The sequence below is a fragment of the Temnothorax americanus genome, unplaced genomic scaffold (genome assembly GCF_048541705.1).
Source record: "Temnothorax americanus isolate GAGA-0224 unplaced genomic scaffold, ASM4854170v1 Scaffold110, whole genome shotgun sequence".
In the NCBI taxonomy this organism is placed as follows: Eukaryota; Metazoa; Arthropoda; class Insecta; order Hymenoptera; family Formicidae; genus Temnothorax; species Temnothorax americanus.
The window spans coordinates 65,727-122,155 of record NW_027509243.1 but is presented as its reverse complement, the minus strand read 5'-3'; the positions used below and the strand labels follow the sequence as shown (position 1 = coordinate 122,155).

General features: G+C 36.4%; 3 protein-coding genes across 11 annotated transcripts; 2 read left to right on the top strand and 1 right to left on the bottom strand.

The window, feature by feature from the left end:
• Window positions 1-6,178: 6,178 nt before the first annotated feature.
• On the bottom strand, window positions 6,179-9,976 carry LOC143908674 (uncharacterized). 7 transcript variants are annotated; one of them, XM_077426429.1, is made up of 8 exons: window positions 9,708-9,841; window positions 9,421-9,608; window positions 9,215-9,335; window positions 9,096-9,136; window positions 8,610-8,867; window positions 8,177-8,355; window positions 7,868-8,091; window positions 6,179-6,569 (listed from the first exon to the last, which is right to left on the bottom strand). In XM_077426429.1, exons 2-8 carry the CDS (start codon window positions 9,583-9,585, stop codon window positions 6,352-6,354), a joined length of 1,206 nt encoding a protein of 401 aa, XP_077282555.1. In that variant the 5' UTR covers window positions 9,586-9,608; window positions 9,708-9,841; the 3' UTR covers window positions 6,179-6,351. The 7 variants fall into 7 exon arrangements, with proteins under 7 accessions (XP_077282555.1, XP_077282557.1, XP_077282551.1 ...); XM_077426431.1 differs by having other exon boundaries at window positions 8,610-8,864; XM_077426425.1 differs by having other exon boundaries at window positions 9,096-9,335; window positions 9,834-9,976.
• A 946-nt stretch (window positions 9,977-10,922) lies between these two features.
• Window positions 10,923-14,649, top strand: LOC143908676 (serine/threonine-protein kinase 16). 2 transcript variants are annotated; one of them, XM_077426433.1, is made up of 6 exons: window positions 10,923-11,124; window positions 11,687-11,921; window positions 12,103-12,220; window positions 12,350-12,504; window positions 12,582-12,716; window positions 14,359-14,649. In XM_077426433.1, exons 1-6 carry the CDS (start codon window positions 11,015-11,017, stop codon window positions 14,473-14,475), a joined length of 870 nt encoding a protein of 289 aa, XP_077282559.1. In that variant the 5' UTR covers window positions 10,923-11,014; the 3' UTR covers window positions 14,476-14,649. The 2 variants fall into 2 exon arrangements, with proteins under 2 accessions (XP_077282559.1, XP_077282558.1); XM_077426432.1 differs by having other exon boundaries at window positions 12,016-12,220.
• A 1,865-nt stretch (window positions 14,650-16,514) lies between these two features.
• On the top strand, window positions 16,515-38,958 carry Atpcl (ATP-citrate synthase). Of its 2 annotated transcripts, none has more exons than XM_077426422.1 (11): window positions 16,515-16,662; window positions 32,281-32,635; window positions 33,630-33,823; window positions 33,901-34,211; window positions 34,331-34,649; window positions 34,723-35,161; window positions 35,313-35,638; window positions 35,718-36,237; window positions 36,677-36,982; window positions 37,049-37,466; window positions 37,582-38,958. In XM_077426422.1, exons 2-11 carry the CDS (start codon window positions 32,294-32,296, stop codon window positions 37,671-37,673), a joined length of 3,267 nt encoding a protein of 1,088 aa, XP_077282548.1. In that variant the 5' UTR covers window positions 16,515-16,662; window positions 32,281-32,293; the 3' UTR covers window positions 37,674-38,958. The 2 variants fall into 2 exon arrangements, with proteins under 2 accessions (XP_077282548.1, XP_077282549.1); XM_077426423.1 differs by lacking the exon at window positions 16,515-16,662 and adding an exon at window positions 31,563-31,715.
• The last annotated feature ends 17,471 nt before the right edge of the window (window positions 38,959-56,429 follow it).

Here is a 56,429-nt window from a genome sequence, read left to right as displayed (position 1 = left end):
GGCGTCCGGATTGCTTCAATCCGTACAACGCCTTATTTATCTTGAGCACCTTGTTTTTAGGAATTCTTCGTAGCTCTTCTTCACTCAGTATACTCGACAGGTGCTCCGGTATTTCCATATACAGCTCCTCTTCTATTTCGCCGTTCAGGTACGCGCTGACAAAATCCAGCTGGTGGACTTCGAGCCCTTTTTCTACTGCAAGAGCCATGACAAGCCTTATTGATTCGTGCCGTGCCACGGGTGCAAATGTCTCGTTGAAATCAATGTAACGACATTGCGTGAATCCTCTTGCCACCAATCGGGCTTTTCGACGCTCAATTGAACCATCCGCATTCAACTTGGTACGTAGGACCCATCGGCAACCGATAACCTTTTGATCTTTCGGCCGGTTGACGACAGTCCATGTCTCATTTTTCATGAGTGCGTCGAACTCCTTTCTCATTGCGGCCTTCCATTCATCCGCTTCAGGCGTGGTCAAAGCGGCCTTGGCGCTCTTCGGATCGAAGTTGGTCAATCCTTCGAATTCTTCGTCGTTGAATTCTTCTCCGATGCTCGAGGTAATGACCTCGTTTGATTCGTCTTCTGCGGTGATATCCTCGAATTCTTCTTCGTCTTCAGTTCCGACGTCTGATTCAATTTCCGCACGAGGTGCGTCATTTAGTCGCTCTCTTAGCTTTGACTGCAACTCTGCGCAGTATTTTCTTCGGCCTCCCTGGACGGCCATCCCTTATGAAAATTGGACGACCTTGTGCTGGAGCGAATCCCAAGATGTCCGAGTCGCTGGACGAGGGTTGCTCTTGTTCAGACGTGGGGTGCTCTTCTTTAGGTTCTTCAGACGAGTCGATGCTGTAGAAATCGTCAGTTGAATTTTCGCCATCAGAAATGATATCTTCTCGTTGTACCGGGTCGACATTTGTGCCATTTCGTTCTTTTGCACACATCAGTAGCATAATGTCGTCATCTATAATCTCTCCGGTATTTTCATTCGCTGGGAACTCATCCAGGAATGATACGTCACGGCTTTTTAAAACTTTACGTGACTTTGGATCCCACATTCTGTATGCCTTAGAAGTAGGTGAGTAGCCAATAAAAATGCATCTATTTGTTTTCGGGTCGAATTTCCCGCGTTTACCACTTTTATCAAGCACATGTGCCACTCTCCCAAACGGCTGTAGGTGATATGCTGTTGGCTTCTTTTCGGTCCAAGCTGTATAGGGTAAATTTCCGTCCAACGCCCTGCATGGACATCGATTCCGTGTGTAGGCTGACGTCAATATAGCCTCGGCCCAAAATTCCGGTGGTAGGCCCGCCTGGATCAGCATACATCTAGCCATTTCGACTAGTGTTCGATTGAAGCGCTCAGCTACGCCATTTGTTCCGGCGTGTATTCGGTGGTAAGCTGGTGCACTATCCCTTCCCTTTCGAAGAAGTCTTTGAATTTGTTGCTAAGATACTCGCGACCGTTATCAGACCTCACTGTTTTGATTGTCAGTCCCGTTTGTTTCTCGACTTTTGCCTTAAAGGCCTTAAATTTTTCAAAGATCTCGCTCTTTTGAGCCATGAAAACAACCTCACAGTATCGCGTTTTATCGTCAACAAATGTCGCGAAGTATCTTGATCCTGCTAGAGATGGCACTCTCATCGGTCCGCATATGTCCGTGTGTATCAACTCTAATGCGGTTGAGCTCGTTGAAGTTGAGCGCGAGAATGGCGCCCGCGTTAACTTTTCACTCACACACACATCTCACATTTTTGTAACTCTTCGTCACACTTGATATCGACCGAATGTATCTTCTTGTTCTCCAACATACTTTTCAAGTCTCTCATATTCAGATGTCCGAGTTTTTCGTGTAGATCCTGCCATGGATTCTTCTTAGCACTTACGGTTCTCGCGACGCTCGCTGTTTCCCTCGCTTCCGATATGAGATATAAATCGTTTTTACGTTCCGCCGTCATAACGGTGTTTCCATGCGCGTCTATCACAACGGCTTTCGTTTTTCGAAAGATTACCTCGAACCCGTTGTTCGTAATTTTTGCCACAAACATTAAGTTCGTTCGGAGATCTGGCACGAGTAACGTGTCCTTTAACGTGATGTTCATTTTATCACCAATGTTCACTCGCACCGTTCTTTTACCGTAACTTTTCGTCGACTCGTTATTCGCGAGATTTATCGCGGGTTCGTCGCCATTTCGGCATATATTGTGGAACTTCGTTTCATCGTTCGACATGTGCGATGTCGCGCCCGAATCCACGCACCATTTGTGCTCGCTTGCTATATCACTCGCGTAACCGTATGCTGTCTTGCGATGTGTGTTCGCGCGCGCGCACATGGTAGCTTCCGCACAATTCGTTGAGTCATCGGTCGATTTCTCGGTTGGTTTCTTCGCCTGCTTATTCGTTCGGCACTGTCTCGCGAAATGTCCCGTCTTTTCACATTTATAGCACTTGATGTCCGCGTTTTTATTTTTCTTCGTCGCGTCCGCGCCGCTCGGATTGTGTCTCTTCGACTTTCCGGTTTTATTTCGCGACGTGAACATGGCGCTCGTAGCACCACCGTCATCCCTGCGCATCCGCGATTCGTACTCTTTGATCATTTTTACCTTGAGAGCTTTCGGTTCGAGAATTTTGTCCTTTGCCTCGATCGCCACTCTAAACGGCTCGTAGCAATCCGGTATGCTATACAGCAGGAGGATGGAGATTAACTCCTTGTCTATGTTGAGTTCCATGTCTTCGAGTTTTCCGACGACGTCGAAGAAGTCCGCTAGATGCGTGCGCATGTCTTCACCGTCCTCCATTTTTCGTTGTATGAGCCTCTTGAGCAACATGGCCTTCCTTGCCGGGCCCTGTGACTCGTACGTCGTCTTTAGTTTGTCCCAAACTTCCTTGGAGGTCGTGCAGCCCTTGATGTTTTTCAGCTCCTCGGGTACGATTGAGAGAATAAAGTCAGACATTGCCTTGGAATCGGCACTAATCCACGCGGCCATTGCGTCGGCACCCACAGTCGGTTTGACCGTTGTACCGTCAACGTATCCCCATCCATCATTTTTAATCAATAGTGCTCGTACTTGTATCTTCCACGTGTCGTAATTGTCTTTCTTCAACGGCTCAATGCGAAAGCCCGTCACACTCATTTTTGTCCACGATTGTGTACACACAAGAGAGAGCGGAATGTTCGACACACGTGTTTAACCGCCTTGTCTCGCGTTTTCGGCTTGAGCGTTTTCCGCACCGACCACGCACTCGCTTTACACTTCGCGTTTTGGCTTGAGCGTTTTCCGGCTCACTTTTACTCACGCGCGCCTGGGCCCATAACCTGTGGGTAAATAGCGAGGCAATTGCGAATACGTTTAACGAGTTTATTACACGGCGGCAGTTTGATACAGAGTGAACTCGTTTGCGGTCGGGGATACATATATATATATTAGTGGAGGGGGACAGACGGCGTAGTGTTATGCAAGTAGTTCCCTTGCGTGTCTGCGCGCTGCGTCCTTAAGGCCCGCTAATGATGCATGCACGCCATTCGAACTGTGCGGGAGCTTTTTGATTCTCCAACAATACATCTTTAAGATATCTTTTGGCCTTTCTGTACTATATCTGGGTATAACCATACAGAATGTAATATCACTTATTAGTGCATTTATTATACTTCAAAAATTTCAGATATTTTTATAAACTGACAAAAAAGAGGCTTAATGTATGCACAACTTTTCTTACCTTTGCATTCGTTAGATTTATCGATCAACGCCGTTTGCAGTCGTTCGTTTAGTTGTCTTACATTTGTCAATTTGGACATTGTTACCTCCAGCTTTTGTTTCATTTCTTTACGTTCATTTCGTAATTTGTCATTGCGTTCTTGTAAGTCTTCAATCCGTGATTGTAATTTCAAGATTTTTTCAGGAAGCAACGATTTTTTTTCTTTTAACTGCAAAAAACGAGTACAAAAATTCAAGTATTATAAATGTATATTGTACTAGCTACTAGCTACTATAGTAGTACTATATGTATGCATTTTTCTCTCGGTATAAGCAATCATATTTTTTTTAATAAATATTTTACACGATACCCCCCTTCGTATCATTACACACTTTACTACTCATAGTTACAGTGGTTTTGATTAACTGACGCCCAGATTTCGGTTCATTTTCACGTTCATGTACCAGTAGACTCTTTAAAGTAAAGTAAAAATTGGTTAATATAGGTTAATTTTTAAAGTTATTTTTTATTGTAATTAATTTTTATAATAAGCTTATAAATGTTTATAATTTGTATAATTGTTCTGTATATTTAGTTTTTCCGATTAAACAATTAACGTCGAATCAATCAACTCGTAAAGTCGTGGCGCGACATTGGCGTTATTGGCTGCGTTCCGATATTTACTGTCAGTACTGAAAATCTATAGTGTACGTTACGTAAACTATAGATTTTCAGTACTTGCAGTGAATATCGGAACGCAGCCATTGACGAGCCTATTTTTTATAAGTTAAAATGTACAAACGGCAACTTTCCGCGATGCTATGGGCTTCCGAAGGTTCATAAATCTGGTTATCCCTTACGTATCATAGTTTCTGCGGTGAGTAGTCCAACATACAACATAGCCAGTTTTTTACATGCTATCTTACATGATTTTTATTCATGAATTTTATTATAGACTCTTAATCTTTATAACTTTAATATAATAAAATAATATTTAATATAATAAAATAATACATAAACATGATATTTCTTATTGCACAACGAAAAAATGAGAAAAAGAGAATTATCCAATTCGCCCCGAAATTGGAGGCGAAGCGGATCACCAGTTTAGGTCCAAAAGAAATAAAAATAAATCATCATATTCTTTGAAATAAATTACTTGCATTAAAAATAAAAAAAGTACTCTTTGAAATAAACTACTTACATTAGACAAAAATAATTTATTTAACACAGAATTTAGAAGTAAATGGTCCTCTTTTACCCTTTATATTAGTACAGTTCTCGCGACACTATTTCACATTTGTTGCACTGAATCCAATCTTCGGCCGGTATTCATAGTCAGATCTTATATTTAAGACCGTCTTAAGCACAATCTTAAGATGTTATAAAATTATAAACCAATCCCTGTGCCATCTTAAGACATTACTTAAAATATTACTTAAGGGGATGCTGGAGCCGTAGGCGAACTCGATTAGCGTCGATAAAGAAGTGCTCACCGATTCTTACATATCCATACAGAGCACCTATATATAACCTTGCATCTTCCACTGGTCTACTAAGTAATATTTTTTTTTAGGCTTCAAATCTTACTTCTAATTGCACGATATTATTCCTGACAGTTTTTTGTAGAGGGCTGTATCACTATTTTCTATAAAAAACCTGCAGAATTTTTGTATAAAGCAAATATTTTCGTCAGGTTAGGACAATATTTATGAAAATAAAATTTTTTTTAGTTTATCAGAAAAAATGATGTACAGCCCTTTACATTTTTGTGCGTACTTTAATCGTGTAAAAGGATTTTCCATGTTCAACCAATTCAAAGATATTGCTTAGACCGATTATGCCAGTGTCGCTGTCACTCCAGGATCCCCTTAAGTTCTTGAAAGAAAAACGGACTACAAATACGGACCTTTGACAAATGGATGGCTGAATTTTTCATTGCAATAGATGCAATACCAGTCTCTGAAACCTTACAGCAATCAACAACTCAACGTAAAGTTATTTTTCCACACTTTACTTTCTGCATAGCTTCGTTCATTGTTTTTTATTGAGACTACAACTCATTAATTGATTTACGATTGTACGTGCAAACTATCTAGGAATCGAAAAAAATACACTTTTGTTGTAATAGCTATAGAATGTCGAAAAATTTCATGATTCAAATCACCCCGAAAAAGATGATCCGATTAACCCCGTATGTCGACTTCATAAAAGTACATTCGTAAGAGATTGTTTTGATTATTAACTTAATACTTGTAAATAATATCATGAATAATTATAAAATTTATAAAAATAATGAAAAAGCCAAACATTCGTTTAGAGTAAAAGAGAATGGGATTTTACTATTTTTATACAAAAAATAAAATATTAATTTCAAAAACAGAAACAATAAAAAAATGGCATCTCAATATTTCTAATGTTGAAAGAAAAAATACAAAGAAGCAATAAAAGTAGAAAAAATTCAATATATAGGACTTACACATATTTTAAATATTATAAATTTAATACATTTATTTAATCTTTACAGATTTTTTTTAAATTATTGTTTTTTAATCAAACATAAGTGATATAACTTTGTTTATACACATGTGCGCGCATATTAATTATACTATTGTCTCATTTAAATATCTTATAATAAAATAATCTCAACACTGATATTATTTTAGAGGTGTTAAACTAGTTAAACGCTGCCTACGTAATTTATTATCCAATTGTGCTAGTTGCCAAAGAAAACCTTTATTCGGGCGAACGTCTCGGTTCGTGCGGATTAAATGCATAGCGTCAACTGCTAACATATCTATTTTTATCATTAAGTATGCGAGAACACATGTAGCACTGCGAGATACACCTTGCATGCAATGTACGAATGCTTTACCTACGAAAAATAAATTTTATTTTATATATGATATCACATAGGGTAGGTATAGGTAGTCCATCAATGAACCAGTTGTCATATGCAATGAACACTATGAACCATTGCAATATTTCATAAATGTAGTGTTGCTAGATTGTGCTTGTTGTCATGCAACGACTCGCATTTGAACCCCTCTTCGGCTCCCCAATCGCCCGGCAAATCGTGCGAAGGACGGTCGTTTGGAGACCACATTTTGCAATTTTTGGGTGACAAAGTTTTTTCCGTAAGTTTTAAATATTTTTTATGTTTTTGTTGTTATATTTATTTTGTTTTATTATTCTATAAAATGGAGTAAATGGAAGTTTTAATCGATACCCTTAGGGTTACAATTCTCATCCATTACTACCCTTCTTCTTTCACTTAACCCTTTGGACCAACGGCTTAACGTCTCTTTCCGAAAGAGGGAGCACAGTTTGCTCCGCACAAGAGCCTATCTTGCACGGAGGGCACAGCTTTCGTAAAATAAATTCCATGTTTACATGCTCTAGTGGACTCGAACCTGGTTCTTCAGATTACGAGTCTGGCGCTCTACCACTAGACCACACACTGCCGCCTTTATTATTCTATAATTTTGTGTATATATTTGGCTTTATAATTCTGTAAGCAACTTTCTTCTATTGCATTATTTTACCGAATTTTTTTAAGATTATCATAAAAAATTTTATATGGTTTACAATGAATCATTTTGTTCTTTACTACAGTTATCTGTGTTATAAGTCTTATTAAACAGACTAATTGCTACAATAAATAATAATCTAACAATAAGTAAGAAAAAGTATGATTAAAAATAATAATTTTGATTGTAAGCTTCAAATAATGAAAACACAACATATATATTATAATTAAGTTAGCTTTAATTTAAAGTCATATACTATACTTATCTTACTTATCATGTCTTATAATTATCTCTTCCTTAAATAAACATTTTAAAACATAGTAAAACTAAAATAACACTAATAATTCACTGTATAAAACATGTGGTTTATTGTTAAAAATGGCTAGGTTCATTTGTGTACACACCACTGTACACAATAAACCATTTGACATTGTTTTAAAAAAATCAAAATTGTGGCTAAACTTTAAAAATAACTTATAAGTCATCTTATACAGTATATAGCCAACTAAATTCATGAACTGTATGCAAAAACACAGATCTCCAACTCAATAATTGAGAGAGATATAAGCCTCTGAAATTTACATGGTTCATTGTTGGACTACCTACCTTACACATTAAAATTAATTTAAAATAATTAAATTACCTCTTGTAGATATTGCATCATTAATAAAATTTGCTGCTGTATAAAAGTATTTACTAATATCTTCGGTAGGTAAATCTTTAATTGGCAGGCCAAGATATTTTATTGTTGTATCCGCATAATAAATCTTATCTGTATTTACAAATCCAAATCTTTTTCCCTCAGCAGTATTTAATAAATGTGTTATACCTAACATTTCAAGATACTTCTTGTTTTTTGCTGTAATACTTTACAAGAAAACCGTAAAAAAGTTTTTATCGTTAATTTGTATGTTATTTTGTATGTTATTTTCTCTTGTATGTACATACTCACCCGTCACCGATATATATTCCAGGATATACTTCGTCACAATCAATTTCTTGTTGAGCACGATAATATTGCGAACTATCAACATTAGGATCAAATCCAGGCAACGGTTTAAATTCGAGTGCTTTTGTTGCTAAAATAATTAATGTTAATTGATGTTCTGTAGTTTCTCCATCAAATAATGTCTGAAAACCCAGAATATTCATAGAATAAATCCTAGCACATGAATAATCAACAATAAAGAATTAATATGTTATTTTAATTTTTTATAACCTCTATACTCCTACATTTTCAAGAAATACTATATAGTGTCTCGCGCCAAGTGTATGTACATATCAGCAGTGGTTGCATCCAATTAAAAAAGAATGCATAAACAAATATATACAAAAAATCGACCACAATTTCAAACAAACCTGGAAAAGAAAAGAAAATCCTTTACCTGAATATTGCAATCATTGTCAGAATCTTTTTGTGCCACTGATACTGTCATGTCCTCTTGCAATAAAGTCGATGATGCAGTTAGTCTACTCGTCAACAATGGATGTTTAGTTGGTGGCGTTGAACAAGATGTATATTCATTATCGATGGTTTTCATTGCATGTGTGACATCACTATGTTCATCTTTCAAACATCTTACACTCAGCTGTAATTTTTCCCCTTTATGAGTATTTCCTACTTCTAAACAGTCCTGTATCTGCTGGAAGGATGTATTGATCAGAAAAAAATTATTTTACAAACACTATGGCTGCGTCCAATATTCTCACTGCCAATACTGAAAAACTATAGTTTCCGTTACGTATACTATAGATTTTCAGTACTGACAGTGAGAATATCGGAACGCAGCATATATAATATTTTGGCACAACAAATATTGATAAAATATTGATAAAATCGAGAAAATACTTATTTCAACGCAAGTTAATACTTTTAAGCAGTATGCATGCTCATTCTCTTTTTTTTTACCACCTATAATAGGGATATTTGTTACATCTTTCAAGTATTGTGCGGTTTGTCGAAATCTTATTCGTATAGTTTTCGTATTACAATGATTTTCACTATTTTTAATTCCCTCTACTTGCAATGAGGGAATAGCAGATGTTTTCAGCCTTCGAAGAATTCCATTTCTTCTTGTGTCCTCTACATAATCCTCAGCAACAAAGTGCAACTGCAACGAAATAGACAATACATGATAAACATATGTACACACATCTGAGGGCATGTTTCAACATTTTATGAATCCTATAAAATACCTCACAAACTCTGCTATTACATTTTAGACTCCACCCGGGACGGTTACGAGTGATCCAAGCTACCCACGCATTTCGATGTTCCACATTCTTCTTAGGAAATTTATGCATACATAGTCCATCTTTTTCCGTTGTTGTACAACCAAATACCTCACACACTTTTACCATCTTTATTCACAAACTCTTGATTTCTGTAAAAAGACAAATGTAATAATTTAAGTTTATAAAAATATTTAAAAATATGATCACATTCTCTCTCAATTAGTTACAAGTAAACAGAAATATATTACTGATTATTGTATGATATAACCCTCATCCACACAAAATGCATATATTTACGATGTCCCAAAAACTTCACGAATGTCTACAATTCTTTTCTTAATAATATTAAAAATATATTAATCTTTTTCACTTACCTAACCTAATGGTAAAATTTCATGAGCAGTGAAAAGTAGCAGCAGATCGTACTGATTGGCTACAAAATAGAGAAGTTCTAGAAATTTGAGAACTTCTCTATTTTGCAGCCAATCAGTACGATCTGCTGCTGCTTTTCACTGCTCATGAAATTTCACCTTAAAGCCCCTTGCACAATGCCAGGCAACAGGCAATAGGAACAGGAAATAACCAAAAAATCGTTAATTACAACCTAAAAAATTCGAATGCTATGATTGGTTGGCAACAGGCAATAGGCACAGAATTTCCAACGTGACGGAAACTCTGTGTCTATTGCCTGTGTCACTGTTTATTCTGCATTTATACATGATTTCTGATTTCTATTCCCTGTTCCTATTGCCTGTTGCCTGGCATTGTGCAAGGGGCTTAACACGTTACTTTGCACACGTGCACACGGAATCAGCTGCGGGCCCGATAGCCTCGGTTTTGATTGGTGTCTCGGTCAGCCAATCAGCAAGCGTGCCCTCAATGTCGCTTCTCTGATTATCTAGGCCTCTACTGTGGCACTGTGGCTGAACTGGCTGCCTAGTTCAGAGTTTATCCACAGATTAATCTGTGATTTATCTTTTTTACTCCACATTATTTGAGAGAAAAAATGGTTTATTCGCGTCGCATACTCCAATAAACACCAAGAGCACTTGGATCACGTATAAAAGGTGGCGATTGGAGCAGATGAGTTTTTGGAGTGCGTTGAAGTAGATCGAGAGCCTCTAGTGATTAGGAGCTGGTAGGACATGCGACGCAAACAAACCTAAAGATAAACTCTGAACTAGTGCAGCCAGTTTAGCAACAGAAAACAGACCCTTTAGGGCCGGTCTACAATGGCATGAGTGTTGTAAGTCGTGAGTCGTAAGAATTGACCAATCACAGTTGATTATTCTCCTCAAATTCGATTGTGATTGGTCAATTCTTACGACTCACGACTTTACGACTCGCATTGTAGACCTAGCATAATAGATTGTGATTGGTCAATTTATTACGACTCCGACTTCCGACATCCATTGTAGACCGGGCCTTATATCGAGATTATCGAGAATGAATTTTGGAACGCAGCCTACTTTAGTAGTGAAAGCAGCGAGATGCGAGATACTTAATTCTCGTAAAATTCTTTTCGTTTTTATTATAATGATAATTAACAACGAGAATGAATAGCTTAGGTTTAAATATAATTTTTAGAATGGGTTGTATATGCACTAAAGAGATCATTACGGTAAACTCGAGGAAATATAAGGTCTGCGAACACCTCGGAGATGGGCAAGTTTTATCAAACAATTTTTCATAATTAATATAATTTTTCATTTATAATTATATTTATTGATAATATAATCGTACAATTTATTGCATACATAATGTACCTCATGTAATAGTATTCCGATAAGAAAGTATAGTATTCCTATAAGAATTATTTCTATAAACAATTACAGTTTTCTCTGCTATCCGAAAGTAGAGCGTTCCTATGAAACCTTTCATAAACCGAAATTGCGTAAAGCGAAGAAACAATCGTCATTAATTTATATGGGAAAGATTTGTTTCGTAAATCTTCGGATTTTCTTTAATTAGTATAAACAGGTACCAATGTAGGTCTCTATGCCACTTAAAAGTAAATAAGTGATGTAAAGTAAGCTTTCGAGAAACGGGATACCTGTATATAATCTAAATTCATTCAACAACAAATTATACACAAGAAAAAAGATTTTCTTAAAACATATGCAAAAAGATAGTATTTATAGTATGTCATTACTTTTATAAGAATAATTAATAACCTTAAAAAGTGGGATGACTGGCAGTATGAATAAATTTTACACTAAATTTTTAGTGGATTTAGCACAGTACTTTTGGTTGAGGAAATCATTACACATAAAAAGTACGCTATTAAGAAAATTACTTGTCATGGACCAGAAGATCAGCAATTAGCAGCAAAAGAGGTTGAATACTATAAATTGATAAAGCATCCAAATGTTATAGAATGTATAGATTCGACTTGCAAAGGTACAGCAGACCTAATCGTGAATACAACGAGCGAAATGTTAATTGTTTTACCATATTATCATGTAAGTTGACATGGTTTTTTAACAAAAGTATGATGTTTTAAATGTTATATATATGTTTTCTAATAAACCAATTAATTAACTGTTGTAATTTTAGAAAGGAACTTTAGCAAATGATTTAGAACAACGAGCAAAGAATTGTAATTACATAAGTCCTACAGATATCCTGAGCATTTTTTTACAGATCTGTGAAGGTGTAAAAGCATTTCATGAGGCTAAACCAGAACCTCTTGCTCATAGAGATTTAAAAACTGCAAATATAGTACTTAGCGACAATGGAATACCTATTATTATGGATTTGGGTATGTTAAATTTTATTATATTAGCAAATTATTTAGCAAATGTGTGTATATGAATTTTTGTCATTAAATATAAGGTTTTTTCTGTTTGTCCTTGGTTGAGGAGTCATTAAATATAAGACAATGGTTTAGGTTCTGTATCAACTGCCAGAGTTCAAGTATGTGGTACTCAAGCTGCACGGACTTTACAAGACTTAGCAGCTGAAAGATGTTCCATGCCATATAGAGCTCCGGAATTATTCAACGTTGAGAGTTATTGTATGGTTGACGAACGAACAGACATTTGGGTTAGAGTTACAGTGCTTTAATGCTTGCCTTAATTCAAAATAACATGTATTATGAATTTAATATGTGTCTTTTTTAGTCGTTGGGATGTATACTGTATGCATTATGTTATTTTAAATCTCCTTTTGATACTGTTTACGAACGAGGCGACAGCGTAGCTCTTGCTGTGATTAGCGTACATATAACATTTCCAGAAGATGCCCCTTATAATGAGGTAATCTGTTATATATTACGCTTCTTTTAAGTGTCCATTGACTAAACATTTTTTATATTAAAATTTGAGTAGCAATACATGAATTAAACAATCAAGTATTTCTTACATAAAATTTAAATATTTATAATTCTATTTTGTTTTCTATTTTAAATTATTTCATTAAACATTTATGCATTGTCACATTTTCAAACAAAAAACATATTTCTCTTCTATTAATCTTAATCAGGCTGCTACAGTGTTTGAACGGGAAAGGTTTAAAGTTCACTAATGTGCTTGTCGAAGTTTTACGCACTCAGAGACGTCGCATATCAAAACGGCTCTTCCACAATTTACTCAACTCGGTAATTATGCATAAAAGGGACATCCTTTCCGATGACCTTGACCTTGACATATGTTGTCAAGGTCACCCTCCTGAGTGACCTTCAGAAAGTTTTAGCCGTCGCTCGTTTTTTATTAAAAAGTTATAAACAAAAAAAGTTTCGAAAATATAGCAGTTATTTTAAGTACTGAGAGGCATATTACGAAACGACTAATATTACGTTTTTCTTTAAAGCAGAGATTACTTTATTTCGCGAGAAAGTCGCTGCTTTATCAAAACACAACATTTAAAGCAGTAAATTGTTGATAAATTGAAGTCTTTTTGTTAAAGCAGAGAATACTTTATTTCGCGAAAAAGTCGCTGCTTTACCAAAACACAACATTTAAAGCAGTAAATTGTTGATAAATTGAAGTTTTTTTGTTAAAGCAGAGAATACTTTGTTTCGCAAAAAAGTCGCTGCTTTACTAAAAGACAACATTTAAAGCAGTAAATTGTTGATAAATTGTATATTGAATATATGTGAGTATTGGAAGGCATGAATGACTAATATATATGTCGAAATAGTTCACGCATATACTTTTCACGCAAGACGAGTTGTCACATGGGTTCGTGGCGCGCTTTACAAGCTCGTTTAAGTAGAGGTGGTATTAAAGAAGATAAACTTAGTCGATCATCTGTGTGAATATTTGTGGCAATATACATTAAACCAGCTTGTAAAGCGCGCCACGAACCCATGTGACACCTCGTCTCGCGTGAAAAGTGTATGCGTGAACTATTTTGACATGTATATTAGTCATTTATGCCTTCAAATACTCAAAATAGCTGCTATATTTTTCAAATTTTTTTGTTAATAACTTTTTAACGAATAACGACCGACGGCTAAAACCTTCTGAAGGTCACTTAGGAGGGTGACCTTGATAACATATGTCAAGGTCAAGGTCATCGGAGAAGATGTCCCTTTTATATAATTACCCTCAACTCGATAGAAATATTTGAAATTATTATTCACTTTATTTCTTTGTACACTGTTCACAAGACCGATGAATATCAGGATGACAACTTGATAGCCTCGACATTTTGGCATTAGGATTTGCGCGCGCACGCGCGCGCGCGCGCGCGCGCACACACACACACACACACACACACACACACACACACACACACACACACACACACACACACACACACACACACACACACACACACACACACACAAGATCGTTGTTTTGCTTTTTCAATAAAATTGTACCTCTCTTCATGTACAGGCTTTTATTATAATGCAGTATAATTTTTCCACAGATAAATTGTATGTTTCTTTTCCAGGATATGCAAAATTTAATTTTGATGATGTTAAAAGTCAATCCAATGGAACGTCCGTACATATATAGTGTAATAGAGAGCGTGCACGATACTATCGTAAAATTAAAACATAAAGTATAGTCTTATGTCATATCATGGTATAAGATTTTAACTGTACTGCATATAGGGAAATAGCATTGATATTGTATATGCTATATACAGACCTGTAAGCAATATAAAAAAATACGGTAAAACACAATACGTACCAAGAAAATGTGAAAAAATATTTTAAATGACCAAGATTGTGAAAATGAAGATATTAACGAAAAGAATAGTGATATTTATAAAATTTCTAAAAACAGAAGATTCGTAAATATCAAAATACATTCCTTGTATTCTGTAATATATGTAATTATAATATAGTCAGGTAATGTAAAAAGTAAAATAAGTAAAAATAATATATTTTAATATAATTTCACAGAAGAGAAGAAAGAGAAACATTATATATATACATATATATATATATATATATATATATATATATATATATATAAAAGTAATAAGTGTATAACAACAAGAAACATATATATGGAAAGGTAAAAACCACAGTGGTGTAAGTTAAATATTTTAAAGAATTTGACTTACACCACTGGTTTTTATCCCTCCATATATATGTTTCTTGTTGTTATACACTTATTACTTTTCGACGCCCTGTCTTATGTGTAAAATTACTCTTAAATACAAAGAAATCCTTTATAGATTCTAAGAAATAGAAATAATTCTATATACAGAGTATTTTATCTTATTTTTTAGGTACATTTTAATGACAGATTTTTTTGCCAATTTGGAATAAATTTTTCTCTTTATTGAAAATATTAACAACAACCATTTTTATTAGTATTTGAAAACAAAAACTTTATTGCAAATTAAACTTTAGAGATCTAAATAAATTATACAATTTAATTATAATTTAATAAATTAAAAACTGAAATTTAATGAATTAAAAATATTAATTTTTAGATAATTTTGTATAAAGTTTATTAGAATTTTTATTTGAAGCTTAGATACATATAAGATACATGTATATGTATATATATATATATATATGTATATATATATATATATATATATATATATAATATTTTATTGTGATTTTTTTAACTTTAAGATTTGGTTTTAAATTATATGCGATTTTTTGCGATATATTGTTACCAACGTTTTTTCTTGAATCATAATATGATATGTATAGTTGAATTTTTAATAACAAAGTTGCATGCTATTTAAAATCGCAAATGCAGCTCGAAATCACACTTGTAATGAAGTATTCATTATTTATAAAAGAATGATAAACTGAAAGTTATCTTTACCTCATGTGATTTAAATGCTATGAATGCACATTAATTAGTTTCGATTATTAAATGCTTATTTTTAATTTTACACTTGATTTAATTAATTTATTCGAAATTTGTTCCTTTTTATTTATTTGTGAAAATGTTATAAGTAGTTAAAGCGTCAAACTAAGAAAATAATCTTGAAATCATTATGGAAGTTTTTATTTACAGCGAGATATGGGAAAAATATATGCTTTGCTTTAATATTGTGAACAAAAATTTGTACATGTTTATTATTAATTTAATATTTATTTCCTATACACTTAATTTAATATATTAATTATTATAATTATTTAATATATTTTGTATAGTATATATATATATATATATATATATATATATATATATATATATATAATATTCTGTAAAATTCTGTACAAAGCAAAATTCAAAATTATATTCACGATAAAAATCATGATGCGATATATCGTGATACTGCGATTCTTAAGAAAGATCGCAATCGTGATATACTTACAATTTTGTAAATCGCACGTCTCTAGTTTTAACCGGCTCCACGTATAAATGATCGTACGATGTGACGTTTCTCGTGACGTCACAATCGTCACATACGATACGATGGCGGCCGTAGCCAACTTGAGAGCGTAAAATCTGACATTTTTTAAATATATGTGGTTCGAATAAAATTGAGATTTGTCATTTATTATTGTATCTTTCGTTTCCTCATGATGATTACATTTGCTGCCGGAATTGAAATACTGTAATGTCGCTTTTATTAATAGAAGATCGAAACATCTTCGTTATATTTTGTTCCGGTATTGTGGCAATATTTTCACATATCAAGGCACATCAAGAAGAGTAATCTCGAGCAATCTTTATGGCAGTGTAAGCGGATGATGTACATCGTGTCATTCTTGGAATTGTTCAAGATCTATCAAATATTCACTGCTCGCAAAGTTATCTGCGTTATTTGTGGCTTGTAAGTAAAGTCGTTATTGAAATACAATTAAATACTCGATAGAAATAGTAATCTAAGTTGATTGTACAACTATCGTAGATTTCTAACCTCTTTTACGTTTCGTTGTAATGAATTCCGACAAACCTTTCACCGCGCACTGTTCATTTCACAGATGTGATTATTTCATAATTATTTTCTTTATTCGAGACTACGATAAGTGTGAAGTTATAACAAAATCGAATTGTTCGAACGCACAGTAGTGGGAAAATATTTAAGAATATGCTCTTTATATAAGTTGAAAGCATTTGTTGTTATATTTACAATATTGAAAAAATGTTACAACGAAAAAAGTATTTTTTCGATATTTGATAGTGTCTAACATTATAGTATTCATTATTCTACCAATCAGAATCAGACACATTTAATGTACGTCTAATTTTATTATTTTTTACAATAATTGAAAATATGATTTACACGTAAATTATTTAATAGAATATCATATTGTTGTTTATTCAGAATTGCGGCTATTAGTTTGTCCTTTGCTTTTTTAATTAATGTAAATATATTTTACTTGATATTTGTAAATTTTTGCAACATATTAGATTTTTAATTTAATTTATTGATAAAAGTTATATTTTTTATTATAATTTAATGTAATAATAATTAGTATAAGGACCACGCCTTATCCTTACGGAAATTAGGTTTTGATGAAATTAGCTGAAACTTTGAAAATAAATAGTTTATGTGATGCCAATCAAAAGTCTCAATGGACAAGATTCACAATAATCAACCTTTTAGATGCTATCAGCATTTAAAAGTCAAAATATATAAGATGTTATTTCAGTACTATTGTGGGACGGTGGATTGCAATGTATTATTCTACAGAATCACACAACTTATTCTTTTTGTTAATACAAAAATATGTATTTAAGGTAAATGTGCCAATGCTGGGACATTTAAGACTTGTACACCTTTATTATTTTAGTTTTAAATAAGTATAACGCAAATTAAAATCAAAGATAAAAATATAATACATGAAAAATATTTTTAGCTTTGAGATTCTTTGATTTTAATTCGCGTTATAACTTATTTAAGGACTAAAATAATAAAAATGTTTAGACATAGGTACATGTCCAGGCATTGATACATTTACGTTATGTGAAAAAAATATGTATCTACATGCATGCGTATATATACATGTAAGTGAATTATATATTATAAGATTATAATACATACATATATACATATATATATATACAGGGTGTCAATTTGAAAACTTTCAGTCGAAATATCTCGGGAATTAGTAATGATATCAAAACACATTTTGGAAAGAACGTAGGGGAGCAAAGGGGACATACTTTGATTTAAAAAAATTTGACCTTGGGTGGAGGCGTTATGGTCAAATAAAGGTCAACTTAATTTTTTTAAATTAACACATAATTTTTTAAACATTTACGTTTGTAACTCTTCTCATTAGGAGCTCAACGCGCTATGATCCAAAATCTTCGAAAGTCAAATGACCAAATGCAGGCTCACAGTATTATTGTCTTTGTACATGTTATGAGACACCTTTTGCAGCTGCAGCTTGCGAATCGACAATGTTGAATTCATTGCAAAATGACCTAACACTTCAAGTTGAGTTGCTTTATTCACTAATCTTTGTACGGTTGTTTTTCTTTGCTATTGATCTTGTTTCTTCAAATTTTAATATTAATTGTTGGACGTAGGTGTGACTGACATTTTTTTTTCTATTAAACTGGTAAGTACAGTAAGTTTAAAAAATCATATATCTATTTATAATAATTAAGTTGACCTTTATTTGACCTTGAAACCTCCACCCAAGGTCAATTTTTTTTAAATCAAAGTATGTCCCCTTTGCTCCCCTACGTTCTCTCCAAAATGTGTTTTGATATCATTACTAATTCCCGAGATATTTCGACTGAAAGTTTTCAAATTGACACCCTGTATATACATATACATGCATGTATACATATTTTCTTTACATAAATAAATACATATTTTTGTATTGACAAAAAGAATAAGTTGTGTGATTTTGTAGAATAATACATTGCAATCCACCGTCCCACAATAGTACTGAAATAACACCTTATTTTGATTTTTGAACGCTGATAACGCTTAAATAGTCGATTATTGTGAATCTTGCTCATTGTGACTTTTGGTCAGCATCACATAACTATTTATTTCAAAAGTTTTAGCTAATTTTACCGAAACCCAATTTCTATAAGGATATGGCGGGGTCCTTTATAGGAGCTTAAAGAAAAGTTTCTAAGGAGTAAAATGGCTTAAAAAACGTATACAAAAATTCTTGTATATATATATATATATATATATATATATAATTCTTTAGAAGAATTTCAATATATTACTTACACTTACCCTTTGTATACGTTTTTAAAATTTTTTTTAGATCTTTCCAGTAAATACGTGGGATTGTCACGTCCGACGTTATTTTCTCTACCTTAAAGTATTTTTAAAAAATCTAAAAAAATTCACAAAACATTCTGACGATTTTATAGTCATTTTGATAAACATTATTTATTTAATATTTTAACTTTAATAATTTTTTAATAAGAATAAAAAAAAGATAAATTTTTTAAAAATTTGTAATTTTTTTTATGCAGTATAAAAAATCCTTTTAAGGTTTTTTACTTCAGAGGTCAGTGTTCAAGAAAAAAATAGTACAGATTGATATTTTCAAAAAAGTAGAATTATTTAGGAGGGTCAAAATGGTACTTTTTTAGGTAGGGAAAATCGTTGATTAATGAAAAATTAAAGATAAAATTATATGCAATATGGTATAGGATAGGTAGTCCAACAATGAACTAGTAGTATACTATGAACCATTGCAATTTCATAAATGTAGTGTTGCTAGATTGTGCTTGTTGTCATGCAACGATTCGCATTTGAACCTCTCTTCGGCTTCCCAATCGGCCGGCAAATCGCGCGAAGGACGGCGGTTTGAGGTCACATTTTGTGATTTTTGGGTGACAAACTAAGTTTTTTTTTTCGTAAGTTTTACGTATTTTTTATGTTTTTGTTGTTATATCTATCCTTTTTTTTGTTGTTCCATAACTTTGTGTGTATATTTGGCTTTATAATTCTGTAGGAAACTTACTTCTATTACATTATTTTACCGTATTTTTTGGAAATTATTGTAAAAAATGTTATATAGTCTACAATAAACTATTTTGTTTTTTACTACAGTTATCTGTGTTATAAGTCTTATTAAACTGACTAGTTGCTACAATAAATAATAATCTAAGTGAGAAAAAGTGATTAAAATAATAATTTTGATTGTAAGTTTTAAATAATAAAACATAACATATATAATTTAGTTAGCTTTAATTTAAAGTCATACTATCCTAATTCTTATAATTATCTCTTCCCTAAATAAACATTTTAAAACATAGTAAAACTAAAAGAACACTAACAATTCACTGTATAAAACTGTGGTTTTTTGTTAAAAACGGCTAGGTACACATCCCTGTACGCAATAAACCATTTGACAATTAAAGTAATTTAAATCGACCTGACTGGCAATATATATAGCAATAACGTCTTTCCGATATGAACATTGAAAAACTGTGAGCCAACTTGGTTTGTCGGATTCACACAGCACTTTTTTTCCGATCAATATCGAGACATTTGACATTGTTTAAAAAAAAAATCGAAATTTTAACTAAATTTTAAAAATAACTTATGAGTTATTTTATACAATATGTAGCCAACTAAATTTATGATGAAATATGCAAAATATGCAAAAACACAGATCTCCAACTCAATAATTGAGAGAGATATAAGTTTCTGAAATTTACACGGTTTATTGTTGGACTACTTATTCTACATATATAGCATTTTTAAATAATTTATTATAAATTTATATAATATAATATGTAGAATATGTTTAAAAAAATTTGTCCGCCGAATTTCGGCCACCATCTGAAATTCCATTTTTTGGGAATAACTAAACAACTATTTGTTAAAATTTTTTAAAGGGACGTTGTTTTGACCAAAAACAACATTTATCATGAATAATTGCAACATTGTTACTTACAGAAAAAGAGTTAATTGGGTAATTATGCAGAGATATGGACCATCCATGATGGAAGGTGTGCCTGAAAGAAGGATGCACAGACATGGCGACTGGGCCAAGCAAGTGCTATATTGGATACATTAGATATACTTTATATTTGTGGCCTTTCTATTGGCCATAAATCAATATGTCCTGGTTGGCCCAACACACTCATTAGTTATTAAAGAAAGATGCACAAGAGCACACCTTGTTTTCCTTCCACTTTGCAGACCATGCTTCGATGATCTTGATCTTGACATATATTGTCAAGGTCACCCTTCTGAGTGACCTCACTTTAGAAGGTTTTAGGCGTAGATTATTGTTTATTAAAAAGTTATTGGGCACGGGTACACCGGGACATTTAGGCCGCGGCCTATACCTCAAATTCAACCTAAGAACTGACCTGAAGCTAGTTTCGGCCGCCTATCAAATGTTTACAGCAGGCAGCCTAAATAATTTAGGTCGAATTTGAGGTATAGGCCGCGGCCTAAATTCAGGGTGTAAACTTAGCGCCATTAACAAAAATATTTAATGAATAAAAAGTAATTTTCTGACACCGTATATAGACCATATTTCATATTACATTTTTTACTAAGCATAAGTTGTCCTTGATTACTGCTGATATTTCTTACGAATTTGAAACTCTTCGAAAATAAGCCAATATACGATAGGTTTTCGTACAGATAACCTTCTGTTAAACTATCAGAAAATGAAATTCTATAAATCTCTCGCTTTAACGACAAGATACGACGAATTATTTAGACTATTTGTGCACAAAAAATGTGATTCGTAAAAAAATATGTCCGCGTTGCAAAAATATTATAGAATTGAAAGGTGATTTATTAGTTATTCATTGCACACAGCATTATTATAAACAATTGCAAAAATGTAAACAAAAAAATAATTTGTAATTTTTAAATTTTAAATTTTAAAATAAGGGTCTAAATTTATTAGAAAAATGTTTTGGGATAAAAATTTAAAGGATTACAATTAAAGCTGACAATAGTTTGTATTTTTTGTTAAAGCAGAGAATGTATACTCTGTACGTATTTGTGCTTTCTACTATTCTCTGCTTTAAAAAAGATTATAATTTTAAAATATATGACTGATTAAAGTTGTAAATAACAATTTGCAATAAGAAGAGTTTGCTTTATGTACGAATTTGTTTTGTTAATAACTTTTTAACAAACAATAATCTACGGCTAAAACCTTCTGAAAGTCACTCAGAAAGGTGACCTTGACAACATATGTCAAGGTCAAGGTCATCGGAAAGTGGTCCATATCTCTGCATAATTATCGTCGAGTGTGTACCTGGGTGTGAACGTCCATGCGAGATTTCACTTGCTCGGCATTTAGCGTGTTATCTTTCGAAGCGGCTTTGTGTCCTTGGATTCTCTTTTCTCACCTACTTTTTTGGAGGGGGGAGCCAGACAGGCAGGCTTGCCGGTTCTAAAATTACGAGCAGATGTTGTTCTGGAACGGGCGCCGTAGACCCATGTATACAGCCGGAGGGTTAACATATGTTTAAAGTTTTTGTTTTTATACAAGGTGTTTCCTAAGTAAGTACAAAAAATTGAGAGAAATATTCTGTGGCTTATTTTAAGAAGAAAAGATCCTAGAAATATATGCTTTAAATTGTTTTGTCTTCAAACTACAGGGTGTTAAAGACGCATGCCCTTGCTGGTGGATCTAAAAATGTTTTATCGATATTGGAAAATGGTTCTTGATACCACATGTATACATACCAAAAATTTGAATAAAAAATATCTTTAAATTTTCCAGATTTTCGAAATTTTCATATTTTTTTTACAACTTTGACACCCTGTATTTTAAAAACGAAGCAGTTTGAGGCATATGTTTATAGGACTCTTTCTAAAATAAGCCACGGAATATCCTCTTCAATTTTTGTACTTACTTAGGAATACCTTGTATATTGATATTGAAGAATAAATTAATACTAAACTGTTTGTTACACGCGCGCGCGCATACACACATACACACTCATTCACGAATACACGCGTGCACACACAAACATATACATATGATAGGATATTTTTATGCTAAGAATTTCTAATCTCTAAGAAACTTCTACCTGTCGGTTTTTACTGTTATATTTGAAATGCTAATCAGTTACGTAATATCGGTGCCCGTATGTTCCACATTTTCAACTACGCAAGCAAGAAACGATAAAAATGCATTAAAAAACCGAGATACATGTTTTATTTCTTTATTTCCATGACATATTTGTCATCGCTTGCAAGTAGATAACATTGATAGATAATTGGAAAATTGTATTTTTTAACGTTATTGTATAGTTACATTTCACAGTTTTACATTTTACACAACAGAGTTCTTATAATATTAACTTTAAGTAATAATAGGGTGGAGTTCCGAAATGGTCCACCTCCGATTTTGATGAAACTTTGTAAAAAGCTTTATTTCAGATTAAGATGAAAGCCTTTAAAGGGAATTTTGGAGTCTACTATGACAAAGCTATTTTTTAAGATAAAATGATAAAAAGTGTACAAATTAGAAACTTGCACATTGCTTCCTCATCATTACACATCGCTGCCATTGCTCCTATTTTATTTCGCTCACAAAGCTCTCCTCTATGAGGAAGCTTGTATTTTATTCGATGTATAATTATTAGTATTTATTTGTTTTGGCTTCCTCATAGAGGAAGCTTTATGAGCGAAATAAAATAGGAGCAATGGTAGCGATCTGTAATGATGAGGAACCAATGTGCAAGTTTCTAATTTGCACATTTTTTAATTTGAAATTTAATATTTTTATGAATTGATAGAGCTTAGTAGCCCAAGTGGGGTTTTACAATCGACGCAATGTCAAATTGATGTTGACTTTGAGAGTTCAGGCTACATGGTCCATATTGCCTGAACTCCCATGTAGCCATTGCATATGGACCTTTAATCGCGTATAAAGCTGGGTCTAATCAACCAAATTTTAAAGAGTTATATATGAAATAGGGATAGAAAGGACTGAAGAATATAATAGAATTATAAATAGCCTGATATCTCAAAATTGGCGGAAGTTAGAGCAACCACGGACATTTCTCAAAAAATTCAAAATTTTATAAAGAAAGAATCTTTTTACCGATTATCGCCAAATTCAAAATACCAACTTTCTTTTAATGATACTCTATATAAAATTACATATACAACTTATACATGTAACTTTTTGAGCAGAAATCTGTAACTCCTTCATCGATTTTCGCCAAATTCAAAACAACCTTATTTTATTGATACTCTATAAAATTACATGTACATCTTATACACTTTTTAAGCAGAAATTGGTAATCTCTTCATCGATCCTTGCTAAATTCAACACCAACCTACCTTTAATGATACTCTATAAAAAAAAAATTGAGCTTGATATCTCAAAATTTGCGGAAATTAGAGCAATTACGTAGATTTTTTTAAACAGAAATCGGTAACCCCTTTATTATTAGCAATTTTTATTAATTTTATTATATTCTTCAGTTTTTTTTCTACCATTATTTCATATATAATTTTTTAAAATTTAGTTAATTAGTTTTTGAGTTATAGATATTTCGGTAAATTTGGCTGTTTTTTTTAACAGAAATCGGTAACTCCTTTATTATTAGCAATTTTTATTAATTTTATTATATTCTTTAGTTTTTTCTACCCCTATTTCATATATAATTCTTTAAAATTTAGTTAATCAGTTCTTGAATTATAGAAATTTCGGTAAATTTAGCACACACATACATACATACATACATACGGACATTTTTTATCATTACGATTTTCTAACGTTTTTGAACATAAGGAACACATTGGCATCGAAAACTAAAAGAACAATTTTTTCTTCAGTCTTTTCTACCCCTATTTCATACATAATATTTTAAAATTCGGTTGATTAGACCCCTAGCTTTATATGCGATCAAAGGTCCATGTACGAAGTTTATGAAAACAAAGCTTCCTCTCTGAGGAAGCAAAAGTGTAGGAAGATTTAGTAATTATTCAGAATAGGGCTTTTTCTGAATTTTGATTTTTTTATCTTGGTAAAAATTTTTGTTGTGACTCACTCCGATAGTGATAATATAATCAATCGGGGAACTCAAAGAATATGTAACTTAGAGGAGACTGGGGCTAGTTGGTACACTTTTTTAAAATAATTTTTTTACATTTAACTAATAAATGATTTAAAAAGCGCAAAAGAATTTTTCATTTGCCGCATACTTATACAACACAAAAATAATTTTTTTTAACTGAATAGTATGATTAATTTTGTTGCAACAATAAAAATTATAAGGCGACTACATTTGTAACTATTAGTCACATTATGCATATGTGGGGTAAGTTGTTACAGTATTGGATTAAGTTGTGAAAAATCCAGCTTTCAAAGGAGACGGAGGCGAAGTCGTCACTATTTTTTCGGTGCTGATTTTTAACAACAAAAATAATTTTAGTAAAATGTAGTGTACCGTTGTAAAGAGTGAACCCTTGGCTACAAAATTTATAAGAGCATTTTTGGTCTACGTCACTTTGTTCAACCGGTATAGAGTAAAAACGACAAAGGTGCAAAAATTGAAATGTCACAATTGCCGGGGCGGAGTTGTCACTCCATTCTCGGATTGGATTTTAAATGAAAATACATATTTTTGATCATGAAAAATAATAGGATACATTTTATTAATGGTTTTTTAATAGAAAAATGGAAACATTTATTAATTGAAAACACGATGGCGGAAAATAATTACAAGAAAAGCACGCACTTGTGTGCTCTATGCTCGCACGAAATGCACTGTTTCTCGTCAGCTCTGTTCTTTGTCATGTCTAAGCACACGCAGCACATATTATCCAAGTCCTCGTCGGAATCCGACCACAGCTGCATCCTTGACTTTGATTTTTGAAGCTTTCATGATATCGTACGGCCACGTCATCCAAGTGTGCTATTTCATCATTATTCTTCTTTACTCAGTCGTTCAACGTAGTTCTCGGGACTCTAAATTGTTTTACGGCTACTTTTGTCTTAATTTTATCTTTTTGATTATTTTTATTTTTTTCTACCGCAAGAACTGTCTTCCTGAGTTGCTTTTCGACGGGAGTCGTTTTGTGATGGTACCCAGACAGCACCATGTCCAAAATCGAGACAAGACGTCTTTTAGCCATCTTTTAGTAAGACGTCTAAAAGATTTCTAAAAGACGTCTATTAGACGTCTTGTGTCCCACTTTTGGACAAGTGTGCTGTATGGGTATGTGCGTACCATTTTTTTGCAATTGAGAAATACAATGACGCATTTGCAACCAAAAATAGAGGAAACCACTGGGATAAAGTCGTCACAGTGACGAGTCCGCCCCGGTGACTTGGTGACGACTTCGCCCCAGACACAGATTTTAAGTTTGATTGCTCATAAAATATTAGAAACCAACGAAAATAAAAAAAAACTTTACTGGATTTGTGTTCAGCATGCATTACTCTTCAGAATCACTTATCTCGAGATTCGGAGAGAAAATGATATTTAAAATATTAAAAATTTTCGACGCGCAAAAAATTTCACTTTTGACCTCCAAAAACACGTTTGCCTTAATAAAAATCACAACATGGCGCATAATCTCACCAAACTCCGTTGGTCACATGGGCACCATAAGTAGCGTTTACTATATTAATAGCGAGCACACAACATACAGGTTTCGAGATAACTGTAGTAACGATTCCGCCCCGTCCCAGTGACGATTTTACCCCGGTCTCTCTCTCTCTCTCTCTCTCTCTCTCTCTCTCTCTCTCTCTCTCTCTCTCTCTCTCTCTCTCACCCCTATAATATATTTAATAAAGAAAAATAACAACATGTAATAACATATATTATATTTACATATTGTTGAGTGCAAAATTACAATACAGATATAATGTAACTGATATGTTCTGTATTGACACATAATAAGTTTTGATACATAATAAGAGACGTTAACGGTGAAATATTACAAATATTAAGATTAAAGTATCTGTCGCTGTTGTGCCGAGGCTGTCCCATACAGCACAAAATGTTTTCAAAAAATATTTCTGAATATTTCTATAAAAATATTGCAAGAAATATTTTAAAATGGTTATAGGAGTATTTTAAAAAAGTTAAAAAACCTTTTGTGATAACATTTTTAGAAATATATTAAGAATCTTTTAAAAATATTTATAAAAATGTTTTTCTTTATCACCCAGACAATATTTTTTTAAATATTTGAAATATATTTTTGAAATATTAATTTAAATCTACGTTTATATTTACGCTTTTTAAAACATGAAATTTTATATATACTTTTCATTATACCAATTATTCTCTGCTTTAATGCGACGCATATTTGTGAATATCTATGTTCAGCACAAATAGGCTTTTAGCTTGTTTGTGATAAAAAAAAATAGGTTAGGATAACTCCGATATCGTCGCAGAAGTTAGAAAAAATAGAAGGAAAAAGATATTTGCTCGCAATTACTCTGTTATGTGCCTTTATGCCATATTAGTATTGTGTTGTAATTTTAGTTCTTTACTGTTAATATTAACGAAAGTGTGTTGAATCGATTTCTCAATGTAGTAAATAACGCGATCATATATTACGACCTACGTAAAATGATTACTGTAGAAAATGTAAAAGGTTTAATGGTTATTTCATGATACATAAGTGTAGAGGGATAGTAAAGGATGGAATACAGCAAAATACAAATGCATAGCTCTTATATTCTTTGTTTAGTTTGATATCTTGTATATCCCACCTATTTGGGATATACGGCATTTTTAGGGTGCGAGATTTATGCTATAGTACATAGTCCAGTCAAATTAGACATTTGAGCTCGGAAGTGAAGCGGTATCAATGAAACCTTTTTAGGGTTGTTGGGGGGATGTAGAAGAGCTTATTTCTGAGTTGTCGGGCTAATCGGACCGATGGGTTTTTAAGGAGGGAAGGGGGAATGAAAAATTTCGTTTTTTTGCAATAACTCGGCGAATTTTGACCGTACATGATTTAATAACCCCTCATTTTGTAGCTCTTTTAAAGCCCTACAATTTATTTCCTGAAGACCCTAACTTAAAATCAATATTTGTCGAGTTCTAGCGAGTCCCGAGCGCACTCGACTCGACATGCGACGCGCCGTCGCATGGCCGATCGTCATCGCGGCGGCGCGTCGCCGCCGGCAACGATCGACCACGCGTTAAAAGCGCGACTTCCAAAGGTTTCCCCTGGGCTCAATTTTTAACGAATCTGAACGACTGACCTCTCGTTTTGTAGGTCTCTTTAAGCCCTACAACATTGTCAGTGGCGGCACATTTCTATCTATTAATGGAAACGAGATAAACGCAAAAAACCGCGACAAAATACATTTTTTCCTACTTTCACCGGCTAGAACTCGACAAATATTGATTTTAAGTTAGGGTCTTCAGGAAATGAATTGTAGGGCTTTAAAAGAGCTCCAAAATGAAAGGTTAGTAAATCATGTACGGTCAAAATTTGCCGAGTTATTGCAAAAAAACGAAATTTTTTATTCCCCCTCTCCTCCTTAAAAACCCATCGGTCCGATTAACCTGACAACTCAGAAATAAGCTCTTCTACATCTCCCCAACAACCCTAAAAAGGTTTCATTGATACCGCTTCACTTCCGAGCAAAAGCCTTTTTTTTTGTCTAATTTGACTGGACTAACAGACAATCTGTAAAAATCGAAATCTCCTATGCGTTCTTTCTTTTTTTTTTTTTGATCATATAACAATAATCTTTAATGCATCTCTCTTTCTCTTTCTCTATTGTTCTTCTATTTTCTTTTTAAAATTTTTTAGTTTTATAATTTGTTGATCATTCTTACACCTTAATAAACTTTTTACGCACATTTTATAACTTATTATAGCATTTTATTGTCTTATTTATAAACATTATTTGTAATTTTTTATAAGGCGTACATTTCACCTATAAAAATGCCATATCCCACCCCTATGTGATATATGTATATAGCAAAAGTGCAAGGGTTTTTAAAATTTTTTTTTTAATTTGGTATAATTCATTTGCCTCAAAATAGTAAATAGTACTCGATAAATTAAGTTTTCCTTAGTTGCGGTGTATATGTTATAGTCAAAGCCCGAAACGCGGGCATTCCTAGGATTGACTAGTCAATCCTGGGGAACGACCAAGCGTCTTGGTCAAAGCCCGAAATAAGTTTTGCGTTTCGGCTTTTGATGACTAGTCAATCCTAGGAATAACTAATACGGCTGGTCAAAGTTAGAAACTAACAAAAATCACTTCGGACTTTAACTAGTCAATCCTAGGAATAACTAATACGGCTGGTCAAAGTTAGAAACTAAAGAAAAATCACTTCGAACTTTGACCAGTCAATCCTAGGTGTGGTTTAATTCGGACTGTGTGACTGTTAAAATAAAATCAAGACAAATAAAATCAAAATTTTTTTTACTAAATTAAGTGTCTTATTGTCAACATAATGTAGCTTTTTATTTACGTTGTAAAGCAAAATTATAAAGTACATGCATGGGGGGGGGGGAGTGCAGGGGAGAAAAGTTTTCCTGTTCTGTTGGATGAGGTAATATTTTATTTAAAAGATACAAACAAAAAAAAGTTTCAGAGTATTTATGCTTTCTATTATTTTCTGCTTTAACAAAGATTATAATTTTAAAATATATGATTGAATAAAGTTCTAAATAACATACGTTCTAATAATAAGAAGCAAAATATATATTCATAAATTATTATTTTTTTACTTACCAACATCGTGATATTTTAAGTATCTATTAATTATAAACAAACGGAACATGAGCGACAATTTTCCTTCTGAGAATCTCTTTTTGATACTACTTACTTTAAATTACAGATTATTAAAAAAAAAAAATGTATTATTATATTATTTTAAAGTACTCTTCAAACCATTCAACTTTTGTTTAAAATTTTTTTTCTGTTTCTTATAGTTTCGGAAATATTCAGCCCAAAAGAGAAAAGTCGATTTTTTTTAAAGGGGTGTTTCAGCCCCTAAACATGCGTATGGACACGTATAAAAAAAATAGGTTTTTCTTATTTTTGTCGAGAAAACAATATTTTAAAAGCTCATCAAAATCGGAGGAGGACACTTCCGTACTTTTTCTCATTAGCCGGATTAATGAACTGTATCAAATACATTCTAGACATATTATTTCAATGTTTATGGTATAATCCATTATTGCCGTCACCGCGGGAAGGCCTGAACGCAGAGAAATCGGATCAGATCAGTGGTACATGGTCATAATATGGTCATAATAGCGAACTTTGAACAGCTCTAGCATTCAGAGGATTCGTTATAAAGTTGTTTTCATGAAACTTTTTAATTATTTTTTTAATGCCCTACAATTCTAACCATCCCTAACAGCACGATATATTGCAGCAATCTTGCAGCAATATTGCCACATTGCACTTGCAGCGTAAAATTGCAGCAACATTGCAGCAATATTGAAATACAATATTGTGGCAATCTTGCAGTAATATTGCTGCAAGGTGGCACTGCAACATATTAAAAGACATATATATATATATATATATATATATATATATATATATATATATACATATACGTACGTATATTATATATTATATATACCAATTTAGTAGAATCCATTTACGTACTGCTTCTATGTACATATAATAGATATGTCAATATTAAAAATTTGTGCAGCTATGTCTGATTGCTGTTCACTAGAGGCCCAATTTTTCATATGAAACTAGGCATAGTCTTTTCAAAGAAATCGGAGAAGATGCCGTTATTCTACATATTTACCTAAAGTTTTATTGAATTAGCAAATTAGCAATTAAGCACGAAAAATTACTAATTACGTAAAAATTAATAATATTTAAGGCTATTTTACAATTGCGTAAGAGTAAGGAGTAAGAGTAAGAGTAACAAATTGATCAATCACAGTCGATTATTTTCCTCAAATTCTCACTGTGATTGGTCAATTTCTTACTCTTACTCTTACTCCTTACTCTTACGCAATTGTAGAATATGCTTTAGGTAGAAGTGAATTACGCATTACTTAAAAAATTGGTAATTTATCAGAGAAAAATATCTAGTTACGTGAAAATTATTATTTAATTAAAAATGAATTAATTTCCTTTTGCATTGGTAATTAGCAAATTATAGTATCTAGAAATAAATTCTTTATTAAAATAATTAATAGTTTGTCGAAAATAAATAACTACTTATTTGAAAATTAATAATTAGTGAAAAATAATTACTAATTTTTTTAGTAATGAATAATTAATCTCTTAAATTATATATTACATTCATTTTACGGCTGTTTATTAACTGTCAAGGGAAAGGGGTAGACCTAACCTGAACTCGGAGTATTTTCGAAGTGTGCTGAAGTGATCTGAAGTGTTATTTTATGCAAATACCTTATTTTTATTTGGAAATGCCATGCAAGAATTCTCAACGTGTCAAATCTCAACGTTTCTCGCTTCTGACGTCACATCTCACGAAATGTCGGCAATTTTTAATAAGGAATAGCGCTATGTAGTTAGTGACTGGTCTTTAAGAAACATCCTATATATGTAATTATTTTATTCTCAGATATTATATTAAATATTTATGCACTGTTATATATATATATATATATATATATATATATATATATATATATATATATACAATTACTCTCTTGATCAATTACTCTCTTCAATACGGTATACTTCTTCATAACGGGTCAACTCGAAAAAAATATATTCTCGATGCATTTTCTTTTTATGCCTCGTAAGTTAGTGTGTGTCCGTTGATATATACATGCATACACATGTGAAATGGGGAGTGAGAAAAAGAGATAAAATGACATTGCATAAAAAAAACTTCGTAGAATCATACGATATCTCGTGATATCGCGTGGAAACGGGACGATTACATATTGCTGTAGTGTCACATTGAACGTTCAGTTAACTGCCGCAAGTGACGGTAAGAACTGTGACATCCACGTTAATTCAAACATTTTTAAAGGTTTGTGAACATTAATATTCATTCATCCTAAAAATTTTAATACCAAAAAACACTGACAATAATGTTATATAAATAAATGATACTATATGAAAATAACAAAACCACACTGTTCGAAAGTTTTGTGTAAATTGATGTGCTCTGAAATCTTGTTAATAACTATTTCTTATCAGTTTATAATATAAACTTTTTATATCTAAATTTTGTCTATATTTTTTAACCAATTTAATATTGTATTTTTTTATTTTTACAAACTGCAAAAATATTTATTTATATGAAAAAAACTATTAATCTCATCAGTAATTAATTATGTGATATAGTTAAAATAACGAACGATTAAATTAATATGATTGAAATACTGTTTATAAACTATTTTTTTATAATTGTTCCTAAAAGCTCATATTATTTTAGAAAAAAATTTGAGTTATAAATAATAATTTTATCAATAATTAACTCATCGTAAAAGAGATGAATCGTTTCCTAGCAAAACGAATATAAAAATAGCACAGCAAAATAGAATGAATAATGTTATTCCAAAAATCCGATTTATTTATTGATTTGTTGACAGAATTTTCTAAACAATGGCAGCGAAGGCAATTCGAGAAGTAACTGGGAAGGATTTGATCAATCGTAAGCTTCCTGTTGGAACAAAGGCAGCAAAATGTAGATTTGTACTTATTACGGAAAACATAAACTGGATCGATATCGTCAACGAACATCCGTGGGTCAAAACAGAAAGATTAGTTGTTAAACCGGATCAATTAATCAAGCGACGAGGAAAACTCGGATTAATTAAAGTAAATGCAGATTTAAGTACAGTACAAAAATGGATTGACCAGCACATGAACAAAGAGCAACGCATTGGCAAGACAGTCGGAAAATTAAAAACATTTATAATTGAACCGTTTATACCGCACAAATCGGTAAGGTTTGCTTTATTATTTTTTTATATACAATGCGTCCAAAAAGTTCTAAAACTACCTTATTAAAACAATAGTTCGAGTAAAAGATTTTACTTTATTTATAATTCAACATAATCATTTTATCTATCGATATAGTGTAATACAATATTCAACAATGATCGCTATATAAAAATGATTTGACACACAGAGGTGCTAAATTTCCTTCGTTAAAAATCTTTTAATGTCTTTTTGTCATTGTCAAAAAGTGATCTTCTAAGTGATTATTGATGTTTGTTGGAAAATAGAAGTCTAATAATTATTATTATAATAACGAATTAAATGAAAAGAAAGAATAATGCAATATAGTCATTAGTTGATAAGTATATTTAACAGCTGAAAAAAATATGTATGAGCACATATAGAGTAGTAAAAAAATCACTGGAGTTTGTCAATTTTGGTCGAATAATACAATTAAAGAGAAAAAGCTGCATTACTTTTAAATATTTACCATTTGATTTTGCGGTTAGGTATTTGATATAACTAACCCTTTCCAATCAAAAAACCCAATCGATATTCTTTTAACCTTTGACTTTATCTATCGCACTTTCGATGGCCATAGCTTGTTTGGACACTTTTATCGTTTCAGTAGCTGATTAAGTTTAATGTAAAACTTTAACAGCACGATTCATTTCTCAATCAATGACAAGCAACAAAAATTTTTCAATTTCTATTATGTATATATATTAGCAGCTCAGACTATATTAATGGATCGTGCAAATTGGATACAAAGGTTGGCAGTTATAGTAGCAAAAATTTTAAATAAATTTCGATTAAGTGTAATGCTCGTAGTATTTTCATAATATAGAATCAGTTTTAGAACTTTGTTAGACACATAGCGTTTTACAGGTGTCGATTTTTAGAAGTTGAGAAATTATGCTTAAGATGTGTGACAGTACATGATTATTATGAATTAAATACATATAATATATAATATATCTTTATATTTATGTTATAGGAGGAGGAAGCTTATGTCTGTATCTATTCTCATCGTACAGCTGATACAATATTATTTCATCATCAAGGTGGTATCGATATCGGAGATGTCGATGCTAAAGCTTTGAAATTAGATATACCGGTTGGTGGCGAGATGCCTGATCGATCTACATTGATTGATAGACTTTTGATTAATGTGATGGACGATAAAAAAATGTAATGATGTTAAATCATCTTAAATGATATTATAAATGTTATAGCTTTTAGTTTCTACTCTTTTTTTTTTATTTTAGGGTCATTGCTGAATTTATAGAATCTCTTTATAAGCTCTACGTTCATTTATATTTCACGTACTTGGAAATCAATCCATTAGTGATAACGGATACCGCAATTTATGTTCTCGACCTCGCAGCCAAATTAGATACTACGGCGGATTTCATATGTAAACCAGATTGGGGAGAGATCGATTATCCACCGCCATTTGGACGAGATGCTTATCCGGAGGAAGCCTATATAGCTGATTTGGATGCTAAATCTGGCGCCAGTTTAAAGCTGACGATTCTTAATCCAGACGGTCGTATATGGACTATGGTTGCTGGCGGTGGTTGGTAGACGCGGTCATATATAAAATAACTTGCATTTACTCTTTTACAATTTCGTTTTTTCACATCAAACAATTTCTTTGTTTTGTACTCGAATACCATATTGAATTGATTTTTATAGGTGCATCAGTGATATATTCAGATACAATTTGCGACTTGGGAGCAGCTGGTGAATTGGCCAATTATGGTGAATACTCTGGCGCTCCTAGTGAACAACAAACTTACGAATATGCAAAAACTATATTGAGTTTGATGACAAAAGCAAAGCGTTCTGATGGGAAAGTACTTATTATAGGAGGAGGAATTGCCAATTTTACAAATGTAGCTGCGACATTTAAAGGCATTGTTAAAGCTCTTCAAGAATATCAATCTAAGCTAGTGGAATATAATATAAGAATTTTTGTAAGAAGAGCTGGACCTAATTATCAAGAGGGCTTAAGGTAAAGGAGGAAAATTTCTTACTTTTATTAATATTTGTGTATGTATTTTTAAAATAATATTATTTTTTAATAGGATTATACGGGAAGTTGGTAGACGTTTAGGAATTCCCGTTCATGTATTTGGTCCCGAGACACATATGACAGCTATATGTGCTATGGCACTAGGAACGAAACCAATTCCTGATCCAGAAGCTCAAGAATTTTCAACCGCGAATTTTCTCTTACCTTCCGGACAAGATGTCGGACCACCGTGCACACCGTCCAAGAATAACGTACATTCGTTATCGGAGCAGTCTAATTTGAAAACTACAGATGCAGTAGATTCAAGTAACGACGGTAGACAACTTTTCAGCAATAAAACGAGATCTATTATTTGGGGTATGCAAACAAGAGCGGTTCAGAGTATGCTGGATTTTGATTTTGTTTGTCGAAGATCCGAACCATCCGTCGCTGCTATTGTTTATCCTTTCACTGGTGATCACAAACAAAAGTTTTACTGGGGTCATAAAGAAGTGAGTTTCAAATAAAGAAGAAAGTCAAAAACATCTTGGTGATATTAAAAATCATATTTGTAAATTTTAGCATATTATAATAATTAAATATTGGTAATATTATCACCAAGTTATTATCAAAATAAATATTAGTTTTATTTCTTGTAAATAGGTTCTTATTCCTGTTTATAAACAAATGAAAGATGCTATGGCTAAACATAAGGACGCAGACGTAATGATTACGTTTGCCTCTCTAAGATCTGCTTACGAAAGCACCATGGAAACGCTACAATTTCCGCAAATCAGAACGATTGCCATAATTGCGGAAGGTATACCTGAAAATATGACTAGAAAATTGATTCTATCGGCGCAACTGAGGAATGTGACTATAATTGGACCGGCAACTGTGGGAGGTGTAAAGCCAGGTTGTTTTAAAATCGGTAATACCGGCGGAATGATGGATAATATTTTGCACAGCAAATTATATAGACCTGGCAGGTAATATAATTTGGATTTTTAAATGTAATGGGACAGTTAACAAAATCAATCGGCTGATCAACGATAACATTATTTTCAGTGTCGCTTACGTTTCTCGTTCCGGTGGCATGTCAAACGAATTAAATAATATAATCTCCAAAGCTTCTAACGGCGTATTAGAGGGTGTTGCCATCGGTGGAGATCGTTATCCAGGAACTACTTTTATGGATCACATAATGCGTTATCAAAAAAATTCCGATGCGAAACTAATTGTATTGCTCGGAGAAGTCGGTGGTGTCGAAGAATATGAAGTATGCGAAGCATTAAAAACAGACAGAATAACAAAGCCATTGATAGCTTGGTGCATTGGTACCTGCGCCAGTATGTTCAATTCTGAGGTGCAATTTGGTCATGCTGGCTCGATCGCAAACTCCAATCTTGAAACGGCTTCTGCGAAAAATGCAGCATTGAAGGCTGCTGGTGCATATGTCCCAAACAGTTTCGATAATCTTGGTGATCTTATACAAAATGTTTATGAACAATTGGTAAAGGATGGCACAATAGTGCCGGAACCCGAAGTTCCTGTGCCAACAGTACCAATGGATTATGGATGGGCCAGAGTGAGTTTTGTTTATCTATTGATATGCTGTAGCCTATTTTCACTATTAAGAAGGAAAATCGTAAAAGTGATATAAAAGTAATATATATTGTAAATTACATGTCAGCAAAATATAACACAATTGAATATCTTTTTAACAAAAATAGATAAAAAAAAACGCAAAACATTTTTGCTCGAAATTATTTAATCTTAATATAATATAATTCATTTGTACATTGTATAAAATAATCACATTATATACTTGACTATATAGACGTATACATGCGCACCCACTTATATGCGCTTGTGTGGGCACGCGCGCGCTTATATGTACAAATACATATATGTATAAGTGTGCGTGCTGCGTGCAACAAAATAAGCGTTGACTTATTTTTGCATGTAATTGCTATTTATTAACATAATTGGAGACTGAATTATAATATTTTATATTGTACAAACAGGAACTTGGCTTAATACGTAAACCTGCATCATTTATGACATCAATTTGTGATGAACGTGGGCAGGAATTATTATATGCAGGTATGCCTGTAACTGAGGTTCTGAAGCAAAATGTGGGTATCGGTGGCGTTGTCTCACTTTTGTGGTTTCAACGTTGCTTACCTCTAACTTATTGTAAATTTCTTGAAATGTCGCTGATGCTCACGGCTGATCACGGCCCGGCTGTTTCCGGAGCTCACAATACTATCGTCTGCGCACGTGCTGGAAAAGACTTGGTTAGCTCTCTCGTTTCAGGACTTCTGACAATTGTAAGCAAAAAATTAAGTAGCAAACAATATGTTTTTTCAATACTTCAATTATCCATTAATCCGCAGGGAGACCGTTTCGGTGGTGCCTTAGATGGTGCAGCTCGTATGTTTTCCGAGGCATACGATACCGGTTTACATCCGCAAGAATTTGTAAATAATACACGTAAGAAGGGCGAACTGATCATGGGTATTGGCCATCGTGTTAAGTCAATCAACAATCCAGATATGCGTGTAAAACTTATCAAGGAATTTGTGTTGGAGAATTTTCCGGCAAAACCTTTGGTCGAATATGCTTTAGAAGTTGAAAAAATAACGACCAGCAAAAAGCCTAATTTAATTCTTAATGTGGATGGTATTATTGCTTGTTCTTTCGTCGATATGCTGCGAAACAGTGGTAGTTTTACGAGAGAAGAGGCGCAAGAATATATTGAAATAGGTGCCATAAATAGTTTGTTCGTTCTCGGTCGAAGTATAGGATTCATCGGTATGGTTATACGTATATAAATTTATGTGTCTTAACATGCATTTTATTGTACACATTACGTAAGGAAACAGTATAAGTATAATCAATTAATTCAACGAACTTTTTTTCCTTTTAGGTCATTACATGGATCAGAAAAGGTTAAAGCAGGGTCTTTACCGCCATCCGTGGGATGATATTTCTTATGTACTACCTGAACAATATAATTAAATCATTAAATAATGCATAATGATATAATATATAACGCTTAATGCCTCATCGTTAATCGCTCATACTACGTTTACGCGAGCGTTACTGCTGTAGTAAACTTACGATATATCACTCGTTTACGCGGAATAAATTATCGTAAGTTACTACAAAATCCCGTTTACGCGAACGAATTATCGTAAGTTACTACAGAAGTAACGCTCGCGTAAACGTAGTATCAGTCCAAAGACCGTCTTAAAACTAATTACGAGAGAAAAGCATTAATTGTTAATCTGGATCATTGGCATTGATTAATTATCAATTGAAAATGATATATGTAAGATTAGACTGTGGATCACATTATGCGATAAAAACACTATATCCTTATTTTTAAAAACAAATTGTTAATTTTATTTTGTGACATTGATTAATCACTCATAATTAGACAATTTTAAGATGCACATTTACTACGTTTACGCGAGCGTTACTTCTGTAGTAACTTACGATAATTTATTCGCGTAAACGGGATTTTGTAGTAACTTACGATAATTTACTCCGCGTAAATGAGTGATATATCGTAAGTTACTACAGAAGTAACGCTCGCGTAAACGTAGTAATTGTGAAAAGATATTATATGGCAATATAATTACATAATTATAGCTTTATAATTCAATATAAACGAATAAATTCTTTAAAATGTTTGTCAAACACATTCCATTAATGTGCATTTTTGTTCGAGTAGATACTAGACGGTGAAATTGGAGTGTTCAACGACTTATACTACGTTTACGCGAGCGTTACTTCTGTAGTAACTTACGATAATTTACTCGTTTACGCGGAGTAAATTATCGTAAGTTACTACAAAATCCCGTTTACGCAAAGGAAAATCCCGTTTACGCGAAGGAATTATCGTAAGTTACTACAGAAGTAACGCTCGCGTAAACGTAGTATTGTTCTAACTAATACTACGTTTACGCGAGCGTTACTTCTGTAGTAACTTACGATAATTCGTTCGCGTAAACGGGATTTTCCTTCGCGTAAACAGGATTTTGTAGTAACCTACGATAATTTACTCCGCGTAAACGAGTAATATCGTAAGTTACTACAGAAGTAACGCTCGCGTAAACGTAGTATAACAATTTTAATCGCAACTATTTTAAGTAGAAACATTATTGTACTGGTTATTATTATTGTTAGTTATATAATTATTATAATTAGTTATAATAATAATTATATATACTACTAATCATGCACAATTCTAATTATATGGATTATAAAGAAAGTAGTAAATATATATTTATGAATGCTGCTTAAGGTTTTATTTAATATTTCTCTATTACATATTTTACACATTTCGCAACGTGTATAGATATTGAAACAGTATGAATAAAAGAATATTAAAAAAGTAAATCAGAATTTAAATAATCGATTACATAAAAATAGTAAATTTTTGTAAAATATCGAATGTTTGGTACTGCTTTGTAAATAGTTAGTAATCATTATAGTTGATAAGTTCGTCTGGTACCTACATTGTCGCGCGAAACGTCGGCAGATCGCGATCGATAGCTTCGATTGATATATGCCTACGCGTGACTCACCAATCAGTACCTGCTATCGCTCATCCGCCGACGGTAGCGATAACGAGGAGCCTGATAGAACGAGTCCTGATAGACGAGTCCTCGGAGCCACAAGTCCAAAACTCATCTTTTGAGAATACAATTGAGACGGCACTCACACACAACGACCCGGCACCCCAGGTAGCAAACACAAGTCATTTTGACGTCAAATTTAGGTCCTTTACTGACCATTCCTGACGTCACTAACTGGCGGCATAATGACGTTAAAATGACGGTCTAATGTCACAGACAATTGACGTCATCGCGGATACGTTATTTTGACGTCATTTTCTGACGTCTTATTGACGGTAAAAATAGGTCCATTGTATATACAACATACCGGTTTCTAGAAATGTTTTTTATGAAATTAAAATTTTAAAATGTCTACTTGATAAACGTTTATAAAAAAATGTTCTTTTTCTTTATCTAAGAAAAAAAGCTTTTTTAACTGTTTTGTTGATATGCCATGTGCGTATAGCCGCTCTTAAGGCGGTCACCCATCTTAGTATAGTACCGCGCCCGAGTCGCTTGACTTCGATGATCCAAGTGGACAGTGACGATCTTCTCAAGGCCTTCACACATAAAATCGCGTAAGGACGTAAAACGTAAGTGTAAGAAAATCGACCAATCCCAATCGAGTATTGTACTGTCCGTAATCCGAGTAGGGGAAAATACTCGATTGGGATTGATCGATTTTCTTATATACGCTTACGTTTTACGTCCTTACGGCATTTTATGTGTGAAAGCCTTCACCCTGATGCTTCCTTATTAACTGTACTTGTCTATAACAGGTACATCTTTAAAGTGTTAAAAAAATCTTGTGATGATAATCTTCTTGATAGCTATAACACTGCATGAAATAGTTATCATAAAACTATAATCACACGCAACTATACATCCACTTATACCATAAATTCGCCACTTCAATCATAAAGTTGCGAAACAAACATATTGTAGTTAATTTTGTGGTTTTTTTTTTATTATTACTTTATTACTCGGGAAAAAATATTCATATCTGATCATATCTGATCATATATGAACATATATAAATGAGATATGAACAGAAGTTTTACATGCCCATATATAAAGCATACATATATAATCATGTATGGTTATCTATCGCCATATATGATCAGATCGTACAATTATACATGACACAAGATCTGATCATATAAGTTCATATATGGTCAGACATATTATTATGTGTAGCCAGATATGACACTATACATAATCATATCTGGCCTCACATGTATGTACTATGTTTACGCGAGCGTTACTTCTGTAGTAACTTACAATATATCACTCATCGTTTGCGCGGAGTAAATTATCGTAAGTTACTACAAAATCCCGTTTACGCGAAGGAATTATCGTAAGTTACTACAGAAGTAACGCTCGCGTAAATGTAGTAATGGTCGTATATAAAGAAAGTTCGGCCATGTATTATCAGATATAATTATATGTGGCCATACATAACTGTATCGGCACTGTATATGACAAGACACAATGCTGTATATGATTGTATATGTTCATATACGACCGGAAATGATATGAAACATGATCAGATCTGTCTATTTTTTTTGTTTCTCGTAGGAAGAGGTGAAATGCCTCGCGCACTCTACCGGGGGCCGGCCACCCGGGATATGTGGGGCTTGCACGCACTAAAACTCCTCTCCCAAAACACCGCACAACGGACTATAGTTACGACACGCGGGACACACGGAGCATTTCTTCGCGTGGCACAACAGTCCTCACGCTAGAGGCGACATTAAAAACGTAAACCAACACGAAGGACCAAACGATAGGTCAGATGGAGAGTGTTTATCCCACGGAGGAACCCATCCCTAGTCGAGTGGTGTAAACCACCCGACCGCCTCGGATGCCCCCCATGATAGTAGTCGCGGGCAACCATATCATCGAGGGGCATCCTCATTGGCTGCGGAAGGCGTTCTTCCAGGGAGTCCACACTCCCACACATAGATGCACGCGGCCACCGGACACGCACAAACATCGCGAACAGAGACTTCCTATTCGGATAGGGAGTCCCACTAGAAACAAGACGCGGATCCATCCTAAGATGGATTCGCTAACATTGAGGGAAGAACCAAAAAACCCACCACCATATACCGGATCCGGATATCCCCCGGATCCAAGAGAAAGAAGCTGCGCCCCTCCCCTAGACCCCCCACCACCCAATGAGGGGTCCAGGGGAAGGGCGCATAGTAATTAGGCCGAGCGCCCGACGCAAGACCGCCGAAAAATCTCCCCAGGGACGGCCAAGCACGGTCCGCCGCCACAAATAGGCTACCGGTGACCACTGCGTAGCAGTGGGACCGAAGTCCAAAACAGAGCAGCGAGCGGCAAGCCGTGGCCGACTAACCCCAGGAGGACCCCGCAGCCAACAGCGACGAGCAACCCTGAAGAAACGGCTGCGTAACAATTGATCTCGGACAAAATATCTCCGACGAAATATCTCGGACAAAATGTCTCACCGCCAAAGTATCTCGCGACTAAATATCTCGCGACTAAATATCTTCACAAATATCAACAATACCGCTGAACATAAGGCGTTTATTGAAAAATTGGAGTTTATTACAACATGAATACAAGCAATCAATATAACAACGACTTCATTGGCGCACACGAATACCGTCATCAAAATTACAGAGTAATATTGGTGGCAACTCCACACAGATATTTCAAAATGTTGGCACCATTATAACCAAACACAACATTTTTCAAGCGCTCATCATAGTCAGCATATTTTTTTCGCTTTTTATTTTGTACGTTACGTCCGGCGCAACTTTGCGCGATTAATAACTCAGTAGTACTTTGCTCGTTTTTTAATACATTAATAAACTTGCTGATCGATGCATGACTAATACGCACACGTTCGTTGAAGGCTCGATGCCAGCCCTCTACCGCATTATTCGTTCTAGGCAAATCATTTACGACCGCATTATAACAATTCCACATATGGATAGGAAAGCAAGGGGAACGGCGTCTCTTACGACGATCCAACGACCCAATCCAAGTGGCCTCGAAATACTCAAAGACGCTTTCAACAGACTCATTATTCTCAGGAAAATACTCTGATTGCGTGAGAGTCTCAAAAGCATTAATAACATCGTCTACCGGCACAAAAGCTAACGCAACCAACATTTTAATACTCAAGGCGAAATTGCTGTCTTGCCCGTAACGCACCTACAACCCAACTGATTGTACTTTCCTCTAGATACATTGCCTGAAATGAAAATGACAACCACTTATCTCAGCGTCCGGGAAGCATGTAACGATGCGCCCCTTACGCCAAGGCATCGTCCCCGGCCACCACCCGCCGGATGCCGCCCGACCGATCCTCCGTCGGGCGAGGACAGGGCGCGGTGCGCTCACAATTTTTAAGCTTTTGAAACGCACCGTGTGCGCGGGAAATCCGCCGCACCGGTGCCTTCCCGCACGACGCCGACGAGCGCCGAAGCGAGCACACGGGATTGCGCCGCTGCCACCACCACGTCATCGCCTGACGATTGGCCTCCCTCCTGCCAAGCTCACCGCGCCGAGCGATACAAAAAGCCGGCGCGCTCGACGAAAAGACACTTCGTCTACGCTACAGCTTTCCGCTGCTCCTGGCGAAGCCTACCCAAGCCTACCTTCCATATCCTAGGCGACGCGCAAAACGAGGTTCAGTGTGTGAGCCTCTACTGAGTGTTCTCAGAGTGTCTCCGAAATTTTATCGCCTTTACTCCCGACGGCTACGGCACCGCGAGGTCGAGCGTGCTCGGCCTCGTAGCGAGAGTTCTCACGACCGTAACCCCGGGACTCCGCCATCCAGGACATATCGCGCTCCCACCCACGGTATCGACCCTGATTCATACACCGCCCGAGGGCCCATGCCCTACCGCTGTAAATTAACGCGTTATTAATGTCCCGCGCTGCGTTAGATGCGGATCTAACCGCGGGGTAAAACCCGCGCTCCGTATACCTCCCGAGCGCACATGCACTACCGTTTGCAATATACCGCGTTGCGCTCTTTCGGTAAAAACCCGCGTTCAGTATACCTCCCGAGTGCACATGCACTGCCGTTTGTAATATACCGTGTTCCCCTACGATCCACGTGTAACCCCGGATTCTGAGCTAAATAAAGTAACTAATACGTGAGTAGATAAGCTAGGCCGGTTCTGATCCGGGGATCTGAGGGGGGGTGAGGGGCGGGGGGAACCGTGGGCGGGCGGGGGGGGAACCGCAGGCGGGGGGGGACTGCGGGGTGGGGGAGGGGGAATCGCGTTCTTGGGCGCCGCGGGAAGGGGAGGGGAAACCGCGTTTTTCGTGCGCCGCGGGGGGGGGAGAAGGAGGGGAAAACCGCGTTTTTCGGGCGCCGTGTTGTTCGGTGCCGCGGGGCGAGGGGGTCCGCGTTTTCCGGCGCCGCGGGGCGAGGGGGTCCGCGTTTTCCAGCGCCGCGGGGCGAAGGATCCGCGTTTTCCGGCGCCGCGAGGCGAGGGGGTCCGCGTTTCGCCGCGCCGGTCAGCGTGACGTCACACGCTCCCGCTTGCGTTGTCTTTCCATTGTAGATGTTTCCCCCGTCCCCCGGTCGCGCGCGTCTTCTCGTTCGCGCGGTCTCTCTCGCTCCCGTTCGCGTTATCTTTCCCTCGCGCGTTCTCGCTCGCTCCCGGCCCCAGTTCGCGCGCGTCTTCTCGTTCGCGCGGTCTTTCTCGCTCCCGTTTGCGTTCTTGCTCGGAAATTATGCAAAAACTACAAATAGAAAAATTGCTTACCACCGCTTGATTTCAACCTGAAACCCCTGGCTCTTGAGTCAGACACCTTCGGCAATTTGCAACACAACAATGATTTTATACAAAATATTTAGAGTTTTGAACACAGATAAGTTAGAAAAAAGCAACACATGAAAAAAGCTGTAAGCATAAACTGCAGTTTTATTGATATGCAATACAGACAGCCTTCGGACACCATGTCTTTGTCACGTAGCACTATCAATCACAAACAGTGCAAACTGAACAGAGATTACACGGTATTATTTGATGTAGTGGGCCTCCACACGACGCACAGAATAAACTCTCGATCAGTATATAGACGCGGGTGTCATGTTTTCGCTCAGCGTGCAACATTGAGAATAATCCACGTAATCTCACAGTACACGGTGCACAAAATTTTACATTACCAGAAATAAAAGAAAAGTATGTGCAACACATTTTTTTTAACTTATCTAAGGCATTCACTTCAGCCTGGTTTAATACTCGGAAAATTACTTCCGAAACATCCTCAAACCTTTCACTGTCGTAACACGAATCGTTTGACAAAATTGCATCATCATCATCATCATCAATAATTTCATGTTCATGTTCCAGTTCATTGACCTCAATGTCCATTTCTTCAGGGACTTCTATTTCTTCATCGTTTGCTTCAACTTCCATATCATGTCCATCAAACTGCAATTCTTCTAAATCCATTTTTACAGAACGTTGTATGCCTCAAAAGGCGCAATACACGATGCTACTGTTAAAATCACACAGTGCAGACAGTACAAACAGTCGCGACACTTGAAATTTTTCGACAAGACAAACACGTCAGAACACTATCAAGTATGCCAACCGACTCTTACTTCCAGTCCTCGACTACTGAGCGTACCTTCAAATCCATTCTTCTACATCTCACAATTGTCACATTGTTTGTTTATCATATCTAATTTCATCTCAGCATCCATACAATTGCGCCTTCCGAAAAATCTGCGATGTGCAGTTTTGCACGTGTGCAATGATGTCACCGCGAGACACGTATGTTCTCGAAAACGATATCGTGCCATTGACTTTCGATAATTTGATCTGTAAAACTGCTATTGAACCGCGATCAAACAGCTATCAAACAGGTATTGAACCGCTATGAAACAGCTATCAAACAGGTATTGAACAGCTATCAAACAACTAAAACAGCTCTTGAACCGCTATGAAACAGCTAAAAACAGCTAAAAACAGCCATCAAACAACTAAAAATAACTAAAAAACAGCTAAAAACAGCTCTTGAACAGCTAAAAACAGCTATCAAACAGCTCTTGAACAGCTATCAAACAACTAAAACAGCTATCTGTATAACAGCGATCTGTATAACTGCTATTGAACCGCTATCAAACTTATTTTAAACAACTAAAAACAGCTTTTAAACAATTATCTGTATAACAGCGATCTGTATAACTGCGATCTGTATAACTGCCATTAAACCGCTATCAAACTTATTTTAAACAACTAAAACAGCTTTTAAACAGCTATCAAACAACTAAAACAATTATCTGTATAACAGCGATCTGTACAACTGCTATTGAACCGCTATCAAACTTTTTTTAAACAACTAAAAACAGCTCTTGAACAGCTAAAAACATCTATATTATACTACAAAGTATGTGGGAAAAGGAAATAATATGTATATATATACATATATAATTTATTTCAAAAAAATCATAATTTTTTCAGGTGTCGCGACCACCAGTTAAATATTTTTATTACATTTTGCAATGCGCAATTTTTAACATGTTTTCCACATTTTATAATATTAGTAATATCTAGATTATTCAAAGATTCGATATCTTCGTAATCTACATCCAAAGTCTCAATTTTTAGATGTCTTTTCGCTTCATTCTCAAGCAGATCCACCAGCCATTCTCGTTTCTGGCATCCCTTGACGTACACAAGAGTCGACGTCTCGTCGCCCTCTCCAAGTACGGCCGACGTAATTAGATGTTTCGCCATGCTGTAGGACACGTTTCCGTCCTCCCATCGTAGTCCATGGTGATTCGCAATCAACCAGGAAGCGCCACCTCTTTACGACAAATTTCATTCCGACGGTGAATCCCTGCAGATCGACAAACGTCGGTACGATCATAACGAAACGGCGGAGCAATCTGTATCTTATCGCGGTACATCAGTGTCTCTTATATTGTAATATCTGCGTATATTGCAATATCTGCTGATATTGCAATTTACATGAGTTTGCGCACTACGTTCGACAACGGACAGTATTCGATTACACGATCATGCAAGATGAGACAATAGGCGGTAGTATTTGCAGGTACATTTTCTTTGCAATCAAATTCTATTCGCACATCCACGGTGGCGCTCTTGACAGATTCGTTTTGTCGCGAGCAATCAATGACAACAAAAGGTCCTTCCATCAGGAATGTATACAAGCTGCAAAGCGTATCGAAGGAATCGTATCCGTAATAAGTTTTACGAAAACGCGCATACATATCGAAAAGAACGGCGTATCGATTTTTAGTAAAATCCAGATTCATGTCGTCGTACGGATAAAATTCGGAGTTTAGATAAAGTTTCACGTTGGTCAAATTACAGGCATCGAATACGCTAACATTTTGAGACATGATATTCTTGCGGCCGGTCTGCAGCGCAAAGATAACGTACCGCGGCTTCTCCAGCTGAGTCGCCGTTTTGACGGTCCACGAATTCTTGGTCGTGCTCTGCAACATGGGATACTCGTACAGATCCCACGAACGGAAACTGACACTAAGATATCGCCCGCTTTCCAAGGCCCGTAGCATAGATAGCTTATTGACCTCGTTTAACGTAACGTGAGGCATTCGCCATTGTATTTTAAACAATTCGATTTTCGTCTTCGTCGCAGGATTTCCTACAATGCAATTGTTATCGCTACGCGCACGTATCAAAATTAATTCGTGACGAGCATTAACAACGACGCGTTTGTAATCATCGCAAAAGCCCAGCAACAACTTGAGCGGTACGCAAAAGTTAAAGTATCCTTCCGGTATGCTCGATGTAACGTCCCAGCCAGCATTCCGCATGAGTTGAGAATCATTATACGATAGCGATACGTAGTTCTTGATGGTACTGGTTATGCCAACGTTTTTGTTGCGATCAATTTCCACACCGTTGAGCTCGTCTCGAATCTCATCGAACATGAACGCCACGCAATTATTCGCAAGCGTTGTCACAGACTCGTCATTTCTTCTCTTTATTACCAATCGTCCTTCAACGTAGAGAAAGCTTTCACATGGCAACGTGTATAAATCCTGCTGTTGTATGGGTATTCTTATCTCATCGTTATGTCCAAACGTTGTGTTAGCGTACGGATTGTACGTGTGTGTCTCAATCTTGACGACGCTGTCGTCAAAGATCGGTTCACCTCCAATGTTTAAGATATTAGCCATTTTCGTACGACGAAACCCAATGATTTCAAAAATTCAATGTTCGACGCAGTGAGTTTCTTCTTTGGCAATCGCATTGTCTTTTTGTTTCTCGTCTGTCGCACCTGCTCAGCTTCGTTCAGTACGAGCATCTCACGTTATCGCTGTCGTCTTCGTACATGCAGTCTAACGATCTCTTCTCTGCGAAATTCAATCAATCGACCGTCCTGATCCACGACGCGAAGCGTCAAGTCCGAAATGCTCCGTACGATGATCGGAAGGTAAATGATCTGTGCCGGCGTTTCCGATATCTTATATCCTGGTGGCACGCTCGGTGAAAACTCGTGTATCGTGTGCACGTACTTGTCGTTGCTGTACGCACCCGCTGTCACGTTACACTCTATGCGAATGATGTTTACGTTGATGATATTTAGCGGAACATCCGATTCGTGCCATTGTCGCGATTCCAGCACGCGATTCACTGAAAATCCCAGCAGCGATCCAATGTTGTTCGGTTTTGTGAAATTTATCCGATAAGCGAACTTGAACTCGCTCTTCATCGTATTGCTATTAGCATGAATAATAATCAATGGGTGCGGTTCATCTTTGTTTGTCGAGACATTATTGGATGGGTCCCATAAAAGAGCGCGTTTCAGATACATGTCTATATCACGCAGTTCGTACGATCCTTCGGGAATGGTAATCTCCTTTCGTCGTCGTCATAGTAGAATTTATTGTTCGACGAATTTACATTCGGTATCGTGTGATAGGTTTCAAAATCTGTTAGACCGAGCTCGTAATCGCCATCGCTCAAATCCACGGCGGGAAAGTAGCTTACCGCAAGGATGCTGCTCTTGCCGGTGAGCGTAAATGTCAGTGACATGTTTGAATGAATACTGAGATTAAACAGCGTAACGCCGGTCTTTAAATTGATTGTCAACCGACTGTAGAAAACGCAGACACAGTTGTCCGCAATTGCTCTGATCGTATCGCTGATAAGGCGTGCGATTGTACTCTATTACATTGTTCTCTAGATACTGCGCCAATTCTCTCGGTGGTCGAAGATTGCCAAAATTGTCGAAATATATGGCACGATCTCCCTTTTTCGCATACGCCACCCAGTGAGTACCCGGTCCATCAGTATTATCCAAATTCACGATAACGCTCTCGTTTCGACGTATGTCGCCGATCGGTAACGAGTCGCGCATGAAAACACCTTTAAAATATGGAATGCGCATACGTTTTGCCAATTGTTGCAGTTGCACATTGGTAGTTACACCCTTGGGAATTTTTAGCGCCCCTTCGACGTTTTTTTTTCTTGAGACTCCCCGTCCGCGTTTGTACGGAGCGAGATAAAGTCCGTGACCTTCCATGGCGCGATTGTGACGTTGCATCTCTTCCAGCTGACGTCGCGCGGCTTTGTTGTCATTTACGCCCTTTGCGATTCCTGCCGCTCCGCCGACCAACGAGCCGAGAACCCCTAATAACGGCAAGATCGGTAGGATACGGCCGCGTTTCGCTACCGGAAGTATTCGCTTGGTCTTCTTTTCTTCGTTTTCAAACCCATACCGAGTTTCGTTTTAGCCTTCATGGCCGCCCAGACGGCTGTAGTCGCAGCTCTCTCTCCGAGAGTCGAATCGTTCGCGATGACACGTTTTCGCGCTTCCGCGGCGAGTATATTGTCTGCCACGTGTCGTTCTGCGAGATCGCTGCTACGCGAGTAGGCTATGTCGTGATCGCGACACGCCGCGTCCAATGGATTAATACCCCGATCACCTCTTGCCAATCGTGTTTCTAAGCAAGTTCCCGGTCCGCAAAATTGATTGCCGGGAATATGTAATTCGATCGGAAGCGCGTTTATCGCGCGATTTAGCAGACCTCGACCTATCTTCGGCGACATTCGCCGCAGTTTTTTATCAACGGCGGCGGACCGTCGATGTGCGTTTGCTGACACGGCAAATTATAATGTATTAAACAGCGCCGATATTGCTGAACCTCCGAATCTGTCTTGATATGTTTGGGAAGCTTATCTCACAAATAATCTATGTGATTATAAAACTGTCGCAGTAGAATGACCTTTGGTATATACTTTAACTGCTCGGCGGTTAAATCGTAAATATCGCTGTTATCCGACACGAGCAAAAACATTTTAACGACTGAGCATCTCAGCTCTACGCGTCTCTATAAATAGGCCAGCTTTCTCGATATTATTATTCATTCGTTGTGGAGGGGAGGTAAAATGCGGTTCGTACGACAATCGCGGACGATCAAAGTGACAAACTTTGACGATAGGATGCCGTTAACAAAAGAGGTACGCAAACATGGAGGAATGCTACCGATTTCTATACGCGGTATCATCTGCGGTCCGTCGAATTGCGGCAAGACAAACGTTTTGATAAGATTGCTGGAAAGTCCGCACGGTGTACGTTTCGAGAACGTGTATGTGTACTCGAAATCGTTGCAACAACCGAAATATCGATATTTGGAAAATATACTAACACCGATAGAAAAGATTGGCTACTTTACGTTTTCGAATAACAGTGACGTCATTCCGCCGAGCGAGGCGCTCCCGAATTCTATTTTTATCTTTGATGACGTGGCATGCGACAAGCAGGATACGATAAGAGAATACTTTGCAATGGGCCGGCACGCGGACATTGACTCTTTCTATTTTTGTCAGACGTATGCGAAGATACCGAAGCATCTTATACGCGACAACGCGAATTTATTGATTCTGTTTAAACAGGATGGTACCAATCTGAAACACATATACAGCGATCACGTAAACACAGATATGTCTTACGATGATTTCAGTAAATTGTGTCATACGTGTTGGCAACAAAAGTACGGATTCGTAGTGATAGACAAGGACAGCGCGATTTCGAATGGTCGATACAGAAAAGGATTTAACGACTTTGCGATACCAAAACGTGGTTAGTTGTTGTCGACGCGTCGATTGAACAACGTTAGTGCAACATGGACAGCAGCGAGGAGATTAGAGAGCGCGAGAAGATCGTGAAAGATATTGCGAAAACGAGCAATTCGATTCGCAAAAAATATCACGCCTTGAAAATGGTAAAATGGAGGAAGATATTGCGTTGGAGAGACACTTTAAGCCCGTCATCGAACCTCTAAGGCAGATTGCCGAAAACACCGTTGCTGGCAAAGAATCTGACGTGTCAAAGATTGAGAATGAAACGGCGTGAGAAGACGAAGAGCCGAAGCTCAAACGACAACGACCAAACGCCTCGTTTAACGACTCTGTAATGGCTTCAACTCTGGTTACGTTGAAACGATCAATAAATGTGCCATCTAATTTGAGCGAAATAACAAAAACTTTACAACCGCGTAAACCGAAACGATCGAAAGGTTCATTGAATGAACCACCGATAACCTCTGTGTCTTCCGTACAACACACAGTGCTCGCAAACGAAGATGTTTTTGAAACCACGAATGACCCACTCGTGATGTCCGTTCGACAGCAGTTGCAAACATCTGAGGGTCAAGAAACGTTGCAAGATCAATTGGGTCCATTGAGCCAAAAGTACATCGGGGCAGTTCTGAGCGGCGATGAAGAAAGCGGTATGGACATCGCGTACGGTGTTAAATTCACCAACGATGGAATGATGCTCGGTAATAAACGTTTTGATGTGAACCATGCGGACAACATAATGATCGACGGCATACGATACAATGGCACACGCGGTCTTTTCGAATAAATCTTTAAGAAATATCCCGATGACGATATCTACACGGAGGACGATATGCAAACGTACAAGAGCATTCTGTTGATGACGAGTGTTCATAAACGCAATTATGATGCTCACGCTCAAATAAAGGGCAATGGGGGATACAAATACACACATATAATCGGGCCGCTGATTTCAGGTAAAAAAGCTGGAAAAGGTAAACCGCGTGCCATAACAGGCAACAAGATCGACCATATAATTGCACAGTTGATTTCGGGTAAAAAAACCGGAAAAGGTATACCGCGTGCCATGACATTAAACGACAACAAGATCGACTATGTTCATTGGGACGATCCCAACGAGCTTGTAGATCGATTCCGATTGCTCGAAGCTTCGCGCCTAGCGGGTCACACCGGTCACGATAACGAAATCCTGTCGATTATCGAGGAACTTTGCGAGGCTGGACTTATTATAAATTAAGTGGCGCGACAGCGAGTCATTCAATCAACATCGAAATGCCGATCAACAAGTTTGGTATATCGCTCGGAAGAGGCGGTGCGGAACCGTACTATCAATGGAGAGGATTAATCAGAAATTACGTGCGAGATAACGCTCTTTGCATGGTCGCCACCGACTTTGACGCGAAATCGCGCAAGATTCGACGGATAGCGCCGCCCGTAGATGATGGCGATGCAGCCAACAAACGCTACGTGCAGCAGAGCGTGCAAATTTTGGAAGATCGATAGGATGAAATGGAGAGAAAGATGGCTGTATTCCAGAATAATATGCAAATTACCCTAAACGAACTTCAAAAGATGATTCAAGATGTAATTGCGAATCATCGCGAATAGATAAGAACGTACATCTGATATCTGCGTCAGTTGCGCGTCATCGTCATGGCTGGTAAGAAGCAATCAGCTGAGAAACGGCGGCTGGTGGAAGAATTACACGCTCCTGCGAGACGGCGGCAGATGTCCGAAAAATCTGCAGACTGACAAGGGGAAAGAATTTTACAACACAAACGTGCAGAAACTCTTGAAGAAACATAATATCAATCACTATTCGACATATTCAGTAATGAAGGCATCGGTCGTCGAACGATTCAATCGCACGCTCAAGAACGACATGTGGAAAATGTTTACGCGCAATGGAAATTACAAATGGATCGACTCGCTGCCAGGTCTCGTATCGGATTACAACGCGCGAAAGCATCGAACTATCGGCATGCGACCCATCGGTGTTACCCCCGCGATCGCCGACAAGCTCCTAACAACGGTGTACAGCCACGTAAAGATCGCTGCTCTAGCGCGATTCAAAGTGGGTGATTCGGTACGCGTGAGTAAATTCAAGACAATCTTCAAAAAAAGATACACGCCAAATTGGACCACGGAGGTGTTTAGAATCGTCAAAGTGCAGAAAACTAATCCTGTGACGTATCTGTTGGAAGATTCCTGCGAAAGACCCGTCGCCGACGGCTTCTACGAATACGAGTTACATCGCGTTGCTAATCCCGACGTGTATCTCGTTGAAAAGGTTTTGCGCAAAAGAGGGAATGAGGTTTATGCAAAGTGGTTCGGATTTGATAATTCACACAATTCATGGATACACAAGAATAATGTATTGTAAAAATGTATTACAGTATAAAAATATACATATATACATATGAGTCATTTATTTTCCTAAATGTCTAAATGTATTTACAATATATTTACAATATATTTACAATGGTATTTTATAATGTCCCCATGGCAGCGTTTCGGTAGAACCGGGTATAATGTATCGCTTATCGTCGTACGGACTTAGAGCTATTTTCGTTTCGGACACGGTGTATACCTCGTGTTTTTGGATCTTATGCAGGTTTGCTGTCGCGTCATTTCAATTTCGTCGCGCAGACACCGCGTGTAATCGTCGAACGTTATCGACCTGGCTACGACGTTACTTTTAACACCTTTAGCCTTTTTCGTATTTTTCTTACCACTCGCAAGGCGTACATCTTTGCTCTAAGCCCGACGAATTCGGTCATTATCGCACCGTTATTTTCGTCTTTCATTAAGCCCGGAACTTTTTTATTGACGAGTGGGATACCGTACGCATTATCAATCGCATAATCACTAGTGTCAAATCTATAATGAATGTGACGCTTCATGATATGATACACATCGTCGCACTCGATGTGATAAATAAGACTGTCAATATCGGTGTACGTGACTTTACACTTGTCGCGATACAACGGTAACATGTACTCGTGATGAAATTTGTACAAACATGTCTTGGATATATCGAGGATGCACATACCCACATAGATTGGTTTGTCGAACTTCACCTCAAGTTTTTGCATTTCTATTGCTACTAAATTCTCCGAAAAGACGCTTCGGCTATGAAAATTTGGTTTCGCAATCATTGCCTCCGCGCCGTATCTACCCTCCCAATGAGTCACGAGGCGCACGTCAACGTGATTGCGCACATTCTCCATGGTTTTGCCAAACACTGCATTGTTCATCAATTTGTATAAATTTTTTTCGGAATCATTCTTGGCCAATGTCCTAAATTTCGTATTAAGTTCTATATAATCGCAAAGCCATGGAGATTGCGCGAATTTCAGTATACGGTGAATTTTTGATATACGGAGACCGTGACGAGTACACTGCTGCAGGTTGCGATAATGTATTACATAACGTTTCTTATCGTATAATGTTGCGAGGAGCTTGTCCTGCCGCTTGCCGGGTGGTTTATCGCGCGTCGGACAGAACGGTAGGTCAGTGTGCGCGTCGTGAAGATGTTGCGGATACTCCAAGTCGACTTCGAGTATGTAGCCTATCGAGGAATCCAACGCGACATCCATAACATTAAAATCGATTACGTTGTCGACCTATTTAAAATCTGCGTATGGCAATGGTTGACACATTGCCCAGCCGTATAAGTTATTTACATCAAAATACATGAGGTACGACGACGGTTTCGATGAATCGTACAATTGCATGTACTTGTTGTTGGCCAGTGAATATCTGTTTGAACATTAACTCAAACCGCCGCGTATACCGCGTTCGATAAACATGACCATGTCAATGTCGGTGAGCAATTCGAAATTGATGTGTGTATGCTTCAACAGAGCATCCCACGTTAAACCCGGTAGAGTATAATAATACGCCGGATCGAGTCCATAACTCGCGACGCAACATTCGCGAAAATTTTCAAAGGTATCGGCCAACAGCAAGACATCGGTCTTGAGATATAAATCGCTGTAATCACCGAGCGTTCGAATGGAGAACCGCTGCCAGACGTCGACGGTGTGCGCGTAATCGCTCTCGGATACGGTGTCACCTGTCAATGAACTGTAAAACGAGTCGCGCGGTGGTAAACACAAGTCCTCCAATTTTTCGACGCAGTCAATGTATTCATATGGAAATACGCCTTTTCTTGTCAGCAAATCAAAATTTTCTGCGGTAAATTCACAAAATTTGCGTTGCAATATTCGCAGTTTATCCTTGCTGAGATAAGATGCCAATTTGTCGAGACTAGAGGTGAGAAACTTGTATGAATCGATAAATCGCAATTTGACGCACGTTTTCTTATTTTTATCTTCGGTGGTTTGAACGTTTTTTGTTAACGAAATATATTTTTCTTTTGTGATCGGGAGTAAATCTACATGTCCTTTGTATGCTGTTGCTATTTCAGTTATAATAAAATGTGCGTCATAGTCCGATAAATTATGAAACACTATGGGAATGCAATGCGAATCTTTATAATTTAAGTTACAATTCGAATGCGCGGGACCTCTGTATCGACCGGTCAGGTGACAATGGTCGCGTACTCGCACATCGCTGGCTCGAACGGTTCTTCGCACACGTGACAGTGCGTTGCGCTGTTAAACTTTTCCCACTCGTCTCGCGTGAAATCTGCCATGGGTATATTAGCGGACAAAATCAAGAGACACGGTAGTGTCTCGCGCCAAGTACACGCGGAGCGAGACCGACCGTGACTCTTTTACGCGACGCGACGGGTTGCGAGTACCCGAGATGTTGAGATCTCGATAACGAGTGAACGGATCAAGTTCTAAGTAGGCTTGATCGATAGCTTGGGGTCCAATTAGGGGGGGGTTTCTCTCATAATATTCCGCTACGTGCCTTACGAGCGGAGATATTGCGACGCAAAGTCCAAATGTGAAAATTTATTTTTAAGATACTCCTCCTCCTCCTAACGCCGCGATCTATCAGAGAAACGTCACTTTCACTTTTTCGACGCTGGCGGCGCAGGTATCGCCAGTTTCGATATCGCGCGCGTATTTCAAAATTAGGTCGATAAACTTATCGGTCAGGGGAAAAATTTTTCCCTTTTTAAAAATTTTAGGTTATTAAAAAAAATTTTGGGTCAAAAAAAAAAGTAGGTTTTTTAGTTTGGCGAAAGGCCCGGGGGAATTTTTTAAGTCGTTCTTATGAAAAATTTAAATTTTTGATGTTATGTACCCGGGGGGTTGCCGTGAAAGGGGGCCAGATAGTGCGCTTTTTTTTTTCGGTGTCCAGGGGAATAAACTTTGAATTCGATTTAGGCCCGGGGGTTTTCCCCGTGAGGGGGGCCCACATAGGCGCCCCGGGGTTTTTTGGTGTCAGGGTTTTATTAAAAAATCTTAAATTTCGAGCCCACTTTCCCCTTTTCCGGGTGGGGACCCAAAAGGCTTCATTTTTTCGGGCCCCGGGAAATCGTACGTTAAAAATTCGAGTTAGGTTTTCCCAGGTTCCCGAGCGGGCCCAAATGGCGTCCGAAAAAAAATTTTTCGGTTCACGGTTTTAATACCTTGAATTCGAGTCCACGGTCCCGGGTTCCCGATAGGGGGCCCAAAACGGGGTTCGTATTTTTGGGTTTTCCCAGGGTAAAAACTTTAAATTCAACCCCCAAATTTCCCCCAGGTTGCCGGACAGGCCCCACAGGGGTTTTCGGTTTTTTTGCCCCGGTGTAATGTCGTTAAATTGATGTCGGTTTCCCCGGGTTTCCGAACGGGTCCACACAGTGCGTTTGTATTTTTCGGGCCCGGGTTTTAATTTTTAAATTGAAGCGTGTCTGTGTCCCAGGTTCCCGGGGAAAAAAAAGGTCCACATAGGCCCCCGTATTTTTTTTGGTGTTTAGGTATTAATTTTTGGGAATTTTCGATGCCCACGGTCCCAGGTTCCCGTGACGGGTCCAATAGTGCGCCCCGTTTTTTTTTGGTTCAGTGTATTAATATTTGAATTCGACCCCCGTGCCCCAGGTTGCCGATGAAAAGCCCAAAAAAGTCGTTTCTTTTTTTTTGGGTTTTCCAGGGTAATCGAAACTTTAAATT

Excerpts from the sequence above, each read along its gene's own strand:
- LOC143908674 (XM_077426425.1), bottom strand. The coding sequence starts at position 9,585 with ATGGTAAAAGTGTGTGAGGTATTTGGTTGTACAACAACGGAAAAAGAT. Across the intron at positions 8,868-9,095 it reads AGCATGCATACTGCTTAAAA|CAGATACAGGACTGTTTAGA; the intron begins GTATTAACTTGC and ends ACATCCTTCCAG. Across the intron at positions 8,356-8,609 it reads ACAATGATTGCAATATTCAG|ACATTATTTGATGGAGAAAC; the intron begins GTAAAGGATTTT and ends CTGGGTTTTCAG.
- LOC143908676 (XM_077426432.1), top strand. The coding sequence starts at position 11,015 with ATGAATAGCTTAGGTTTAAATATAATTTTTAGAATGGGTTGTATATGC. Across the intron at positions 11,125-11,686 it reads TGCGAACACCTCGGAGATGG|TGGATTTAGCACAGTACTTT; the intron begins GCAAGTTTTATC and ends CTAAATTTTTAG. Across the intron at positions 12,505-12,581 it reads ACGAACGAACAGACATTTGG|TCGTTGGGATGTATACTGTA; the intron begins GTTAGAGTTACA and ends TGTCTTTTTTAG.
- Atpcl (XM_077426422.1), top strand. The coding sequence starts at position 32,294 with ATGGCAGCGAAGGCAATTCGAGAAGTAACTGGGAAGGATTTGATCAAT. Across the intron at positions 35,639-35,717 it reads AAATTATATAGACCTGGCAG|TGTCGCTTACGTTTCTCGTT; the intron begins GTAATATAATTT and ends CATTATTTTCAG. Across the intron at positions 36,238-36,676 it reads TGGATTATGGATGGGCCAGA|GAACTTGGCTTAATACGTAA; the intron begins GTGAGTTTTGTT and ends TTGTACAAACAG.